At 48.4% G+C, this 70,931-nt stretch overlaps 2 protein-coding genes, 1 long non-coding RNA gene and 1 pseudogene across 3 annotated transcripts; 3 read left to right on the top strand and 1 right to left on the bottom strand.

The window, feature by feature from the left end:
* Positions 1 to 39,683: 39,683 nt before the first annotated feature.
* Positions 39,684 to 46,591, bottom strand: FOXL2 (forkhead box L2). The gene has a single exon (XM_008008936.3). The coding sequence runs from the start codon at positions 45,948 to 45,950 to the stop codon at positions 44,820 to 44,822; it is 1,131 nt and encodes a 376-aa protein (XP_008007127.1). The 5' UTR covers positions 45,951 to 46,591; the 3' UTR covers positions 39,684 to 44,819.
* Positions 46,592 to 47,478: 887 nt separating this feature from the next.
* Positions 47,479 to 47,999, top strand: LOC140713485 (uncharacterized). Its single transcript, XR_012095577.1, has 2 exons — positions 47,479 to 47,631; positions 47,884 to 47,999. It is a non-coding gene; the product is annotated as an uncharacterized lncRNA (long non-coding RNA).
* Positions 48,000 to 48,007: 8 nt separating this feature from the next.
* Positions 48,008 to 53,199, top strand: LOC140713484 (uncharacterized; annotated as a pseudogene).
* On the top strand, positions 49,481 to 51,806 carry LOC103241594 (FOXL2 neighbor protein). The gene is given in 1 exon segment (XM_008008937.3): positions 49,481 to 51,806. A coding segment is annotated over 1 exon segment (330 nt). The 3' UTR covers positions 49,811 to 51,806.
* Positions 53,200 to 70,931: the final 17,732 nt, after the last annotated feature.

The raw sequence follows: 70,931 nt of genomic DNA, 5'->3' as shown, positions 1-70,931 counted from the left end.
GCAGAGGTTGCAATGAGCCGAGATCATGCTATTGCACTCCAGCTTGGGCAACAAGAGTGAAACTCTGTCTCAAAAAAAAAAAAAAAAAAAAAAAAAAAAGATTCTGCATGATCCCTTCCTGTTTCTGGGTGGCCTTGTAGGAAGTGTGTTAACCATGACAGCATCACAGATGGTAGAAGTGTATGTTACTGAATTTGTGGAATAGAGAACTGCTCCCCAATCCCCTCATCTTTTTTATTTCACACAGAGTTTTTGAAAAGACAAGGACAGTTGTAGAATGTCCCCACATTTAGGACTTGTCTGATGGTTTCTTCACATTGTTATTTAACTTCTTCCTCTGCTTCTTGTACTTCCTGTAAAATAAAAGTCACCTCTGTAGCTTCAGTTGGATTTGAATTTGCTTTTATGGTAAGAGGTTTTTCAAAGGTGACACTGTAGGCTGGGCGTGGTGGCTTACACCTGCAATCCCAGCATTTGGGAGGCCGAGGCAGGTGAATCACTTGAGGCCAGCCTGGCCAACTTGGTGAAGCCCCATCTCTACTAAAAATACAAAAACTAGCTGGGTGATGCATGCCTGTAATCCCAGCTACTCAGGAGGCTGAAGCACAAAAATTGCTTGAACCTGGGAAGCAGATGTTGCAGCGAGCCAGGATCATGCCACTGCACTCCAGCCTGGGTGTCAGAGTAAGATTCTGTCTCAAAAAAAAAAAAAAAAAAAATTGTACTTTATATTGCATCATACCAGCAAGACATCATGTCAGGTTGCTCCACCATTGGTGATCTTACATCTGCAGATTGTGTTCAGATAGTAATTGCCAAGTCCCTCCATTGTAAAGGCTCTTTCCTCCTTTTGCTATTAATATGCACAGTAATGGGGTAGTATGGGGTTTAAGCCTTTATATACATATATTTTATATATATAAAACTCCTGGACTCAAGTGATCTGCCTGCCTCAACCTCTTAAAGTTCTGGGATTACAGGCGTGAGCCACCGCGCCTGGCCAATAAAAATGTTTACTTGGCAAATATTATGCATTAGTGGGATTATTACTATTTCTGTATTTTCCTGAAGGGTCACCTGGCCAGATTGGTTTTCTTGCCTCTTACAGGTTTGGTTCTGGCTTCTACATCTGCCCATGGAGCTCAGTCAGGAGACCAGCCTTCTATAGGTATATAGGCTCTGGGCAAAAGGGACAGAACTAAGGGTTTTAATTTGTAAAAATGGATTCTAGATCTTAAGTCATGGTGAGCCCACTCAGATGCAGCCTTTCTGTGGGGTCTTGTTCAGGAAAGCTGAGGGCCTCCCTGAAGGACATGTCTATTATGAAGCTCTTCACCTGCAGCCCACTGCAAACCATCCTTCAGGGAATAATGACATGACTGCATACCCTCATATTCAACCAAGATCATCAAGTGAGGCATTCACATAGGAAACAGTTCTGCCACAAAGAACGCAGAACTACAATGGAAAAAAAAAGTTCATTATGATGACAACCAGCAATGATATGAAGATCAAATGGCAAATTTTCTTAGAGTAAGCACCATTATAAATTTGTTCTCTTAAAAAAAGTTAACTTTTATAGCATTTTGGAGGAGTATTGACATCTTTGCAGCACTGGCTTTTCTTTCATCTTACAAAATTTTGAAGCTGAGCTCGGTGGTTCATACCTGTAATCCCAGCACTTTGGGAGGCCGAGGCGGGTGGATTACCTGAGGTCAGGAGTTCAAGACCAGCCTGGCTAACATGATGAAACCTCGTCTCTACTAAAAATACAAAACTTAGCCGGGCATGGTGGCATATGCCTGTAATCCCAGCTACTCAGGAGGCTGAGGCAGGAGAATTGCTTGATCCCGGGAGACGGAGGTTGCAGTGGCCAAGATTGCACCACTGCACTCCAGCCTGGCCGACAGAGCAAGACTCTGTCTCAAAAAAAAAAAAAAAATTTTTTTTTGAAATAGATTTTATTTTATGGAACAGTTTTAGACTTATATAAAAATTGAAGATATAGGCCAGGCGTTGTGGCTCACACCTGTAATCCCAGCACTTTGGGAGGCTGAGGCGGGTGGATCACTTGAGGTCAGGAGTTCGAGACCAGCCTGGCCAACATGGTGAAACCCTTCTCAACTTAAAATACAAAAATTAGCTGGGCATGGTGGCCTGCACCTGTAGTCTCAGCTACTTAGGAGGCTGAGACAGGAGAATCACTTGAATCTGGGAGGCAGAGGTTGCAGTGAGCCGAGATCACACCACTACACTCCAGCCTATGAGAACAGAGTGAGACTCCATCTCAAAAAAAAAAAAAAAAAGAAAAGAAAAAATTGAAGATATAGTTCCCCCTATACTCCACTCTGTTTCTCCTATTATTCCTATTATTAATCTTATGTTAGTATGGTCTATTTGTTCCAGTTAATTAACCAATATTGATCAATGATTATAAATGAAGTCCACAGTTTATTCAGATTTATTTATTTATTTTTAAATTAAATTTAGGGACAAGATCTTCCTCTGTCACCCAGGCTGGAGTGCAGTGACGCGATCATGGCTCATTGTAAATCCAAACTCCTGGGCTCAAGCAATCCTCCTGCCTTGGCCTTCCAAAGTTCTGGGATTGCAAGTGTGAGCCACCATACCTGGCCCAGATTTTCTTAATTTTTTTTTTTTTTTGAGCTAGAGTCTTGCTCTGTCACCCATGCTGGAGTGCAGTGGTGCGAGGTTGGCTCACTGTTACCTCTGCCTCCCAGTTTCAAGAGATTTTCCTGCCTCAGCCTCCTGAGTAGCTGGGATTACAGATGCTTGCCACTGTGCCCAGCTAATGTTTGTATTTTTAATAGAAACGGGTTTCACCATGTTGGCCAGATTGATCTCCAACTCCTAACCTCGTGATCCGCCCGCCTTGGCCTCCCAAAGTGCTGGGATTACAGGTGTGAGCTACTGCACCCGGCCGATTTCCTTAATTTTTACCTAATGTCCTTTTTGTAATCCAGGATACCATTCAGTATATCACACTGCATCTAGTTATCTTGTCTCCTTAGGCTCCTGTTGGCTTGGGGTGGTTTCTCAGATTTTCCTTGGTTTTGATAACCTTGACAGTTTTGATTAGTATTGGTCTGGTATTTTGTAGAATGCTCTTCCATTGGAATCTGTCCAGTGTTTTCAATGTTTTCCCCACAGTTAGACTGGGGTTATAGGGTGTTTTTTTTTTTTTTTTTTTTTTTTGAGATGGAGTTTCGTGTTTCACTCTGTCACTCAGACTGGAGGGCAGTGGTGTGATCTCGGCTCACTGCAACCTCTGCCTCCTAGGTTCAAGTGATTCTACTGCCTCAGCCTCCCAAGTAGCTGGGATTACAGGTGCCCCCCACCACCACACCTGGCTAATTTGTTTTTTGGTTTTTTTTTGTTTTTTTTTTGAGATGGAGTCTCGCTCTGTCACCCAGGCTGGAGTGCAGTGGCGGGATCTTGGCTCACTGCAACCTCCGTCTCCTGGGTTCAAGCAATTCTCCTACCTCAGCCTCCCGAGTAGCTGGGATTACAGGCTCCTGCCACCACACCCAGCTAAATTTTGCATTTTTAGTAGAGATGGGGTTTCACCATGTTGGCCAGGTTGGTCTCAAACTCCTGACCTTAGGTGATCCATCCGCCTTGGCCTCCCAAAGTGCTGGGGTTATAGGGCATGCGCCACAGTGCCTGGTTGGTGGTTACAGGTTTTTGGGAGGAAGACCACATATTCATCACATCATATCAAGGTACATACAATCAACATGAGTCATTGCCATTGATATTGAGCTTGGTCACCTGGCTTCATCAGGTTTCACCAATGTAAAGTTACTTTTTTTAGCCCTTTTCCACTGTGTTCTTTTTGGAAGGAAGTCACTGTGCCCACTCCTTAAGTGTGGGAGTTATGTTCCACCTCCTCGAGGAGTATGTCAGTTTCCTAAGGCAATGGTGACAAAGTACCACAAACTGGTGGCGTAAAAGAACAGAAATGTGTTCTCTCATGGTTCTAGAGTGGCAGTTCTCAACCTTTCTGGCACCAGCGACCAGTTTCATGGAAGACAGTTTTCCCACAGATGTGGGGGCTGGGGGGATGGTTTTGGGATGAAACCGTTCCACCTCAGATCATCAGGCATTAGTTAGATTCTCACGAGGTATGTGCAACCTAGATCCCTCACATGCGCAGTTCACAATAGGGTTCACGGTCCCATAAGAATCAAATGCCATCACTGATCTGACAGGATGCAGAGCTCAGGCAATGCTCATTCACCTGCTACTTACCTCCTGCTGTGCAGCTCGGTTCCTAACAAGCCACAGACAGGTATTGGTCCTCAGCCCAGGGGTTGGAACCCCTGTTCTAGAGGCTAGAAGTCTGAAATCAAAATGTCAGCAGGGTCATGCTCTCTCTGAAGGTCCTAGGGGAGAATTTGATCCACGTCTTTGGTCTTACTTCATTTCCTGTTGCTATAACAGAATACCTGAGACCGGGTCATCTATGAAGAACAGAGACTTATTTCTTAAAAGTTCTGGAGGCAGGCCGGGCGCGGTGGCTCACGCCTGTAATCCCAGCACTTTGGGAGGCTGAGGCGGGCGGATCACAAGGTCAGGAGATCCAGACCGCGGTGAAACCCCGTCTCTACTAAAAAAAAATACAAAAAATTAGCCGGGTGCGGTGGCGGGTGCCTGTAGTCCCAGCTACTCAGGAGGCTGAGGCAGGAGAATGGCGTGAATCCGAGAAGCGGAGCTTGCAGTGAGCTGAGATCGCGCCACTGCACTCCAGCCTGGGCGACAGAGCAAGACTCTGTCTCAAAAAAAAAAAAAAAAAAAAAAAAAAAAAAGGTTCTGGAGGCTGGGAAGGCCACATTCAAGGGCACTGCATCTGGTGAAGGCCTTCTTGCTGCTCATTCCATTGTGTAAGGCAGAAAGACAAGAGAACATACTTGCGAGAGAGAAGGGAATGGGGGTCAAATTCATTCTTTTATCTGGAACCCACTTCCAAGATACCTAACCAACTCCCACAATATGGTATTAATTTATTGATGACGGCAGAGCCCTCATGACCTATTCATCTCATAAAGACCTCATCTTTCAACACTGGTATACTAGAGATTAAGTTTCCAACACATGAACTTCAGGGACACATTCAAACCGCAGCACCTTTCTCTTAATTTCTGGTGCTGCTGGCAACCCTTGGCCTTATAGACACATGACTCCACTCTCTGCCTCTGTGTGCACATGATGTTCTCCTTCTGTTCTCTTTGTCTTTGTCTGTGGCTCTCCTCTTCTTTTTATAATGACATCCGTCGTACTTGGTTAGGGCTCACACTAAATACCTCATTTTAACTTGATTCTACCTGCAAGGACCCTATCCAAATAAGGTCACAGGTACCAGGGTTTAGGCTTCAACATATTTTTTTTTCTTTTTTTTTTTGAAAACGGAGTCTTGCTCAGTCGCCCAGGCTGGAGTGCAGTGGCATGATCTCCACTCACTGCAAGCTCCGCCTCCTGGGTTCATGCCATTCTCCTGCCTCAGCCTCCCGAGTAGCTGGGACCACAGGCACCACGCCCGGCTAATTTTTTTGTATTTTTAGTAGGGACAGGGTTTCACTGTGTTAGCCAGGATCTCCTGACCTCGTGATCTGCCCGTTTTGGTCTCCCAAAGTGCTGGGATTACAGGCTGAGCCACCATGCCCAGTTAACATATCTTTTTATGGAACACAGTTAAACCTATAACAATGGGGGAGTATCTATATACATTGATTTTTAAATTATTATTATTATTTTTTCTGACAGGGTCTTTCTCTGTTGCCCAGGCTGGAGTGCAGTGGTATGATCTTGGCTCACTGCAGCCTCAACCTCCTGGGCTCAAGCAATCCTCCCACCTCAGCCTCCTGAGTAGCTGGGACTACAGGTGTGTGGCACTATGCTAGCTAATTTTGTTTATTTTTTGTAGAGACGAGGTCTCACTATGTTGCCCAGGCTGATCTCAAACTCCTGTACTCCTCCTGCCTCAGCCTCCCAAAGTGCTGGGATTACAGATATGAGCCACTGTGCCTGAACTATATATATTAGAATCCTTCTGCAAAGAAGATTTATCACTTCTCTCTCATTTAATTGTTTATTTATATCATTGTGAACTGCGACTTTGCTATATTTATGTATTAGTTCCTGAAGTTGTTTTGCCAATTATTTGGGATTTTCTGCATAGACAATCATGTCATCTGTAGCTCCTTCGCAATCTGCATTTGGTTCCTCTTCTTGGCCTATCACAGTAGCCGGGTCTTCTAGTACGGTGTTGAGTAACAGTGGTAAGAGAGAAAATCCTCGCCTTGTTCCCAATTTTAGGGGGAAGGCATCCAATTTTTTACTACTAACTGTAATGCTAGCTGTAGGTTATTTTGCCCATTCTGACAATATCTGTCTTTTATTTTGTGTATTTAGGCTAGTCACATTTCAAAAATATTTTAAAAATAGACTTCATTTGTTAGAGTAGTTTTAGGTTTTTAGTAAAATTGAGCTCAAAGTACAGAATTTCAAATATTTCCTGCCAGTCTGTGGCTTGTCATCTCATTCTCTTGAGACTATTCACCTTTAAAGTGATTATTGATATAGGCCACGCCTGCTTCCATCCTTTAGTTCCCAGGCCCAGGAGGACTTCCCGGTCCACTGCAGCTTAATATTCACCATGTTTGTAACTGTTTTCTACTTGTTATATCCTCTTCCTTCTTTTTCTGCCTTTTCGGATTTTAAATTGAGCATTTTATATGATTCCATTGTAAACTTGATCTTATTTATTTATTTGAGACAGGGTCTGGTTCTGTCATGCAGGCTGAAGTACAGTGGCACTGTCTTGGCTCACTGGACCCTTCACCTCCTCAGCTCAAGCAATTCTCCCACCTCAGCCTTCCAAGTAGCTGGGACTACAGACACGCACCACCATGCCTGGCTAATTTTTTTTGTTTTTGAGACAGAGTTTCTCTCTTGTTGCCCAGGCTGGAGTGCAATGGTGCTATCTCAGCTCACCACAACCTCCGCCTCCCAGGTTACAGTGATTCTCCTGCCTCAGCCTCCTGAGTAGCTGGGATTACAGGCATGTGCCACCATGCCTGGAAAATGTTGTATTTTTAGTAGAGAAGGGGTTTCTCCATGTTGGTCAGGCTGGTCTCGAACTCCCGACCTCAGGTGATCCGCCCGCCTTGGCCTCCCAAAGTGCTGGAATTATAGGTGTGAGCCACTGTGCCCAGCCACTTTTTTGTAGACAGACAGGGTTTCACCATGTTGCCCAGGCTGGTCTTGAACTCCTGGCCTCAAGCAATCCTCTTGCCTTAGCCTCCCAAAGTGCTGGAATTACAGGTGTGAGTCACTGGGCCCGGCCCCTTGATCTCTTTTTGAAGAAAGGTTTTACTGCTCTTCATTACATGAGTAGTTCTTAACTGGTGGCGATTTTGTCCCGCAGTGGGTATTTTGCAATGTCTGAAGACATTTTTGGTTGTCACAACTGTGAAAATCTTACTACTGTTATCTAGTGGGTAGAGGCCGGGGATGTTGCTAAAACATCCTACGTGCATAGTGCAGTCCCTACAGCAAAGAATTATGATTCAAAATGTCGATAGCATTGCTATTGACAAACATTGAATGAGATAATTAGATAATAGGAACCAATGTACATTAGTCAGGAAAGTCTGGGTTATGGTTACAAAAATGATTTCCCCTCGCCTTTTTTTTTTTTTTTTTTTTGAGGCAGAAGCTCATTCTGTCACCCAGGCTGGAGTGCAGTGGCGCAATCTTGGCTCACTGCAACCTCTGCCTCCCGGGTTCAAATGACTATTGTGCCTCAGCCTCCCAAGTAGCTGGGATTACAGTCTTGTGCCACCAGGCCTGGCTAATTTCTTTTTTTATTATTTTTTTCTTCTTTTGTTTTTTTTTTTTTTGAGACGGAGTCTTGCTCTGTCGCCCAGGCTGGAGTGCAGTGGCCGGATCTCAGCTCACTGCAAGCTCCGCCTCCCGGGTTTATGCCATTCTCCTGCCTCAGCCTCCCAAGTAACTGGGACTACAGGCGCCCACCACCACGCCCGGCTAGTTTTTTGTACTTTTTAGTAGAGACGGGGTTTCACCGTGTTAGCCAGGATGGTCTCGATCTCCTGACCTCGTGATCCGCCCGTCTCGGCCTCTCAAAGTGCTGGGATTACAGGCTTGAGCCACCGTGCCTGGCCTTTTTTTTTTTTTTGAGATGGAGTCTTGCTCTGTCGCCCCGGCTGGAGTGCAGTGGCATTATCTTGGCTCACTGCAACCTCCGCCTTCAGGATTCAAGCAATTCTCCTGCCTCAGCCTCCTGAATAACTGGGACTACAGACACACGCTGCCACATCCGGTTAATTTTTTGTATTTTAGTAGAGACAGGGTTTCACCATGTTGCCCAGGCTGGTCTTGAACTCCTGAGTTCAGGCAATCCACCTTCCTCGGCCTCCCAAAGTACTGGGATTACAGGCGTGAGCCACTGCACTAGGCCCATGCCTGGCTAATTTCTTTGTGTTTTTAGTAGAGACAGGGTTTTGCCATGTTGGCCAGGCTGGTCTCGAACTCCTGGGCTCAAGTGATCTGCCTACCTTGGCCTCCTAAAGTGCTGGGATTACAGGTGTGAGCTGCCGTGCCTGGCCTCCCCAAATCTTATTAACTTAAAGCAACATATCTAGTCACATGGCCCTATCCAATTCAAGGAATCAGTCGTACCAAGGTGCCTGGAAGTGGGGGAGCTAGAAGTGTTTTATGAAGAGCACTAATGAATACTATACAGTAATATAATATTTTTCTTTTGACTTCCGGGAAGCTTGGAACTCACTTTTATACACAATAGCAATAGTTTTTGTGTTAGTGAAGGCCTTCCAAAAAGTAGATGCCAAGATTGGGTTAGATCTGGAGAGATTTACTGAGAAAAGGCCTGAAAGAGAAAATAGAAAGGAAGCTGGTAAAGGCTGGGAGAGCATCAGGCTGTGATGGAGAAGAGAGGGGAGGAAGGAAGCAAGGCAAGTTAGATGGGAAGAATCTTACAGTGCAGTGCAATTATAAGAAAGTTTTGGCATCACTTTTGAGGAGGGAGTCTTTGAGCCAAAACTGCCTCTGAGAGGAGTCCTACATCTCCTGGGTACAGTGTTCCCACAATGCTCAGACATTGACTGGGAGCAGCCTGTGCTCTGATAGATTTCAGAGCACACACATGGGACCATTGGTCAAATATACTCCCTGCAGGTGAGATCTGAGACACACATTCTCATGGTTGCTTCAGTTCACCTCCTGGTATTGCACAAACATGCTTTTCCACACAGGTTCAGGGAGAAGTTCCCCTGTGGTTCCTCAAGGCCTCTTTTTCTAACTAGTTGGACAGCTACAGCTCCCATTGCTGCAGCTGATCTCACAGTTGTAACTGGTACTTATCTTCTCCCTCCTCCACTATCTACTCAATCCCCCTCACCCTCATGTATCGCTTTTGCTGGTTGTAGTTTATGCAATGGAGTGACCCTTGGTAATTATACCCTTCTTAGACTGGGGTTACTACACATGTCCATTCACAATTACAGTGTAGGGGAACGGCGCGGTGGCTCACACCTGTAATCTCAGCACTTTGGGAGCCCAAAGGGGGGCGGATGGCTTGAGCCCAAGAGTTGGAGACCAGCCTGGGCAGCATAGCAAGAACCCTGTCTCTACAAAAAACACAAAAATTAGCCAGACGTGGTGGTGTGCCCCTGTAGTCCCAGCAACTTGGGAGGCTGAGACAGGAGAATCGCTTGAACCCAAGATGGAGTGGGTGGCGCAGTCAGGCGAGCTGGGGGTGGAGGCTGCAGTGATCTGATTGCCATCAATTACTCCTGCTGTTATGGGGACTCTTCCTCTCATCAGCTAGACACTGGTGAGTAGCTATAGCTTGTAATTCAATGGGACCCTTGTTATGTCCCCTGGCAAGAGTGCAGCGCCTTTGGGGACTAGGGTCTCTAACCTTGCAGAGCCTAGAGTCACAGGGACAGGAAGCACAGAGTGGGTCATTGGGACTGATGGTAATGGGGCCACTCCTTTGGTTCTCAGCCCACTGCAGATCGCCTTCTTCCCTGGCTTAGGTGAGCTATGGCCTTGTGGCAGTCTCCCTCTACCCCACTTGGATTAGTTTTGCCTCCTCAGGTTGCCTCTAAGCTCCAGGTTCCTGGCTTCCCACTCTAGAAAGCCTCATTGTTTCCTCAGGTGTGCTTTGTTTGCTGTTGGTTTTGACTGGGCAATTATTCCAAGGATTCAAAATTCAAGAGGCACAAAACAGCAATTTAATGAAAAGTTTCCCTCCTACTTCTATTTTCCAGCTATCCAAGTTCCCCTCTACAACACATGTTTTCAATTTTTTAGACACCATTACACACCTTTTCTACCCAGATGGTAACATACTATACACATTGTTCTGTACCTTGTATGCGTGTTTTTAAAAATTTGCATAGAGATGAGATTAGATCTTAGAGAGCATTTCAAATCAGTACCTAAAGAGATTTCTTTTTTCTTTTTTGAGACAGAGTCTTGCTCTGTTGTCCAGGCTGGAGTGCAGTGGTGCCATCTCGGCTCACTGCAACCTCCACCTCAAGTAATTCTAGTGTCTCAGCCTCCTGAGTAGCTGGGATTACAGGTGTGCCCCACCATGCCAGGCTAGTTTTTTGTATTTTCAGTAGAAATGATGTTTCACCATATTGGCCAGGCTGGTCTCAAACTCTTGACCTCAGGTGATCTGCCTGCCTTGGCTTCCCAAAGTGCTGGGATTATAGGCTTGAGCCACCGCGCCTGGCCCCTAAAGAGATTTCTTATTTAATTTTTACTGATAATTTGTTTTGTTTTGTTTTGTTTTGTTTTGTTTTGTGTGTGTGTGTAAGAGAGAGAGAGAGAGAGAGAGAGAGAATGTACTATAATTTATTTAACCAGTCCACTAATTGATGAGTATTTGTTTTTTTCTTATTCTCTGTGATTACAAACAATGTCATGATTAATAACTGTGTACATTCCAGGTATGTGAGTATATCTGTAGAATAACGTTCTACCAGTGGAATAGCTGGGCCAAAGGGTATTGAGATTTGTTATTTAATAGTTAATTGCCAAAATCACCTTTCATAGGGATGGTACAAGTTTATCTTTTGCCCTTAATGTGCCTGGTGCTCCAGAGTTTTGTTGATTCAAGATGTCAGTAAACCTTTTTAATCTTTGCCAATATGAAAGGATAAAAATAATATCTCAAAGTTGTTTTAATTACTTAAGATTAGCCATATAAAGCTGCCATTTTTAAAGTAACAATAATCATTGAATACTAGCAATTTCATATTCTTTTATTTCTTTGTGAGATTGTAGATCTCAGTTTTTTTTTTTCAGATTTCTTCTGTTTTTAATTTAATTTTTTTTATTTTTAAAATTTCGGTAGCTTTCGGGGTCCAAGGGATTTTTGCTTGCATCGAGATGGACTGGGGGCCAAGACATACAGGATCCAGATAAGACGCCTGAAAGGGTATGGTTAGATGGGGCAAAGCTGGGAAACTCTTGGGCTCAGCTGGGCCTGATAGGGTCAGTGTGTGTTGCTCTGCCTCCTCGAGGCGCTTGTGTGTTCCAAATCTAGCAGAACAAGCTGCTTCAGCCCAGCCCAGAGCACTAGCAGGGATGAAATGATGGGAAACTTAGGCTCTGCACATCCTGAAGTCTTGTAGCTCTGCTGAGCTCAGACTTGGAGTTACTCCAAGGGGCTGTCCCATCACATTTTGTTTGTTGTGAGCCTCAGAGGACCGAGAGCCTGTCCGATCTTCTCTCTCTCTCTGTGGTGCTCAGTAAGTACTTGTCCTGTCCTGTCCTAGGCATTATGGGTGGAGAGAAGAAACGAAGCTGAATGAGGGGGCATTCTGCCTTCAGGACTCATCATTATCCGAGGCTATCTCCTTGGGGGTCCCCAGAGCAGCTGCCTGCCCTCTCAAAAGTTTTCATGACTCTTATTGTGAGTACTTGAACTTTTCTTTGTCTTTTTGTTTTTCATAATTGAAGACTATTCTACATGTAATTTTTCTACATCCACACATCTAGACCTGCTTTGATAACTTTAAAGGCTACATAAGCTTTCACTGGATGGCTACATCATAATTTTTTAACACTTCCTCTGTTGATGGACATTTAGGTTGTTCTTGCCTTTGACAGCATTTCTGCAAACCTTTTTTATGATTCTTAGTGCAAATATGCAAGTGTATCTGTTGAATAAGCTCCTAAAAGTAGAACTGTTGGGTTAAAAGATGTGTGCATTTAAAAAATTTGATTAGTATTGACTGACAGTTCAGATAACAGCTCAATTGTCTCTCATTGGAGAAACAGAGGCCCCCAGAGGCCAAGTCCCCTCCAGGCCTCCCTATGTCACACATCCCAATGTTTCACAGGACTCACTGCTTTTTCAAGTTTGGTCTGACTTGCTGATATGGGTCTCAAATTGTCTCCCATTAGCACAATCTTCTTAAAATTACATTTTCTTCTATAGTACGGATAGACTGTAATCAAATTTATTTCCCTATTGATGGAACTTTATTGAGGTTGCCTCCGTATAGAGCTATGCAGATAATTTTGCAGAGAGCATTTGGGGCAGTCACGGTGGCTCAGGCCTGTAATCCCAGCACTTTGGGAGGTTGAGGTGGGCAGATTACTTGAGGTCAGGAGTTTGAGACCAGCCTGGCCAACATGGAGAAACTCCATCTCTACCAAAAGATACAAAAATTAGTCAGGTGTGGTGGCAGGCACCTGTAGTCCCAGCTACTGGGGAGGCAGAGGTGGGAGAATCTCTTGAACCTGGGAGATGGAGGTAGCAGTGATGCAAGATGGCGCCACTGCACTCCAGCCTGGACAACAGAGTAAGACCCTGTCTCAAGAGAAAAAAAAAAAAAGACAAATTGCACTTCTGCTCAAACCCTTGCCTGAGCTAATAATAATAGCTAACTTGTATTGAACACTTCCTATGTGTCTGTCCTGCCCTTTGCAATGTATTAGCTCAAAACTCGGATTAATTAGATATTTTTATTAGCTTAATTTTACAGATGTGAAAGCTGAGGCAGACAGATAAATGGCATGTTCAGGGTTTTAGAGCTGATAAGGGATGTGGTTGGAGTTAAAATCCACAGTCTAGTTCCAGTCAGTGGGCCTGACTGACCTCTGTGAAATGCCTGGCTGCCAGTCCCAGACTGGGGCTTTGGGTGCAAACGGTGGCCATATTTAAAAGTGAGAAGCTGTCCAATTACTCTCTGAAAGGGCTATGCCATTCTCTGGTACCACCAGAGTAAAAGTGAGGCCCTTTTTCCCTTCAAGGAGTATGTCTTTTTCTTTTCTTTTTTCTTTTTTTTTTTTTGAGACGCAGTCTCGCTCTGTTGCCTGGACCGAAGTGCAGTGGCACAATCTTGGCTTACTGCGACCTCTGCCTCCCAGATTCAAGCGATTCTCCTGCTTCAGCCTCCCGAGTAGCTGGGATTACAGGCGCGCGCCACCACGCCTGGCTAATTTTTGTATTTTTAGTAAAGATGGGGTTTCCCCATGTTGGTCACGCTCGTCTCGAACTCCCGACATTGTGATCTTCCCGCCTCGACCTCCCAAAGTGTTGGAATTACAGGCGTGAGCCACCGCGCCTGGCAGGAGTATGTCTTTTTCATTTCTATATCCTTGCGTGTAGGGGATATGGCAATGAAATATACTCCACATAAGGTCCAGCATGGAGCAGGTAGGTGCCTGTGGGATGGCTGGATGGATGAATGGATGCATGAAGGGGAGCAGACAGGTGTGGAGAGAGGGAGGACAGGTCACACCAGAGGGGCCATTGCTCAGTGTGGCATCCTGCCTCTAAAACTCATTCACTTAACACGTTTGAAGTGTTCCTTATTTTTCGGTTCCTAGCTGACTCGCCCCTTCCTGGAAGGATCTGCTGAAGCGTCCCTCTCCCATCAGAGCCTTGCCTGACCTTTCTGTCTCCACCGCACCATGCACTCCTTACCCTCCTTATCCCGCTTAGTTTTTCTCCACAGCATCTATCCCCATCTTACATGTATTTACACTTCTGTTTTGCTTATCGTCTTCCCCATCCCCGCAGGGGAGAATATGAACCTCACTAGGGCAGAGGCTTTGTTTGTTCACTGATTCATCACCGGGACTTAGGACATTTCCTGGTGTTAGTTGCCACTTAGTCAGTATTTGGTGAATATGGCACCTATTCACTGTGCCAGGTGCTGGGAGTGCAGCGGCGGTAGGGACAGAGACCCCGCCTTCAGGGCTCGACATTAATCCTGTCTGATGGTGGGAGCCCGAAGAGGCTCTCCCAGCCTTGGGCTCCAGATCACTTTGTCCCTTCCTAAAGAAATCTAAGGCTTGCAGCGACGGCTCTCCCTCGGGCGCAAAAGCCGCGTCCCCAGCAGCAGGCCCGCCCCCCACAGCGCCCCCTGGCGGCCCTGCGCGCGCCGCACCGGAGCCCTGCGCTCCGCAGGCGAGTTGGAAACCCCGGGAGCTCCCGGGCCATTTCCTCTCAACTTTCGGACACTTCTGCTTTCGGCCGGGGCGGGAAGAGGAAGGAGGGCTGGGGGAGGGCGCAGCGCAGGGCGAGGCCGGCGCGGGCGGGGCAGGAAGGCTGGGGCTCTGGCGCCTTCTGCCACGGCGTCATCTGGAAGACCCGCTTTTTCAAGGGCGAAGACCCCACATTCTTGGAGGGCCTTGCTTTCCTCCGGGCCCAGCTCGGCTCCCACCTTACGCCCCTTCTCCCCGCGGGAGGTGAGAGGTTGAGTGGTCACAGGCGGAGGCGAGGGCGGGGCCAATGTCCGTCCTGCCGCCCTACGTCCCCTAGGTCCTGCACCAGGGTTTTGGGGCCAAAGCAAGCAGTGCCTCTGTGTTTGGGGTCGAGCCTCTTCACGGTCTGTGAACACAACGCGCGAGCCCTCGGGCGCGGTATGGGCGAGCGCCCTGCCCGGGGCAGTCCCAGGGATCCGCAGGGAGGGGAAGGCCGGAGGCGACCGAACAGAAGTCGGGACGCCACCTGGCGGCCGCAGCCCGCAGCCCACAGCCCACAGCCCGCAGCCCGCAGCCCGCAGCCCGCACCCCGTAGCCCGCTGCCCTCAGCCCTCAGAATCCAGATGCGCCTTAGGGGCTGCTTGGCCAGCAGGATCTGCAGACCCTACCCCTCCTGCAGGATACTGGGTCCATTTCCCGTAGTGGTTGCGGGAAATGGACATACATAAGGGTCACTGACATACATAAGGTATGACAACCCTACGCTAAGGTAGGATTGGACTTTGAAGAGCTGAGCAATGGCTGGGCATGGTGGCTCCCTCCTGTAATCCCAGCACTTTGGGATGCCGAGGCAGTAGGATCGCTTGAGCCTAACAGCTCGAGACCAAGCCTGGGCAACATAGGGAGACCCTGCCTCTACAATAAATAAATAAATAAATGAATAGCCGGGTGGGCATGGTGGCGCGCTCCTGTACTCTCAGCTACAAGAGAGGCTGAGGTGGGAGGATCTCTTGAGCCTGGCAGGTCCAGGCTGCGGTAAGCTGTGATTGCGCCACTGCACTCCAGATTGAGCGATAAAGCAAGACCCTGTCACACACACACACACACACACACACACACACACACACACACACAAAAAGGCCGGGCGCGATGGCTCACGAGGTCAGGAGATTGAGACCATCCTGGCTAACACGGTGAAACCCCGTCTCTACTAAAAATACAAAAATTTAACCGGGCGTGCTGGCGGGCACCTGTAGTCCCAGCTACTCGGGAGGCTGAGGCAGGAGAATGGCGTGAACCCGGGAGGCGGAGCTTGCAGTGAGCAGAGATCGCGCCACTGCACTCCAGCCTGGGCGACAGAGCGAGACTCCGTCTCAAAGAAAAAAAAAAAGCAAAACAATATATATAAGAGCTGAGCACTGACCAGTCCAAGCATGAAAATGGCTTCTGTTAACTCAAGTTTCCTGACTTCATGGATGCCCTGAGGGCTCAAAATGGCTCTCCCTCCTCTCTATACTTCTCTTTTTTCCCCCCTGTCTCTATTGTTCCTTTTATTCGGTCTTGATAACGTGTGTGTGTGACTATAAAATGAATACATAGTCGCTATTTTAAAAAATGGAGACAGTTCCTGTGGTTCCTGTTGGAAGTTTTCCCCTTCTTGAGAACATGGGTCTGTGCTCACTGGAAATGCAAGTTTGTTGGTTGTCCTTGCTTAACCCTGTCAGGACTCTTGGCCGGGTGTCAAGTCCACTCCCTTCCTGGTGTGGGCAGGAATGGCCCATTTGTCTCCAGGACTGGAAGCACCTTGGAGGCAGCTCTGGAATTGGTGAGACTTTGGGGGTGGGAGGTAGGGCGTGTCAGAAGGGAGGCACCGAGCATCCTCAAATGTTTCTCACTTTTTTTCCTTTTGCATAACTTGATTAATTTTTTGTTCTTGTCCATTTGAAAACAGTTTTAATTTATTATTATTATTTTTGTGAGACAAGGTCTCACTCTGTCACCCAGACTGGAGTGCGGTGGCACAATCACGGCTCACTGCAGCCTCTACCTCCCCGGGGTCAGGTGATCCTTCCACCTCAGCCTCCTGAATAGCTGGGACTACAGGCATGCACCACCATGCCTGGCTAATTTTTTTTTTCTTTTCTTTCTTTTTTTTTTTTTTTTTCTTTTGTAGAGATGGGGTTTCACCATGGCTGGTCTTGAACTTCGGGCTCAAGCGATCCACTCTGCTCTGCTTCCCAAAGTGCTGGGATTATAGGCGTGAGCCACAGTGCCTAGCCAGTTTTATTTCATTGTAGTAGATTTGCCTTTTTTTTTTTTTTTTCAGGCAGGGTCTCACTCTGTTGCCCAGGCTGGAGTGCAGTGGTATAATCTCGGCTCACTGTAACCTTCACCTCCTGAGTTCAGGTGATCCTCCCACCTCAGCCTCCCAAATAGCTGGGACCACAGGTGAGCACCACCACACCCAGCTAATTTTGTTGTTGTTGTATTTTTTGTAGGGATGAGGTTTTTCCATGTTCCTCAGGCTGATCTTGAACTCCTGGGCTCAAGTGAACCCTGCCTTGGCCTCCCAAAGTGCTGGGATTACAGGTGTGACCCACCACGCCCGGCCAGTTTTATTTTCTGTATTAGGTATACCTTGTTTTATTAGTAGCCACTCATACCACATTTGCCCCCTTCTCAGTTGATCTGATTTTCTTACAAAGGGTCACATCAGTGATGGGCCAGTATCCCAGATCTGGGGTGGCAGAAACCAAGGTTGGTGGTCCACTTTCCCACTTTAGTCAGGGGTGTCCAGTCCGAGAAGTCCAGATTCCAATAATAGGAAAGTTATGCTGTCTTCTTGTTCTTTTTCTTCTTCTTCTTCTTTTTCTTTATTCTGAGACAGTTTCCTCTGTAACCCAGGCTGGAGTGCAGTGCCAAGATCTCGGCTCACTGCAACCTCCACCTCCTGGGTACAGCCTCCCAAGTAGCTGGGATTACAGATGTGTGCCATCACACCAGACTAATTTTTGTATTTTTAATAGAAACGGGGTTTCCTCATGTTAGCCAGGCTGGTCTTGAATTCCTGACTTCAAGTGATCTGACTGCCTCAGCCTCCCAAAGTGCTGGGATTACAGGCGGGAGCTACTGCGCCCAGCCCTGCTGTGTTTATTTTCTACCTTACATAGTACAAAATCGTGTTTGTTCAGTTTTTGTTACTTAAGAATTTTTTTTATTAGAACATTTCATTTCATAAAATAGAATGTATTTCCTATTTGTTCCGAATAAACACCTGAAAATGCCCACTTCAACAATTCTGCTGATATTATGCTCCAACATATAGGTGTCTTCTTTCAAATAGCTGACAATCCCATCCTGGCTAACATGGTGACACTCCGTCTCTATTAAGAATACAGAAAATTAGCCGGGTGTGGTGGCACACATCTGTGATCCCAGCTACTCGGGAGGCTGAGGCAGGAGAATTGCTTGAACCTGGGAGGCAGAGGTTGCAGTGAGCCGAGATCACACCACTGCACTCCAGCCTGGAAGACAGAGTGAGACTCTGTCTCAAGAAAAAAAAGGAAAAGAGCTGACAATCTATATCTTGTGGTTTATTCAGGCAGCTCAGGGGTGGACAGAGTGAGGACAGGTTTTTGCTCACAAACCAAGGATCACAGAGGTTCCTGCTCTTGTGAGGCTCCAGGCCATTGTCTAGTGTGGTGCTTCCCAGGTTTTTGGAGTTCATGAGCCCGTGGAGTATTGGGCAAACCACATAGACTTGTCAATTGTTGATTTGGCACATCAGGATATTATTAGCAAAGCCAAATTCTATTATCAATTCAGAAAAGAAGGGCTATTTTAACACCAAGAGTTTCTAAATGGAAGCTCCTTTCATTTCACCAAGGACTGGTAGAATAGGTAAGGACCTGGTGGTACACCGGGCCGGTTCCTTTCACGGTTGGGTGGCTGCCTCGAGTACTCAAGGCCTCGATAACAAAGGGATGGATATTCATTGTGATTGTGAATCTCTCGAAATACAGGCTTCACAGTGTCGAACCCAGTGTTTCACCTGCCCAGCCTGTTGCGGTCACCATCTCTGTACTCTGGCACCTTTGGGACAAATTTCTGTCATTGTAGTCCCCACATTGTTTCATGAGCTTTACTGCCCCCCTCCGGGGTTTGCTGGCTAAAGACAGGAACCACATTAGATCTGACTGCTGGCTGCCCAACACTCAGCAAGTGCTCTCCAAATGCCTGCTGCCCACATGAATTAAACTCGGTTTCACTCTTTTGTATCTCCAAATAATAAAAGAAATACTCACTGTACACTGCTTGAAATATGAGAGGGGAAATGGCTAACATCATGCTGAGAAAGGAAATATATTTGCTAGTTTTTCCCACAGGCTATTTTATAGCTACTTGATTTCATTTAGGTTGTGGTTATTTTCTGCTGGGCAATGTATACTCCAAAGAGATGAGGGACCCATGCTTTGCATTGTCCCACCTTCCATAACCGTGGTTCTCAGCTTTGCTGCACATTAGAAGCACCTGGGAGAGATTAAAATACTGATGCTTAGGGGCCCATCTCTGACCAACTCGATCAGGCTCTCTGGGGGTAGGGTCTGAACATTGATTTTTGTTTGTTGGTTTGCTTCGTCTCTGAGACGTGATTGTAATGTGCATCAGTGGCTGAGAACCTGTGGCCTAGACACACTTTCTGGGCTCTTGCAACCAACTGAGAGCCAGTGGTGAGATGGGGGAAGTCATGGACAAGGAAGGAGGGGAGACTGGGATTCCAGATATAGTCCGCAACTTCCTGTGGACTTAAGCCCTTGGTTTTGTCTTCTGTAAGATAGGGATAATGACAGCTGTCTCAAAATGCTGTTGGGATGATCTGAATGCCTGGCACAGAGGAAATGTTTGTGATGGTTTTACGTGTCAATTAGGGTAAGCTAAGCTATGGTATCCAGATTTTTGGTCAAACAACTAGCCTAAATGTTAGTGTGAAGGTATTTTTTTTTTTTTTTTTTTTTTTTTGAGGTGGAGTTTTGCTCTTGTTGCCCAGGGTGGAGTGCAATGGCACTATCTCAGCTCACTGCAACCTCCGTCTCCCATGTTCAAGTGATTCTCCTGCCTCAGCCTTCCCAGTAGTTGGGATTACAGGCTCCTGCCACCATGCTCTGCTAATTTTTGTATTTTTAGTGGAGATGGGGTTTCATCATGTTGGCCAGGCTGGTCTTGAACTCCTGACCTCAGGTGATCCACCTGCCTCAGCCTCCCAAAGTGCTGGGCTTACAGGTGTGAGCCACTGCACCTGGCTGGTATGTTTTTAAAGATAAGATTAACACTTAAATCAGTAGACTTTATTTTTTTATTTTAATTAAAAAATTTTTTTTTTCGAGACAGAATCTCACTCTGTTGCCCAGGCTGGAGTGCCATGGTGCAATCTTGGCTCACCCCACCGCCTCCCGGGTTTAAGCAATTCTCCTGCCTCAGCCTCCCAAGTAGCTGGGATCACAGGCATACACCACTACACCTGGCTAATTTTTTTTTTTTTTTTTGTATTTTCAGGAGAGATGGAGTTTCACCATGTAGGCCAGGCTGGTCTCAAACTCCTGACCTCAATTGATCTCCCTCCTCGGCCTCCCAAAGTGCTGGGCTTACAGGTGTTAGCCACCGTGCCTGGCCTTTAATCAGTAGACTTTGAGTAAAGCAGATTACCCTCCTTAATAGAAAAGACTGATGTCCCTGAAGAGGTAGGAGTTTTGCTTCCAAACTACCTTTGGACTCAAGATTGCAGTGTGGGCCCTTGCCGAAATTTACTGTTTGTTGGCATGCCTTATAGATTTTGGATTTTGGCCATCTTGTCAGAAGGAAAAAAAAAAAGATTTTGGACTTGCCAGTCCCTGCAATCACAGGAGTTAATTCCTTAAAAGAAGCCCTTCTCTAACTCCTATTGGTTCTGTTTCTTTGGAGAACGCTGATGAATACAATGCTCAATAAGTGATTGCTACTGTCGTTACCATCTAACTCAGTAGTGGCTGGGACTGGTTTGGGGCAATAAGTAAGACTGCAGCTTTATGGGTCAGGGCAATGGGCATTATCCCAAGGAAATAACAGTGATGGGCTCTCACTATTAAATTCCAGAGTGTGAAGTCCAGGTGTGAAGATAAACGCAGGGTGCAGAAATCTTTTCCTTTTCCTGGTCTGGAACATGGAGATTTTCATCAGGAGAGAGGGCTGCAGCACAGGGTACAGAGCTCCAGACTTGTGGTCAGGAGGCCTGGCTTTGGCTCCTGGCTGAGTTACCAATTCACTATGCCACCTTGGGCAAGGCCCCAGCCTCTTTTGTTTTATTTTATTTTGTTTTAATTTGGTTTTTGGTTCCCTGAGGGGGTTGAGCTGGATGATGTGTGAGGTGCTTTCCATCTTGCTGCGATTTGATTTCTACTTCTTAAGTGGTTCTAAGTTGGGCTGCTTGTATTTATGCTCAGGAGAGAGGTCACATGGCTGAATGGGGGCTGTCCCATCCAGGCCTTGAGAAAATGCCTCAGACCTTACCCCATATGCTCTGGGATAGAGACTCCAGGACATGGAGAAGCTGGGCTCCTGCAGGTCTCTGCTACTGGGATTCCCTTTCCAAGTCCCCTCAGGCACACCAGGCGACCTGTCCCTTTCCTGACAGCTTGCCCTGGAGAGGGCAGAGACCACATATACAGCAGTGGTCCCCAACCTTTTTGACACCAGGGACCAGTTTCATGGAAGACAATTTTTTATGGGGGTGGGGGGTGGTTTTGGGATGATTCAAGTGCATTACATTTATTGTGCACTTTATTCCTATTATTATTACATTGCAATATATAATGAAATAATTATACAACTCGCCGTGATGTGGAATCAGTGGGAGACCTGAGGTTGTTTTGCTGCAACTAGATGGTCCCATCTAGGGGTGATGGGAGACAGTGACAGATCATCAGGCATTAGATTCTTGTAAGGAGCATGCAACCTAGATCCCTCGCATGCACAGTTCACAATAGGGTTTGCACTCCTGTGGGAATCTAATGCCGCCGCTGATCTGACAGGAAGTGGAGCTCAGGTGGTAATTTAGAGCAGCTGTAAATACAGATGAAACTTCACTCGCTCACCCGCCACACTCACCTCCTGCTGTGCGGCCTGGTTCCTAACAGGCCATGGACTGGTACCAGTTGGTGGCCCGGGGGTTCGGGACCCCTGATATAGAGAATTTACTATTTACCCCGATATAGAGAATTTACTATTTACCCCAATATAGAGAATTTACTATTGCTTTACAAACTCAAGTGTGAAACAAACAGCATTAGCTGTGCTCCCCTTTTTCATTTATTTATTTTTTAGAGACAGGCTTTTGCTCTGTTGCCCAGGCTGGAGTAGGGTGGTACAATTGTAGCTCACTGTAGCCTCAACCTCCTGGGCTCAAGTAATCCTCCTGCCTCAGCCTCCCAAGTAGCTAGGACTACAGATGTGTGCTACCGAGCCCAGCTATGTGGCCTTCTTTAAATGATCCAATTTCTGACCCTAAGCTCACATCCTGCCTCCTGTCAGGGGTCTTGGGACATCAGTCTTTGGATATTATTACCACGTTATTTGCTCCCAGGGCTGCATGTCCTTGGGGCCTGGCATCTCTTCAATTTCATGCCATGATGGTGTGCCTGGGTCACAGGTGCAGCCTATGTTCATCCCCTCTGAACATCTGCCATCTTCCCAGGGCATTTTCAGGAAAAGTTATTAAAACAAGTAACTATTGAGCTTCTCTTGTCTGTGGGGGCTAGGGGCCCCCAGCCCTAACCCAGGCATCAGCGGCTTCATTTCCATCTACAGAATGCAAGATCTCAGCTCACTGCAAAACTGCCCTTCCTCCAGGTGCTTCCAGGAGTCCGTAGGGGATGTTTCACGAGTAACAGGCGTTTCTCTCACCTACTTCCACTCTGGACCACACTGCCCCCTTGTGGAGGGCGGTGACTCTGCCTTTGCTTTATAGGCCTGTGATGGCTGTGAGTTACCTTCTTGTCCAGGGTGCATCTGACAGCCACTCAAAGCTGCAGTCTTCGAGGATCCAGAGGGTCCACACAGTTGTACGTTCCCTTGTAGCCAGGCTGTCACCCCAGCACTCCTCCCCAGATCTGAGTTGCACCTTGTGACCTGGGCATGGAGGCAGTGCTGCCTATGGTCTTGGGGCTCTTGGGGTCCTCCTTGAGGAGGATTCTTCTGCCTTGGCCTGTGGCTTTTTTCTCCGTAACACAGGCCCAGTGTATTAGTCAGGAATATTCTGATTGCAGATGATGGAAAGCCAGCTTAAGTTGTTTACAATTCCAATAAATAAATACATTAATTAATTTAAAAAAAAGTATTGGTTTGTTACTGAAAACTCATGGCAAGTCTTCAGGTGTAACTGGATCCAGGAGCTTGAATAGTGTGGTCAGAGTGGTCTTTCTCCTGTCTGTTCTGCTTTCCTTTGTGCTGGCTTTACTCCCATGCAAGCTTTCTCCACTTGGGTGCTCTCTAGAGTTTGGCCTTATTTCTTCCCCATAGCTATCAATCTTAGTGGAAAGAGGCTTCTCTTTGCCTTCAGTCCCTACAAAAGTTCTGCAATTGGGTCTCTGGCTCAATTCACTTGCTTGCCATTGAAACAACGCCTATGAAAGACAGGGTGAAATATACAAATACACTTCCCCTCTGGCCGGGTGCAGCGGCTCACGCCTGTAATCCTAGCACTTTGGGAGACTGAGGTGGGTGGATCTCCTGAGGTTAGGAGTTCGAGACCACTCTGGCCAACATGGTGAAACCCCGTCTGTATTAAAAATACAACAATTAACTGGGCGTGGTGGCATATGCCTGTAGTCCCAGCTACTCGGGAGGCTAAGGCAGGAGAATCACTTGAACCCAGGAGGTGTTCAGCAGTAAGGTTTTCTGACAAGTGACCCTGTCCCCTTCCTTGGACCTAGGCTGGCCTGTGACCCCAGGGCTGCGTTTCCAGGTACTGGGTAGGCCAGCAACCTCTGACGTGACTTTTCTTGGCAGGATGAGTAGCCTCAAGTAGTTTGTCCCTTGGAGATTGGAATTAAGAATTTCCAAGAGAGGTTTTCAATTTGTAGAAGGAGTAGGGGCTGAAGGGTCCTCAGTGGCCATATGTATACCAGATCCAGGAGGGAGTGGTCAGTTCAGCAGAGAACAGGGGGACATGCAAAAGAAGCAGGGAGGTCTTGGGAAAGATCATGCAGTCCAGTAGAGAGAGACAGGGCTGCTGAGAGACAGAGAGATCTCTGATCCCATTGGCAGTCCAGTCTCAAGACCATACATTGAATCCCTTTTTCTTTACCCTGCAAAACTTCGTAGTTTAAAACACAAACACCCAGTTAAATCTAGCTGATTTATTTACAACTATAGACTGATTTAAAGATGAGCAATAGGCTGGGTGCGGTGGGTCACGCCTGTAATCCCAGCACTTTGGGAGGCTGAGACGGGCAGATCACCTGAGGTCAGGAGTTCGAGACCAGTCTACATGGTGAAACCATGTCTCTACTAAAAATACAAAAATTAGCCAGGTATGGTGGCGGGCACCTGTAATCTCAGCTACTCTGGAGGCTGAGGCAGAAGAATCACTTGAATCCAGGAGGCGGAGGTTGCAGTGGGCCAAGGTAGCGCTCCTGTACTCCAACCTGGGTGGCAGAGCAAGACTCCGTCTCATAGATAAATAAATAAATAAATAAAGATGAGTAATAATATTCCAAGTGAGGGAAGGAAATATTCAGACTGCTTAACTTGACTTGTAGCTCACATATATTCATTATTTCTGTTCCTTTTTTTTTTTTTTTTTTTTGACAGCGTCTCTGTCTCTGAGGCTGGAGTGCAGTGGTGGTGAGGTCTCAGCTCACTTCAACTTTCGCCTCCCAGGCTCAGGTGATCTTCCCACCTCAGCCTTCCAAATAGTTGGGACCACAGGCATGCACCACCACGGCCAGTTAATTTTTTTTGTAGAGATGGGGTTTTGCTACGTTGCCCAGACTGGTCTCTAACTCCTGGACTCAAGTGATCCTCCTACTTTGTCTTCCCCAAGTGCTGGGATTACAGGCGTGAGCCACTGTGCCCAGCTGGTACTTTTTTTTCTGTTTTATAAGATTATAGTATTATCTGTCTCCCTATCAGCGATTTCATCCTCTCTTCCTTGTCAGGGAACTCTGCTTTTTGTTCAAGGATATAAATGACTCAAATATTACATAGGGCCACATGCAGTGGCTCACATCTGTAGTCGTAGCACTTTGGGGGGCCAAGGCAGGAGTATCGCTTGAGCTCAGAAGTTCGAGGCTGCAGTGAGCTATTATTGTGCCACTGCATTCCAGCCTGGGCAACAGAGTGAGACCCTGTCTCAAAAAGAAAAAAATTACATAAGCAGAATATGCAACAACAACAACAAAATCATAGAGACCTTGGCCTCTACTCTTAGGCAGATCCCAGTTAGTCTGAGTCAGCCATGGTGGTCTCTTTCTTTCACCAGCAGCTGGTTTAGGAACCAGCACGTGACAGACTCAGTCCAGGCCCATGAGATGAATAAGGAACTCTACTGAGGGGTTCAGGGAAAGTGGATCAGGCTTCTAAGAAAGAGTCTGGAAGAAATGGCTTATTTTCCCATCAGAATCAACCTTCCTTCCTTCCTTCCTTCCTTCCTTCCTTCCTTCCTTCCTTCCTTCCTTCCTCCCTCCCTCCCTCCCTCCCTCCCTCCCTCCCTCCCTCCCTCCCTTCCTTCCTTCCTTCCTTCCTTCCTTCCTTCCTTCCTTCCTTCCTTCCTTCCTTCCTTCCTTCTTTCCTTCCTTCCTTCCTTCCTTTTTAAATTCTGAACGTGGGCCAGGTGCAGTGGCTCACACCCGTAGTCCCAGCACTTTGGAAGGCCGAGGCGGGTGGATCACTTGAAGTCAGGAGTTCGAGAGCAGCCTGGACAACATGGTGAAACCCCATTGCTACTAAACACACACACACACACACACACACACACACACACATACACACGAAAACTTAGCTAGGCATGGTGGCACATGCCTGTAGTCCCCAAATCCCAACTACTTGGGAGGCTAAGACATGAGAATGGCTTGAACTCAGGAGGCGGATGTTGCAATGAGCCAATATTTGGCCACTGCACTCCAGCCTGGGTCTTACTGTAGCGAGACTCTGTCTCAAAAAAAAGGAAAAAAAAAATTCTGAATGCGATGTCTGTTACAGTCCACAGAGGTAAAAGACGACAAGTAGCAGGACTTGTGCCCAAGTTTTAGAGTGACTGTAACTATAGCCTAGAGCCAGTAATCTCTGTCTTCTTTATTGTGAGATAATAAAGCCCTCATTGTTTACATTCTTTTTAAAATAAAATCCCACAATATTGTATTGTAATTGATGCAGATATAGCAGGTTATTAAATCACAGCTAGATTAACATCATCATGAATCACAGGAGATTTTAGAGGTCATCTGTCTAATACAGTTCTACTCTACATCCCTACAGTGGCAAGATCCCAGTTAGAATGTGGAGTTGGCCTCTGTCCCCATGCTATTTACTGACTGGGGGCCCTGCACAAGCTATTTAATCTTGCTCAGTCTCACTTTCCTCACATGTTAAAAGGAAATAAATATAGTCTGTGGGAACTAAGTGAGATAATGTATCATGGCTGGCATAGAATAGGCACCAAATAAAATCTAGCTATCATGGTTATTTCTGGATGAAAAAGGCATGGTTTTTGCCTTCAATAATATTACAATTAAGGAGTATGGAAAAGACAAACAGCCATGAAACACAAAGTGAGACCTGATGAAAACAACTGAGTCGAATCATGGGGGTAAAGAGAACATGTGCTGTAAGAGTTCAGAGGTGAGAAAAGCTTTATTTATTTATTTTTAGAGACAAAGTCTTGCTCTGTCACCAAAATTGGAGTACAGTGGCACAATTATAGCCCACTGCAGCCTTGACCTCCTGAGCTCAGGGAATCCTATGTGCCACCATGCCCGACTAATTAATTTTTTTTTTTTTTCTGTAGAGACAGGTCTTGCTATGTTGCCCAGGCTACTTGTGAATTCCTGGCCTCAAGCAATCCTTCTGCCCTGGCCCTCCCAAAGCTCTGGGATTATAGGCATGAGCCACTGTGCCCAGCCCAGAGGTGAGAAAAGCTTAATGAGCAAAAGGACATTTGAGATTATGGCTGATTTTTATGATCTGAATTTTTCAAATTCCCTACCAAAAATATCTATTGCCTATTTAATCACATAAAAGTTATTAAAATAATGTGCATTCCTCAATAAATAAAGGAAAAAAGCAAATCTCAAAAAAGGCCATTGCAATGTTTTCCTTTGATAATAGTGAACAACTTGGAAACATCCTAAATGTTGGAATTAAATAAATTGGACCACATCCATGTGGCTGAATATCATACAGTTGTTAAACAGCTGGAAATTGTGTACTAGTATGGAAAAATGAAAATAATTGCTTTGTTAGTGGTTAGACATTGGATGATTACTGGCTTTCAATCTTAATTCTGAGTTTCCATGATTACTACAATATTGTTTGTGCAATCAAACATTTAATGAAATCAAAGAAAATAAGTGTGAAATTTGACCCGAACAATGGGGCCTTTTGTGTAACATTCTTTGCTCTGGTGGTTGCAGGAGTCTGCCTATTTCTCCACACCCTGGCAGGCCCCCAGCACAGATCCTTTGTCACCCATAAGAAGGTGTGAGTGGAAGCCATGTGGCCTTGGTTTGGCCAGGACTGAGGACGCCATCCCCTTCCCCAGTGGGTGGTGGGGGCTACTTTCAGTGCCTCTCTGTCTGCAGGGGATATTAAGGCAGGAGGCCTGGCTATAGCTTTTTGTTTTTGATATTCTCTTCATTAGATGTTCTATACTGTTTGTAAAATGGATGCTAAACCAGGAGAAAAACAGGTCTACGGTGTTTCCTTGAGCATCTGTGAGGGGCCCCTCACCCTTTCGGGGAAACCCTGCCATGCTTTCTTCCTTAGGAGTCACTTTTGGCAGGCCCGGGTCCTAAAGGCTAAGGGCCTGTGAATTTACTTCCCCTGGAGAGATAAAGGCCTGTAGCCCTCTTTTGGGGTCAGTGTTTGACACTAAAGAGAGTCACTCATGGCCGTGACTTCCAGGCAGTGGACACGAGCTCTTCGGACTGCCAAGGCTGGCTCCAGCCACCCAGTTCCGCTTTTCTCTGGGGCCATCTATAACAGTGCGGGGGGAGGCGGGGTGGTCCCTGGGTGTCGCGGCGCAGAGCCGGGTCAGATGCGTCCCGTTAATGGAGACAAGCTCTGCACGGAGCTGGTGGCCTAATGGGGACCACGCTCGCTCTAATGCGAAGCAGCCGCCGCACCGTGGCCGAGCCTCTTCCCACTGGGCCAGAGAGTTGCCGAGATAAAACGGAAGAGCCGCGAAAGGCGCTTTGATTCCAATACAAAACAAATTATTACTCCCAGAATGGAACAAAATAAGTCAGAGAGGAATCTCACGGTCACCATTCCTCTCTGCGAGGCTGCAACCGGCGGCCCCGGGCCTGCCTATCCTGCGATCTTTGGCGGGGACACGGGGACACGGCACTGAGGGGCTCTGGGCGACTGGGTGGGGAAGTCGGAGTTCCTTGCCAAGGGCCCGCGGGGGCCTGAATCCTTTGTTTGTTGGGGCACCCCAAGGCCAGAGATCCTCAAACTTGCGCGAGGGAGCCTCCGCATCTCGCGGAGGGCTTGTTACAGCACGAATTCCTGGGCCCCACCTCCAGAGTTTCTGATTTTGCAGGTGGAGTGGAGGTTGAGAATTTGCATTTTTTCGGGGAACGCTGGTGCTGTCAGTCGGTGAAAACTCTTTGAGAACCAGCTAGTAAATATGGAGACGGAAGCAACTTGGCCTTGAGTCTCCCACCACCACTATCCTGGCTTTCAGATGGCTGAGTCCCAGAGAGGTCTGCAGTGGGTAAACGATCCAATACAGCCGTCCCACCCCCCACCTCCGAACTCAACAACTGATGTCTGTGCCTAGCTTCTTTCATCCCCTTTGGAGCCTGTTTTTGATTGGTCACTCCTGTCCTACAGTGAATCAACCAAGTCCCGCCCCAAAACTCAGGGACTGGAATTTCCCAGCAGCCTGGGCAGGTAAATGGGCAGCTGCCAAAAGCCTGTGAAAAAGCTTCAGCACTCTAGGCAGTCTCTCTACGGGATGCTTCTGCTCAAGTTGCCTAGCCTCTAGAGAAGGCTCCTGGCTCTCTGTCACTGGCCTGGGCCACCAGTCATTCCTGGCAAGAGGAGTTTGGGGGTGAGGGGTAGGGAGTAGGGAGTAGGAAGGGGAGACTGGTGGCTGGGAGGACAGTGGCAACAATTCTTGTTGGGGTAACCTCACAATTCCTGCCTGGTTTCTTGGAACCCATTCAGGGATCTAAAAGCCTGAAAGTTTTCTTTTTTGGTTTGTTTGTTTTTTAGAGACAAGGTCTTGCTACTGCCCAGGCTGGAGTGCGGTGGCACAATCATAGCTCTGCAGCCTCATACTTCTGGGCTCCAGGGATCCTCCCAAGTAGTTGGGATTATAGGCATGAGCCACCATGCCTGGCTAATTTTAAAAAAATTTTTTTAGACAAAGTCTCACTCAGCCGCCCAGGCTGGAGCACAGTGGCACGATCTCAGCTCACTGCAACCTCCGCCCCCCGGGTTCAAGCAATTCTCCTGCCTTAGCCTCCTGAGTAGCTGGGACTACAGGCACGCACCACCACCCCCAACTAATTTTTGTATTTTTAGTAGAGACAGGGTTTCACCATGTTGGCCAGGATGGTCTTGATCTCTTGACCTCGTGATCTGCCCACCTCCGCCTCCCAAAGTGCTGAGATTATAGGCGTGAGCCACTGTGCCGGCCAGTACCTGACTAATTTTAAAATTCTTTGTAGAGATGGTGGGGGTGTTCTCACTATGTTGCCCAGGCTGGTTTCAAACTCCTGGCCTCAAGTTATCCTCCCATTTCAGCCGCTCAAAGTGCTGGGATAACAGGCATGAGCCACCGCACCCAGCCTTGTGTTTTAGGTGCAGGATGTCTGGGATGAGGGCCTCCCTAGAGTAAGCCATTTGTTTTCAAACTTGAGTGTGCATCCGGATCACCTGGAGGCCTTGGTAAGACAGATTGCTGGCCCCACCCCAGAATTACTGATTCGGTGGGGTTGAGAGTTTGCATTTCTAACAAGGTCCCAGGTGCTGCTGATGATTTGGCTTCCACACTTTGAAAATCACAGCCCTAGACTTCATTTGGGATCTCCAAGCCCTCTCTATAGCCTCAAATGTCATGGTATCTGTCCCCAGCCCCACTCTCTGGACATCCTCCACCAGTCACTGGTCTTCATGTTGATCGCCTTTCTCAGCTTTTGAAAAGGCAGTTTGGTCTTGTCTTGTGCTGCCTGTGCTCTCTGGTTCTGGAAGCAGGAAACAGCTGTTAGGGTGATTCAGCAATGGAAAGAGCAGCAACCCTCATACCCCACCCTCATTCTTGCACCCAGCCAGGCAGGACAGCTCCCTTCTCCTTGCTGCCATCCTTCACCCTCTGTAATTGCTTGAGTCCTAGCCCTGGTTTAGTCTAAAAAGAACAGGCAGCTGAGGAAGGATCCCTTTAATAGGCACCTTAGTATCCACTCAAGGCCAAGCCTAGAGGGGTTGCTGTTGCATTTCTCCCAGTGACAAGAGCTCTGGAGTGATCCTTTTTTTTTTTTTTAGCTTGTGCTTTGCACATCGTAGCTATTTATGAAATATTTGTTGATTGACTAGTTGCTTAGGGAAAACTATAAGGAAGGGAAACAAAGCAAAATGAAGATATTCTTCAAGGCTGCCATGCACTAGGACAAAGTTTTGTTTTTTTTGAGAAGGAGTCTCGCTCTGTAACCCAGGCTGGAGTGCAGTGGTGCCATCTTGGCTCACTGCAACCTCCACGTCCCAGGCTCAAGCCATTCTCCTGCTTCAGCATCTCAAGTAGCTGGGACTAGAGGCATACACCACCATGCCTCACTATTTTCTTTCTTTTTTTTCTTTTTCTTCTTCTTTTTTTTTTTTTTTTTGTATTTTTAGTAGAGACTAGGTTTCACCATGTTGACCAGGCTGGTCTTGAACTCCTGACCTCAGATGATCTGTCTGCCTCAGTCTCCCAAAATGCTGGGATTATAGGCATGAGCCACTGCACCTGGACTAGGACAAAGTTTTGATCAGTGTTTGCCAGCTTGGCTGAAGGGGTAGAGTTTATCCTCTTTGACCTCCAGAAAATGTGTCAGAAGCTCCTGGGTGGGCACCCTGAAGCACAGGCCTGTGGGTGGGGGCAAAAAACAGCAAGATCAGTGTAATTCAGGGTTTTCTTTGGGGAGCTTTGAGACTGCCCTGGCAAGCTGGAGACCCTGGAAAAGAAAGAGCAGGTGGTCTATAGGGGTCTGGGGGTCAGCTGAGGCCATGGGGAGCCATCCTTTGTTCTGGTGCCTCAGGATTTCCAGAAAGGCAAGTTTTTTACAAAAGGAACTTAACATAATATTTATGTCAAGAAGTTTAGAAAACATCAATGTAAATAATCATGGCATTTGAAATTTGGACTAGGGTATGTCCAATTTAGATGAAAATAAGCCATGTGCACACCATTAGATTTTAATAATTTTCCTCTTAATTGGTTATTTTTCAACTATATCTTTAGCAAATGGCTAAATGGTTCTTTTTTTGCAGGGGATGGAGTCTCGCTCTGTTGCCCAGGCTGGAGTGCAGTGGCGTGATCTTGGCTCACTGCAATCTCCGCCTCCCGAGTTCAAGCAATTCTCCTGTCTCAGCCTTCTGAGGATCTGGGACTACAGACATGTGCCACCATGCCCGGCTAATTTTTGTATTTTTAGTAGACACACGGTTTCACCATGTTGGCCAGGCTGGTCTCAAACTCCTGACCTCAGGTGATCTGCCTGCCTTGGCCTCACAAAGTGCTGTGATTACAGGCATGAACCACTGCTCCCGGCCATGGTTCTTAACCTTAGGTGTACATTGGAATCACCAGTGTTGCTTAAAAAAAATAATCCAAATACCCTGGCTACACCCAAGATATGAAGGTAAGGCACAATAGTTTTTTAAAGCCCCCGAGGCAATTTTGTAGTGCAGTTAGGATAAAAAATCATTGAGCTATTGCTTGAGTGGTTGGACAGGCTAGACTGAAACAAGTAAGACTTTCTGGGGTGCCTGCTTAGCCTCTCATGAGTGCCATGACTGCCCTCTTCCCACAAGGAGGGACCATCAGAAGCTACAGCAGACCCTCTTCCTCAGCTCCAGTTGACAGGACTAGGGTGTATCTCCAGGACAGTACCTGACCCAGGATACCAATCAGGTGTCTCACACAGGAAGATTGAACTGGCACTCAGAAATTACAGCTATCACTGGCGCTCCTCTCTCAAATGGAGCAGAGGAGAGACCTGACCAGAGCAGCAGGAAAAGTTGGTTCTTGCCATCACCTCAGCCCTTGTTGCAGCACAGCCCTTCAGGGAGTCTGGCTATCACCCTGCCTGGGGTTCCAGGGGTTACTCACGAATCCTTATAAAAACACCCCCCACCCCAGCCACCTGTTTGGTTTAAAGCCAGCTCTAGTGGGTTTATGTTACTTGTGACCGAAGAGGCCTGCCGTGTGCACAGACAACAGCACATCAAAAGCACACAAAAACAAATATGTATTCCCTTCCCCCACCACAGTTACACCCAAGCTCTTTCTAATTCCATGTGGTCCCAACGGAAGACTGTTTGGACTCTGTATTTTCTGGAGTCCACCCGGAGATACCTGTTTTCAATTCAATTGAGAACTGCAATGATTCCCTAATGTGGCTCCATAGACTTATTGAGAATCACCTGGAGGAACTACAGATAAACACATAGATTGCCAAGCGCCATCTCCAGAGGCAGAAGCTGTTTAGTGTGAAGAGGATCTTGAAATCTGTGTTTTAAAAACTTTTTTCCATGAAATTTTGATGTGCAGTTGAGTCTACTGGGATCAGGCTGGTAGGGTTAATTAAAAAAAAATTAAATTCCTCTTTAACTGCCTCCTAGATGGAGGCGGCGTTGCTATCAACCTATCATTTCTGGGAGATGGATTTTGGAGGCATTTTGTCTGGGAGATGGATAAGGGCCTAGTCTGCGGATGGACTAAACAGAGCCCAGTGAGGTTCAGGCTCGTTGGAGTACATATAAACATCAATCAGGCCAAAGGACCTTTTCAGGTTGGCTGCTTGAGCTGGTCAAATGAACCAGATCATTTACTTTGCCTTCTGAGCTCTGTAGACACAACCAAAAGAATAAAAAAAAAAAGTGTGTGTGTGTGTGTAAGGCAGCAAATGTACCTTTTACTCTAGAAACAAAAATATCATTTCTGACCCAACAATAGCCGGATCCCTGTGAATGAAGGGTTTGCATATTTTCCTGTTTTAACGGTTCTAGTATAAACAGCCCAAGCCCAGGCCTGATTGTCAGAAGGTCCTGAGCAGCCCAACCAGAATGCTGGAAATGACTCCTTCAGCCCTGAGGACCTGGATCCGGCTTAGTGCCAGGATTTGGGCTTGTGTTTAACAGTAGCAATGGGGTCAGAAGTTGAGGGAGAGGGCAATTGCAGTGATCCCCAAGACCACAGCTAATGCCAGAACAACAGCGATAGTAGCTGCAGAGGCAAAAGAAGCAGTAGCTACTGTGTATTGATGATTTATTTGTACAGGCTGAGTGTGTCATTTATTTGAATACTTACAATAGCTTGATGTGGTAGGCATTATTATTCCAATTTTTAGAATGAGGTTCAGGGAAGTTGAGCAGCTTTTCTGAGGTCACACACCTTTTAAGGGGAAGACTCAGGATTACATGAAGGCATGTTTGACTCCTAACCATTACAAGACACTGCACACAGTAGCCCAGGTGACAAACATCTTGTGTGCCATTTGGGAATACAGGGCTTTGGTCCTAGAAGCAGGCTGGGACAGCTCTTCAGACACATTGCTGGTTCCTGCTTTCTTTCATCCCTCTCACCACTCTAGCTACACTGGTCTCCAGCAGAGGGAGATGGCTGGCAGCAGGGGCTAGAAGGCCCTCTTCTAGGTCAAGGCAGTCCCTAATATCTGGGTAGATTTTTTTGTGTCCTGAGAATGGGACCATGATTCTCTTTGTTAGGCTAGCAAAAGACTCAGCAATGGCCAGGCATAGTGGCTCATGTCTGTAATCCCGGCACTTTGGGAGGCCGAGGTGGGTGGATCTCTCTCTCTCTTTTTTTTTTTTTTTTTGAGACAGAGTTTCACTCTTGTTGCCCAGGCTGGAGTGCAGTGGCACGATCCTGGCTCACTGCAACCTCCGTCTTCCGGTTTCAAGCGATTCTCCTGCCTCAGCCTCCTGAGTAGCTGGGACTACAGGCACACACCACCACGCCCAGCTAATTTTTTGTATTTTTTAGTAGAGACAGGGTTTCACCATGTTGGCCAGGATGGTTTCGATTTCTTGACCTCGTGATCGGCCCGCCTTGGCCTCCCAAAGTGCTGGGATTATAGGTGTGAGCCACTGCGCCCGGCTGGTGGATCTCTTGAGGTTAGGAGTTTGAGACCAGCCTGGCCAACATAGTGAAACCCCATCTCTACTAAAAACACATAAATTAGCTAGGCGTAGCCGCGGGTGCCTGTAACCCCGGCTTCCCCGGGAGCGTGAGGCAGGAGAATGGCTTGAACCTGGGAGGCAGAAATTGCAGTGAGCTGAGCTGGTGCCACTGTTGTCCAGGCTGGACAACAGAATGAGACTTCATCTCAAAACAAACAAGAAAAGAACAGCAACAACAAAAAAATTAAAAAGAAAGGCTCAACACTGATTGATCAACTACTGATTATATATTAACTGATCAAGACTGATTCAGAGAGTGTGGCTTAGGGAAACTTTCCTGGGCCTAAAACAGATACTTGGTGCTGATGTATAACAAAATTATGGTTCATCCAAAGGATGGATTATTAAGCAATAATTGAAAATTATTTTTCAAATAATAAGATATGGAGAAAAACCCTATGGCGAAAGGTTAAAACAAGCAGGATGCAAAACTGCACATTTTATGTACATTTATTAATTATTGGAAATTAGACTTATTTTAACTGAAATATATAAATAAAAGACTGGAAGGATGCCATCAAAATGTTAACCATGGTTACCTTGTGACCTCGAGGAGGGATGGGATTATTGTAGCGTTGGTGTTTTTTGTGCATTTTAATGTTTTAGTTTCCCAATTTTCTTCAGTTTGAATTATCTTTGTGATGGGAAAAGTGAAAATGTAAAAGTCCTAATACATAGCACTGGAAATGCATAGATAACGATGACTGAGTAATTTTTACCCCACTCTGTCTAGAATGGATGCAGCAGGCAGAAGTGTCTGCCTAAGGTTTATTTCAACGGCAAGAATGGGGGCCTCTGGAATCAGTTCTGTCTCAGCAGAACCTGAGCGAGGCCTGAGCGGTGCGGGTAGGGAGCAGCCACTTCCGGTCGTCAACGAGTTCTTAATTTGGTTGGAGAGACAAGTGCACTGCAAGAAATAAAGGCAGCCAAGCGAGTAGGCCACCATCAAGTGGGGTTGAAAGGCGGGGGGCAGGCTCCTCTGGGCGTAGGTCGGGACCCGTGGGCGCCAATCAGTGCTATGGTGGCGGAGAGTAAAGGGGACGAGCACAGCCTGGGGCCACCCCTGGAGTCCCCCAGCGTCCGCCTGTGGCCGTGCCTGGTTGGCCGCGGATCCCAGCTGGCGCCGCGAAGAGGTGGAATTGCCAGCACAGAGCTCCGGCTCTCTGCCTTGTCTCTGGGTCCGAGCACCGGAGCCTCTGGTGTCGAGGGGTGGGGGGAGGAGCAGAAGTCTCGGATTGAGAAATACGGGAGGGTCTTGTCAGTGGCTGAAGGTGCAGCAGCCACTCTGGGGACCCAGCGAGAATGGGGTCGCCTGGCTCTGGGCGAGCCCCTCCTGTGGGTGCAGCTCCTGGGCCGCAGAGGGAGGCGGCGGTAATGTCGCCCAGTGCCAGCAGAGGGCAGCCTCGAGGCCGTGAGCCCGAACGGCGACCTCGCCAAACCGCGGGCTCCCTTCCAGCTCCCGGGCTCTGCGGGGTAGAGGCGGCCTTGGAGCCCAGAGACCAGCAACCTCAGTCTGCAGGAGCCCGGCGCAGAGGCCCAAGGGCACCCCCGAGATGTGGTCAAGCTACAGCCCTTAGGCAGCCTCACTCTGCGACGGCAAGGGCTTAGAGGGTGGAGTGGGACCAGATGCCTCAGGAAGGGTTAGAAAGAAAGAAACAAAACCCAACGCATACAGGGAGTTTGTTTTCAAGCAACAGCTTCCAAGCGTGTGGAAACCTTTTAAATGATGCTGGTGAGAGCTATGATAGTCTTCGCGTTCTTGGCGAGGGAAGTCGGAGGCTAGTAGCGGGATGGCTCCTGGCCGCGCAGGAGCCAGAGGTACCAGCGATCCGTGCTGGGGCAGAGGGACTGTGGACTAAGGATTCAGACACACGTAATTGGGGATTCCACTCCCGACTCTGGTCACTCAGTTGACGTTGAACTTGAGCAACTCACTGTACCGCTCTAGCCTCTAACTAATCGCGTCTGTAAAATGGGCATGGTGGGCTCCGAGTCTTGTAGGGGCGCTAGGGATTCGAGACAGCAGGAACTTCCTCACTGCTCCGGCAACCTTGGGTTCCTGGGTTTGCAGGTGGGCTGAAAGGATCCTATCATCGCACGTTTGCCTGGCGTGGCTGCTTTAGAGACCGAGGCCCGCCAGGCTTTGCAACCCAGTTGCGCGTGGGCAGTCACGGCCGTGGAACCGCCGGGATCGCCTTAGCGGCACTCCGGCCAACTCACTACTTCCCGCCCTGGGCACTAGGATCACCCAGCTCCAGAAGATAGTGCTTATCAGCACAGGAATTGAGACCCAACACCCGGCGCGGTGGGTCTCCCAGGAAGCCTGGTGAAGGGCCAAGGCCCGCCGGACCTGAGGTCGCTTGGGGCGCTAAACAGACCCATCTATGAGCACATTCGGCCAACACACCCAAGTTCAACAGCGGGCGGGATCTTTGGCTGACCTCGATCTCTCTCAGAGTGTGTGCAAACGGGCACCCATTAGCTTCTTTTGGCTTGTTTCTTCATCTGTAAACTTTCAAAGGAGAGTATTTCCCGGGGTGAGTCTGAAAATCATGCCAAAACTGAAAAGGCCTGTGTAAATGCGAGGTGTAATGATGACTTATGAGCAGCCAGCCCTATACGTGCCTGCAGGGGCCAACAGGATAGATGCTAGAACGTTCTACAAATGTGTGCACATACACATCACGTATGTGTAAAGGTGCACACCTGTCCCTAGACACAGGACAAATGCACTCACGTATGCGTGTACGTCTGGCTGAGAGCAAAGGGGCTAATACAGGGCTCATACAGGACATCATCCTGCAGTCTTGTGCATGCACAGTACACACGCGAGCACGACTGTCTGCCTGGAGACACCGTGTGGCACCGGAGGAGCTGCTCAGCCGACCCATTTCTTCGGAGCAGAGTCGGTGCCACCCGGGAAGTAGGGTTTCGGGTGCTGCTCTGGAGCGCCGGAAAGTCCGGATCCGGGTCTGCTGGTCAGCGCTTCGGCGCCTCCGGGCTCCTTTATCTCTCATCTGCCGGCCGGTGAGCGGCTCCAGTTTCAGTGGGGACCAAGACCCCCGAGCATGCCGGTGAGGGGAGGGAGCGGAGAAGGAGGCCGCTCCGGGTACAAGAGGCTGCAGGGCCCCACTTCCCAGGTGTGTCGTCCTTCCTGTATCTCCCCAGGTCACACCCCCACTGAAAATAAAGAAGGGTCCCTGACTCATTCAGGTCAGGGAAGGCGGCCCCCGGGGGGGCCCCCTGCCCTCACAAGCCATGGTGAAGGGAGGCGAAGCCAGGGTTTGCCACGCCTGGGAGAAAATGCGTCTGCAGGGTCTCTCTGGGCTGCAGCGCTGGCCCGGGGCCCCGACTGTTAAGGTGTGCGTGTGAGGCGCGCAGTGTGGCTACCGAAGAGCCCTCCATCACCGCACCGGCAGGCCACCGGGCTTGTCCTCCTCTCATCCTTCCAAGGGTTCTGAGCTGCGCAGCACTCGCATCACCCAGAAGTGTCTGTGGAGAAAACGACCTCAGGCGTAAGCCCAAGGCTGCCGCCTGCAAAGGCAATGCCGTGGAGGCTGGGTTCCGCCGCGACCTGGGTTTTTAAGTCACCGAAAGGGACAGGGCAGGGTCACAAACACTCTCCCGCCTGCTCTGCAGACCCGTTCGGCTGATAGGAGAGTGTTGCGCAGAAAATTCGAGGCCGGGCGCTGGAGGAGTCTCCGAGGACCGGAGAAGGCACAGAGGCGCCCCTGAGAGGCGCAGCTGGAACAAGCGATGCACGGGTTCGGATCTGGCCGGCCAACCGAGCCCAGCGGTAGCGAAAGCCAGAGTCGCCACAGAGGTTGAGCACGATTCCGTTTCTGGGGATCGGGTCCGGTGGCGAGCCACAGTCCCTAACGCCTCAGGAGACCTTAAGTAGGACAACATAATGCTGGTGGGGGCAAGGTCCAAGGAATTTAGTGGCAGAAGCCTTTCGTGGGGGAAAGGCAGATCCGTGCCTCCTCTGAGCCTGGGTGTGGGGACAGCCCCTGGCCTTGTAGCCCCTGTTCCGGGGATCAGCTGGGCCCACCAAACCTCCCTATATGGGGTTGAAAGTGGCCAGTGGGACGGCCCCGCCGCCCCTCCCTCGGGATTCCACAGGGTCCTGACCCGGCCTTTATCTCCGCACGGTCAGCAGTCGCGGGGGCTTCAGGAAGGAGGACAAAGGCCCGGTGTCACTGCGGGCGGGGGCTTGGTTTCCTGGCTCTCTGCTCACACTCACAGCCTTTAGCGGTTGTTGGGGGAAGATTTTTAAAAATATGTGTCGAATTTCCTTTTTTTCTCTTCTAGAAACAAACAAAAAAGGCAAAAGGCATATTCCCCTTCGCTCCTCGTCCATACAGATTAAAGTTTCCTGGGATCCTGCCCCCCCCCCGCCCCTTTTTTTTCTTTGACTGCCTAGAAATACTTTTTCTCCCTTGTACATAGAGGAAAATGCGGGGAAAGGTTTTTTTAAAAACTCGGTTTCATACTATTATTATTACTGAGGACAACCGGGCAGGCTGAGGTCCCAACGTGGATGATCTGAGTCGGCCTCGTGCCGGGGCTCTGCAGCCACTGCCCTGTGCGCTTAGCACCTCTGGGGGCAATCAGGGGCCCTGCGCTTCCGTCCGCCGCTCCGCAGTCGAGAGCACCCTGTGCCCAGACTGGCCGACTCATTCTCTCCCGAATTTTGTTTAGAGCTGGCAAGGTGACTTAGCCCGCGCCCGGAGACCTGGGCTTGCAGCGCCGGCAACAGGGCCGCGGGGACGCGAGGCGCTCCAGGCCGGGGTCTTCCCGGCCACGGGCCTCTCTCGCTCTCCACCCGCTGGCGGCGCCTCTGTCGCCCGCAACTCGACCCAACCCGCTTCCTGCGTTTGCCCCTCAGGTTTTCCGTTTATCCACAAAGGCCTAGGAAAGCCTCGCCCACAGGCTGACCCTGCAACCTCTGGCCCGGTGGCTGCCTTCTGTTTTTCTGAAAAAGAAAAGAAAAAAAAAGAAAAAGAAAAAGAAAAAGAAAAAAAAAGAAAAATCAACCAGTCGAGGGAGGCGCGTGAGGACTGCAGGCGCCAGCCGGAGAGCCTGTGAGTGGGGCTGTGGCTGGCCCCAAGCCCCTGGGTCGGTGCCGTTTCTCGGGTCAGCACGGCCTTTCTCAGAGTAAACCTCCTAAATGTGTGAAGACCGCTTTGGGGGAAGCGAGAGGGCGGTTGGAGGAGCGCTGGACGAGGTCTCAGAGCCCACCGTGTGTGCCTTCAGGGCTTGGGTATTAGCTGTGACGGTAACCGCGTGCGCCTCACTACTGCGGACAAGGGGCTAAGGCAGGGTGGATGCAATCACGTGCACCTGGCCCCGGAAGATGCTCACAGGGTGGGTTAGGAAGTCAAATCCTAGAAAGTTATCACTAAAAGTTTTTTTCCCCTTCCTTTCTTCCTTCCTTCTTTGCTTCCTTCCTTTTTTTATATAGGGGAAGGGAAAAACATTACTGAGCATCTACTATAAACTGGGCACTTAAAAATCAGAAAATTTATTTTAATAATTCTGATACACACACATAAGAATTTCTGTTGTATAGAGGAGAACACTGAAATTTGAATGTGTATTTTGCCCAAGGTTACATAGTTATTAAAGAGGACACCAGGTTCCATTCCAGTTCTTCCTGGCTGAACAGGCCAGGTCTTTGCCCTATTCTGCACAGGCCACCTCCCCGAAGTGACAAGATCCCAGAACAAGCTTTTTACAGCTCAGCACCAAGCCTGTGCGGCAAACAGCCTGCACAGCAGCAGTTTCTGTGGCACAGTCTGCCCACAGCTCAGACTGTGCCTCCTTCTTTTCCTGGGAGGCTCTCCCTTCTTACTCCTGGGAGGCTCTCCTTTACTCCACAGCTCCCTTGAGCATCAGTGGCAGCTAGGCTCAGCTGCTGTCAAGTCTCCTTTTAAAATTTTGGAGACTATTTGCCCCACAGATAGCTGGATGACCTCTGGTTGGTCTCTTCTCTTCTTAGGACCTGAGATTCCTCAAATGTAATGTAATTTTGGGTTCCTAGACCCAAGACACTCTTTTTATGACAACTGGGAGCCCTCTCTCCAGAAAGTGGAAAGTTGCTAAGACTGCTTGGTTTTAAGAATCCTTAATTCTTGGTTGTCCCTAAGGTATGGGGTTCCTAGTCCCATCCTTTCCCATTTTCTAAGGGTCCCACAGTCTACTCCAAGGAGCAGGGACTGCCACACAGTGGTGGCAGGCCTGATGGGCAGGCCCCCAGGGTCACCACCAGGTTAGATCTGCAGAATGGGGACACTGCAGGGGTCCTGAGTCTGATCAAGATGTTTCCTGGCCTTAGACCCCCCACCCACAGAGACCAGGAGTCTGGTCTGGGGATTCTGTCCATGAAGCCTGGCCCAGGCCTTCATAAAGGGAAGAGCTCAGTTGAGAGCAAACTGTTTTGGGCCAGACTCAGATTCCTGGCCCATATTCTGCTTGTCGGACTGCATAAAGCCTGGGTCTGGCCCCAATTTCCACCCTCCGCCAGGGGGTTCCTTGCAGCTCCATCTCCAGCCTTGGCTTCCAGGAAACCCTGGCGAAGGCTGGATGCACCTAACCTCGGATGAAAGGTCCAGGGCCTCTTGCTCATCTAAGCCTCAGATGTGGAGCTGCGAACTATTTACTGATGCAAGCGGAAAACAGGTCGTCAATACCCTCTGTAGTAGGGTACAGGACCATCTCCAGAACTCTGTAGGTCCCCTTCCCACAGTCCCTTGGTGCATGTACTTCAATGGCAAATATTTCTCTAGGTCCCTCTTGAGAATAGGACACCTCCCCCCGCTTTCTCCCAACCAACCCACTTTGACTGGGCAATTTTAGTGAGGTGGAGGTGACTCTAAGAATTTCTGTGTAAATTTGAGGAGGGGGCTCATACTGTCGGCAGTGTGTGAGGATGTTTACACCCACCACACACATAATCTTCATGCAAGAACAACTCATTAGGCAGGACATTCAGGAACTGGCCAGGTATTTGTATTAAACTCTATTTACATTGTATTTACACACTGGCCAACATATATACATACATCTGCATGGCCCAGCTGTCTAGACCAGACTGTATATGCTAAGGCATAATTGCTATATAACTCTCTTAAATACTTTTGCCCTCAGGAATTGCTTAAATCAGCTTCTATAATAGAAACTCAAAAGTGCGAAGAGAGAGAGAAGAGAAAGGAAATGAGAGACGAAGACAGCCTGCCATTGAACTAAACTTTCGGCACAGAGGAAAATGACCAAACTTAAGAGCTTTGGAGAAATCCCGAGGGCTGGAGTTAGACAGATTTTTCCTGTGGGCATTCATGGCGAAGTGGGGTATGCTGTGGCTCCCTTCTCTCACCTCCTTCAATCCCTGTGTAGACCCAGGAAACCCTCACTGATTCCTTCATTTCATCTTCCTTACTTGCTGAGGCTGCTGCTCTCTTCCCAGCCTTGGGTGCCTTTTGCCTTTCAGTTCTCAGAGAGCAGACAGGCTGGTCCTCCATTGCTGGCCCCAGACAACTTCTCTGTCTCACTGGAGGTGGGCTGCTACCTGCGCACCGCACCGGGGCTTAGCCCTGGAGACTTCCCTCCCCTGCTTTCTCTGCTTCAGACAGCAGCTGGGAGAGTGCTCACAGCCAGCCTCAGAACAGGGAGCCTCTGCCTGATGAAGCAAAGGCTCTGTCCATATTATTTTATTTTTCAGCAAGCCAGGAATACACACCCACAAATGCACACATCACCAATGAAGTATGAATGTCACACACACTGTGGTCCCAGTAAGCACTTCCTAAGTGTTAGCCGTATAATTATTACAATGCCGAAAATAAATGCCCACTCTGTAGGCGAATGACAGACACACACACCTCCCACCCTGTCACCAAAGCAGAACTGACACTGTACACACACATTTGCAGCAGATACAGACTACACAATTAATTGCCCATGGGCTACATTTTCACACTAGACAAAGCACAAACAGACACGCACATAGCAGGCTGCTTTCTGTTCTGCAACTCCCCTCAGCCAGATAGTGGAGCAGCCGGGCACCAAAGGCACCCAGACACCAGCCCTGACCAGCCTCTTGGGCTTCCTGCTCCAGCTGAGCCTCCCTCTCCATCCTGCTCCTCCCGGTTCCTGGTAGGCTCCAGTCTCAGTCTTGAGGTGATGTCCCCTGAGAATCCCCATGGCTTAGTCTCCTGCCTTGTAGTCTCTGGCAGGATGCCTGTAGGGGGTGGGGGGCATTCTGAGCAGAAGCCACTTGGGCCCAACTACACATAACGGGGATACCACCCTGAGGTTCCTACCGCCTGACCACTGGAGGGCTGAAGTGAGAGGCCTGCAGGCTCATTCTCGTGGTGCAAGACCGCTGTGGCCCACCAGCCGGCCTGGACCTGCCGCCACTCTGCTGGCCAGGCCCCGAGATAGACCGGGGCAGTGAGGGACACACCGCTGGGTGCGGGGTCTAGTCTCAGCTGAGCAGCAGCCCGCAAGAGCCAGCGGATCTATCCTATCAGAAGTCGGAAGTCATCTATCCCATCAGAAGAGTGAAGGCCGATCACCCCCTAATCTGCCTGGGAGAACCAGACTGCAACCAGGTCGAACGCCTTTGTGCCTGCGCGGAAGCACGGATCTTAATTCGTTATTTGAAGATCTCAGTAAAGGAAGAGAGAGAAAGAAAAAAGACTAAATTTCTGCAGCCACGAAGTATGTTCCACCCTTAGTGAAACCTCCAAATCTCCGACCCATATCTCAAGGTAAATGAATTCTGACTATTAAAAATAACAAATCAGTCACTCCTCACATTTGTACAGAGGTTAGCAACTTGCAGCGCATTTCCACAACCAGAATTTTATCTATTAATATTCGGAACAAACTCTTGGCTGTTATAGTTGACTCAAAATCGAAAAGTTTGAGAACAATAATAAAAACACAGCCAGCCCATATACCTAGTACAACTGTATATGAGGTAGAATACAAACTTGAATGGGTACAAAAATAAACCGAGTCCTACCTACAGTCGCGCCTTGTGAACGAACTTTCTGCTGACGTTAAACAGCCGCAACGGGCCAGTGATGACACAGAAAACAAACAATCCCCAGGAAAACAAAGCAGCAGCGACAGCTACAAACGCCTGCCACCCCGGTTGCTCTCAATCTTTGTTTAGCTCATTCTGAAAAAGAAAATTGTGCTGAAAATCTCCCTCTTTGAACTAGCTGCTGAACTTAGGCGCGACGGAAATAAAGAAGTCCGTGTTAAAAGAAAGAACAAAAAATTTATTCGGGAATCGACAAGGCAAAAAACAAAAACAAAACAAAACCAAACAAAAACAAAAACACAACAAAAGTGCTCTAGTTCTCTCTAGAAAATTTGGTCCCCCAAACAAGTTACAGTACAGCCAGGTCTATGGTTTTCAGGCCGGGCCGGCTCCGGGCCACAAGACCACCTAGGTCGGCCGCTGCCGGGTTTCACATTTCTCCTTCCCAAGGTGGGAGAAGCAGGACGTTTGAAAAACAAAAAGCAGGGAGGACGAGCCGTCCCTGCAGCGTGGGCCAGGCAGGCAGTGATCTCCCTGCATCCAGGACTTGCATTGGAAGATCCGGGGACATTTGTTTTTGATTTTTTTCTTCAGATAGGGAGAGGGTGAAACTTCCCCAATTGGTAGACGAAACCATATTTAGTGGATATATTCTCCTACCTCTGAACACAGCTTTTTGAAGGCCCGACAGGAACTCTCACGCAAATCTTCCAGAAGAGAAGAGGAGGAATACTAAAGCTTTTGATTTTCATGTTTGGATTTAGCAAGCTCCAAGGCCACAATACTTCCCCGGTTGCCCGGTGAATGTTTTTTCTCCTTACTTTTTTTTTTTTTTTTTTTAAATATTCTCTTAAAAAGCTCCACCGATCTTTTAAACAAAACATTAGCCAGCCGCCGGGGCCCGGAGGTGCCCGAAGCGACTGGACTGACAGCGAAGGAAACGCGGCCTCCCTCCGCGCCGGCCCGCGGTGTAAACCGAGTACAGGCCGCGGAGCCAGGCTGTCCCGGCTCCCGCTGGGTCCCAACCCCCGCCCCGCCCAGTGGACCCCGCGGCAAGCGGCTTCTGAACAGCTTCAAGAGGGTTCGCGGAGCAAACACACGTGTTGGTCTGTCCCTTTCTCAGGCAGCGCGGGTCCAGCCGCCAGTCTTGTCCGGCGCGTCTAGCCATGGACTGCACGGCAGTCGGGCGGGGAACGCCGAGCGCGAGCGCACCGACCTGTGAGAGAAGGCCAAGAGGTCTGCGCCGCCGACGCCCGGTCGCACCTCGGCCCCGGGCCCTTTCCGCGGTCAACTTGGGCGGGAGACGCTGGGGCTCCGGAAAGAGACGAGCCCAGTAAAAAGCGCACAGAGAGGCGGCTTCAGGCCAGGGGAGTGCAAGGGCATAGAGGTCAGGGAGGTGAGCACAGGAGGACAAGCAGAGGGAACAAAGAGGAGCTGAGGAGAGCGAAAAAGCACAGAGGGACCCCGGGCGCTGGATCCAGAGGCGGGCCCAGAGGGTGTGAGGTCCGGCTGGCGGCGGCGGCGTCGGCTGCGACAAGGGCCGGCGTCGCGCGTCCCTGCATCCTCGCATCCGTCTGCACCGGCATGCGGTGGGCTCTCAGAGATCCAGGCGCGAATGCAGCGCGCCGGTCTTGCTGTCGTGGTCCCAGTAAGAGCAATGCATCATGGCGAGCTCGGGCTGCCGGGCGCAAGCGAACTGCAGGCCGGGCGCACTGGTGGGCGCGGGCGCCGGGGGCGCGGCGGTGGCTGGGCTGGCGGGGCTGAGCTGGCCTGGGGGCGGCGCGGCGGCCCCGTGGTGCGGTGGGGCAGGCGGCGGTGCGGCGGCCGCGTGCAGATGGTGTGCGTGCGGATGCGGGTGGGGGTGCGGCGGCGGCGGGGGTGCGGCCGGCGGGCCTCCCAGGCCGTTGTACGAGTTCACTACGCCGTGGGGCAGCGCCATGCTCTGCACGCGAGTGTATGGCCCGTACGAGGCGGCCGGGCCCGCCAGCCCCTTGACCACAGCGGCCGCGCCGGGGCTGCCGGGGCCCGCGGCCGCAGCCGCCGCTGCTGCAGCCGCTGCGGCCGCCGCCATCTGGCAGGAGGCATAGGGCATGGGTGAGGGAGGCTGCGGTAGCGGCCACGAGTTGTTGAGGAAGCCGGACTGTAGGTACTTGGGGGGCGCCAGGTAGCCGTAGCCGTCGGCCCCGGCGCCCGCTACGCCGCACCCGCCTGCGGCGCCTCCGGCCCCGAAGAGCCCCTTGCCAGGCTGGAAGTGCGCGGGTGGCGGCCGGAAGGGCCGCTTCATGCGGCGGCGGCGCCGGTAGTTGCCCTTCTCGAACATGTCTTCGCAGGCCGGGTCCAGCGTCCAGTAGTTGCCCTTGCGCTCGCCGCCGCCCTCGCGCGGCACCTTGATGAAGCACTCGTTGAGGCTGAGGTTGTGGCGGATGCTATTTTGCCAGCCCTTCTTGTTCTTCTCGTAGAACGGGAACTTGGCGATGATGTACTGGTAGATGCCGGACAGCGTGAGCCTCTTCTCCGCGCTCTCGCGGATCGCCATGGCGATGAGCGCCACGTACGAGTACGGGGGCTTCTGCGCCGGGTCCGGCTTCTCCGGGGCTGTCCCGCCGCCACCCCCTCCGCCCTTGCCTGGGCTCGGCGGCGGCGCTTCTGGCTCCTTGACTGTGCGGCCGGTCTCTGGGGCCAGCAGGGCCCCCGCCGCGTCCTCGGGCTCGGGGTAGCTGGCCATCATGACAAAGCCGGCGCGCCGCGGCCGGGCTGCCTCTGCTCTCCGTTCCAGGCGCTGGCGCGGCAAAGAGTTGGGGCGCACAAGTCCGCTTACGGCCGAGTCTCAAACTTCTGGAGACTGCGGATGCCGCCCGCGTTTGCCTGCTGGAGGCCTCTCGCTGCTCTCCCCTCTCCTTCCCCTTCCCCTAGGGAGCGGCCGGCAGGAGTGGAGCTCAGCCTCTGGCCATGGGGAGTCCGCCCAACAGAGAGGGGCTCCGGCCTCGCCGCCCCTCCCCGTCCAGGCCAGTCCCCGCCTTGGTGGGTTTTCTTTTCTGCTCTCTTCCCCTCCCCCCGCCCCCCGGTTTCCCGAAGCACGACCCGCGTCTCTGGCAGAGCTGCCTCCTGGAGTCCCTAGTGCGCCAGGAGCCTCGCTCTGTTCTGATTCGTATGGGCTCCACCGAGTTCCGCTTGCGTCAGGCGCCTTCGCCCCTATAGCGGGGCGGCCAGCCGCGCACGGGCGAGTTCATCTCCAAGTCACTTTTTGTAAACGCCCCGCACAGCCTGGACCGGCCTGCCCCTGCCCGGCGAGCCTCCGGGGCCCAGCCGACAGCCAGGCTCACGCGCCCTTGAAATCTGCCGGTACTCGCTCTGCGGGCTGGGCTGGAAGATGACGAGGACCCCGGTGGGGTCCACCCGCACCCAGCCAAAGCCCAGGAAGCTCGGGCCCCAGCGAGAAGAGGCGCTCCAAGCCTCCTCGCGGCTTTCAGGTGAAAGAAAACGACTCCTTTGCTCTGCCGTTTGCTGCTGTCTTGAGGCTGAACTAGCTCGGAGCTGGGGAGGGGCGAGATGGCGAGAGGGCCGGACGGGGTAGGGTGGGGAGAGCTGCTCTGAGGCTTTGGGAAAATGAGCACAGAAACGCGTGTGACTGTACGAAGAAACCTCGGACTGGCCTGTCCCTCTCGCTCTCAGAGTGACTGGGCTGGAATGGGGCTGGGGAGAGGATCTCTGGGAATAGTCGTACAGGGGCGCCGCCTGAATAACCTCTGCCTCTCCCTGCGTTGCCAGTGGATCTAGGAACCAGGCTCCTCCTTGGAATCCCTGTACTAATCCTATGGGGTTGGAGTGAAGGTTGGATGTGTGCTTTAACAGCACCAAGTAGGTGCCCCTCAGCTATTGCGCTAATACAGCCGGGAATGTTGCCGGGACTTTGCGGGACTGTTTATGTGTGTGCACAGGGGTCACATATGGAAGTCATGGAGAAGAGCTGTCCTTGAGATGGGTGAGATACCAGGTGCATGTATGCTGCTCAGAAACAAAGGTATGCACATGTACAAGGTGTGAGATTTGTATTTACAAGGTAAAACACACTTATGCTGATAGTTACATAATATGTTCATCAAGTATCAGTAAATGTAGCTGGTGGATACAGCGTCTTCTTTTTCTCCTTTCTTCTTTCCTTCCCCTCTTTCTTCCTTTCTTTCACAATTCTTCGATGCCTCTTTCCCTCCCAGTGCATGTATTTTGCCACAGACTGGGAAGAAAAACATCAGGCTGAGGGAGGGACTTGTTCAAATCTCTCTCCTGATGAGACATTTGTTCTGATCTTTCTCCAGAGGATCAGGAGTTAGTTGTCACCACCTTAAGCAGAATTCTGATGGGAATCCAGTTATATCAGCATATACAGAGATTGTTTCAGGGAAAATCAGGTGTGCCTTTTAACAGTATACTCCTTAACAGTGCCTTTTAACTTGGCCTTAACAAAAAGTCTGCAGTTATAAAGTATGAGACAGATGGCCAGTGTTTTGAATCCTCAAACCCCAAACACCTTGGTGCTGAGGAGTGGGGCAAGGCTGCCTTATGGAGGAAGGTGGACTGAATGGATGTGGTGTAGGTGTGCGTTAGTGATTGGCATGTCTGGAGTGGCTGGCTCAATGCCTGTCACTGCCTCTTCCTCCCAGGCTGTTTCGACTCTGAGAGTTCTCCAGAAGCCCAAGGAGCCTTCAGTGGCCTGTAGTTCCAGCATCCACAGGCCATCTACAAGTGTTGTCTGCTGCTCACTCAGGCCTCTGATCTGCATTCTGAGATGAAAGGGAGGGAGGACAAGGGTGCTGGGGCTCTTTGGAATTCAGCATCTTGAAGATGACACCAGAGAGGTCAGCAGGGCAGCCCTTGCCTGGTCACAAGGATGAGAGGGAGCAAGGCTATCCACAAAGTAGCTTGGATTTTTTTTATGGGCGGTCTCCCACTGCACCCAATAGACATGGGGGAAGCAGCACTTCTGCAGACTCCCTGCTGCTGCTTTCTGAGCAGGAGTGCAGATGTTTTTCTTCTTCCTTACCCCCATCCTTGCCCATACTTTGGGTGGGAGTAGTGAGTCAGATTTGGGGCTGCTGCAGATTGGCCTAGTGCCTATCCTCCCCCAGCCAGGGCCTGGGCAGGGGGAAAAACAGCTGGGTCTGGCCCTATTCTGGTGGGGGCTCCTCTCTCCTTTTCTCTCTCTGTCTTTTTTCTTTTTTTTTTTCTGACCACCCAGGCTGGCTCTCTGCCTCTCTCTCTCTCTTTCTTTCTTCTTCTCACAGGCATTTCCGCTGCTCAGCCCTGCAGCAGCCAGGTGTAACAGCATTGTTGTGTGTGTCATCACTTCCCTGAATTCCATACTCGGCTCCCTTTTCAGCCTTTAAGGAGCCTGTGTGTGTGTGTGTGTGTGTGTGTGCGCGTGCGTGCGTGTTTGTAGGGGTTGGGGGCAAATGAAGGAGTTCCTGTAAAGGACTTTCAGAGTAGAAAGGAGTTCTGCTCTGAAAATATTGATTTCTGACTGTTCCGTGGAGGAACAGAACCCCCAGCCCTGGTGCAGAAGAGGATGCCTGATGCGTGCACCCTGGGAAGGGCTGGAATCAGTCTCCCCAAGATGTGCCTTCACATGGCTGTCGGCATTCGAAGGCTCAGAAAACAGGCAAGAAAATGCGGGCGGGAAGCCTGGCAGAATGATTACTTTCAGGTCCCCTCCAGGCCTCTGCGGAAAAGCCAGGGGCTTTGAGCTGGAGACAGAGGAGCCTAGGAAGAGAGTAGAATCCTCTCCTTGCCAGCCCAGCCAGAGGTGGGTGAAGCGGGCGCTCCAGGAAACGGTGCGGGACGCCTTGATTTACTTCTCAGCCTTCGGAGGCAGGCTGGTTGCTGGTGGGGTCGGGATCCTCTCTGAACAGGGCATACTGTGCCTAGGTTTTGTGGACGCCCGGGCCGGTTCCTTTTCTCTCCGCGGCATTGGGGCGACGCAGGGCCCCGGTTTAGTGACCTTGGGGCGGCGCTCACTTCCAGAGGCCAGGGTGGTGGGCTGGGCAGAGATCACTGCCTCTTTGCCCCAGTTTTCCAGGGTCCCGCAGCTGCAATTGAGCAGCCACCGGCGCCTCCTGACCGCGGTCCCACCGGAGCGCCGCCTGCGGATACGGTTCCAGTGAACCGCCGACCGAGCGCAGCCTCAGCTCCCGCGACTCCTCGCAGTCTGGCCCTGCGCCTCGGAGGTCCCGACAGCCGGCGCGAGCAATCTGCTCGGCTCTGATGGAGACGCTATTCTCCCCAGGGCCGGGAATCCTGCAACAGCGGCAGAAGCGGCCCTCGCCTCTGGCTCCCAGTGGCCCAGCTCTACTAGGTGAGCGTCGCGGCTGCTCTGAGGCAGGCAGCGCTTCGCTAGAACCGTTCCCCTCGTCCCGCGCCGACGCCGGCTGCCTGAACCAGGTCCCGCGGTCCCCTTTCCTAGCGGGACCCCGAAACACCCGCCGGTTTCCCACTCCTGACCGGGAGAGAATAGAGCCTGCTGCAACTCTCTGCTTGTAGGGATGGCCTCTGCAGTGCTTGGCCAGCAAAGGGACGCTTCATTGTGTCTATTAGTACATCCCCATACACTCCACTCCTCAACAACTGTCAGCACTCACGCCCTCCTGGCCCCTCACACCTCCCTTTGCACCCACACCTCAGGGACCCGGTGTCCCTCCACTTAGGTCACGTTACTCCATCCACTTCTCTCTCCCTCTCTCTCGGTCAACTCCAGATCCCCTCTAGTTCTCCTTCCCCGCCTACTTCTCTCACACTCACCAGCTACACAAACTAATTCAGATCCTGCACATGTCGGTGGAAAACATGTCAAGCCAATGTGCAGACCCTAAGCTTTTTCCACACTCTGCTCACCTTCCCATCTCACGGCACAGAAGGATCTCTGGGCTCCATGTTTACAAGCCTGACTCCCAGAAGCCTGTTGATTCTCTGATGTCCTTGGCCTGTGATTGGGGTGACTGGGCTGCCACCTGGGTGTTTTCATGGTGGCATTGCTGCGCAGACCACAGAGAAGCTCAGGTACTGAGCACATTCCAGATACACTTTAACATGCACAGGCCACTCACACAGGCTTCATCTCTGTCTGGCAGCTCTGCTGAGCTTGCTGCAGCAGCAGACACCCACATAGCACCAAGTCTGAAGTCAGGGGGTATTAGTCTGCCTGGCTGGGATTAGCAAAGTCAGTTATGTGCTTGGGAGAGAACAGGGGAATGGGGAGAGAGAGAGATATTGAGAAAGAGGAAAGAGAAGCGACCTCCTACTCTGAGAAGAACTCACACATGAGAGCTGTTTCCTGTTGTTAAGTGTCTCATTGAGCTCCCCTCTTTCTCTCCCAGGAAGGGCTGAGAGGCAGTAGACCAGAGCTCTGGCTCCTCTTTACCTTGCTGATGTGGGGGTATGAGTCCACCAACACCATTTTGTCCCAAGGAGTATGTGCCTCACCGTCAATCAGGCAGAATGCAAGGCAGTTGTAGACCTTTTTCATGGTGGAGGCCAACTGGGAAAAAGGCAGAAGGGGCTGGGTCCTGGGCCAAGTCAGGTCCTCCTCCCTCCAAAGACCCCTGGGATGCTCTCAGAGCCGGATTCTAGGGTGGTGGGAGCTGCTGACAAGCATCCTCTGATGTCCCTCATGACATCTATGGCCCAAAGCCATTTTGTTCAGCTCTGAACAGTGAGTGCCTTGCCAGTAGGCCTCAGACTTGCTTGGGAACATGATGTGCTCTTAAAAGTTGCCTTGTTGCCGCTCTCCACACCCAGACTGTAAGTGCTAATGGGCAGACTCTGCCCTCTACTCCTCACTCAGTGCTTCCCACCAGGATGGGCTTAATGCTTTTTAATAGAATTAGGAAACAGTTCCACTGGACAGAATTGGGAAATACCACTTTCCTTATAATGAAGTTAGAATTTCCAAGAAAGGGACTGTAGCTGAGGAAGAGTGGTTTGACCATTGAGAGCCAGCTCAGGATCTGAGAGTTCTCTGCCATTTGGGGTTACTTGCTCATTATAGCTGCATGACCATGGTGCTGAACCTTAGGCAAGGACAGGGACACCTCCCTAGTCCCCGATCAGGGTGAGGACCTGTCTGAAACATTCAAACTAGACTTTACTGGAAACAGGTCTCTGCACTCAGGGCAACTGGCTTGCAAGGTAAGGGCTGCAGTCTCCACCCCCATGCTAACCCATGAGGGGATGCCAGAGAGAGCCCTTCCCCCTTGGTCCTCATTCCTGGCTCAGTTTTCTCTCACAAAGTGGGCCCTGCCTAAAGATGATAGGCAACTGCCATGCAGGAAGGCAGTTTTAGATGCCTAGCTGGCACAAAGTCCAGAGGAAGGGAGGGAGAAGGGCTGAGTTTTGTATTACTGTTCTACCTTTGGAGATTTTCCTCATGCCAAGATGGGTGTGTGTGTGTGTATGTGTGTGTGTGTGTGTGTGTGTGTATGCGGTATAACTTTATTAAACACTTTTTTTTTTTTTTTTTTTTTTTGAGACAGGGTCTCACTCTGCTGCCCAAGCTGGAGTGCAGTGGTGCAATCTCGGCTTACTGCAATCTCCACCTCCCAGGCTCAAGTGATCCTCCCACCTCAGCCTCAACCTCAGCCTCTCAAGTAGCTGGGACTATGGCTGTGAGCCAACACAGTCAGCTAATTTTTTTTTTTTCTTTTTTTTGGTATTTTTTATAGAAACAGGGTTTTGCCATGTGGGCCAGACTGGTCTTGAACTCCTGAGCTCAGGGTGATTTGCCTGCTTCAACTTCCCAAAGTGTTGGGATTGCAGGTGTAAGCCACCATGCCTGGTCAGTTTTTTAGTTTTTATTTCAATAGTTTTGGGGGAACAGGTGGTTTTTGGTTATGTGGATGAGTTCTTTAGTGGTAATTTCTGAGATTTTGGTGCACTTGTCACCTGAGCATTGTACACAATACCCAGTGTGTAATCTTTTATTCCTCACCCCCCTCCTACCCTTCCCCACTGAGTCCCCATTATATAATTTTTTTTTTTTCTTTTTGAGACAGAGTCTCACTCTGTTGCCCAGGCTGGAGTGCAGTGGCGTGAACTTGGCTCACGGCAGCCTACTGAGTTCAAGTGATTCTCCTGCCTCAGCCTCCTGCGTAGCTGGGACTACAGGCATGCACCACCATGCCCAGCTAATTTTTGTAATTTTAGTAGAGATGGAGTTTCACCATGTTGGCCAGGCCGGTCTTGAACTCCTAACCTCAAGTGATCTGCCCATCTTGGCCTCCCAAAGTGTTGGGATTACAGGCGTGAGCCACTGCGCCCGGTCCATTATGTCATTCTTATACCTTTGCGTCTTCATAGCCTAGCTCTCACTTATAAGTGAGAACAGAGGATACTTGGTTTTCCATACTTGAGTTACTTCACTTAGTACAATGGTCTCCAACTCCATCCAGACTGCTGCGAATGCCATTATTTTATTCCTTTTTATGGCTGAGTAGTATTCCATGGTGTATATATATCACATTTTCTTTATCCCCTCATTGGTTGATGGGCATTTAGGCTTTTTCTGTATTTTTGTATGTAGATGGTAAACAATATACAACTTGATGTATTATGACATATAATGCAGTATGTATGGTTACATCCACCTGGATCAAGATATAGAGCATTTCTGGCACATCATAAGGTTCCTTCATATCTTTTTCCAATCAATATTGCCTCAAAAGGGAACCCATATTTGAATTTCTATCACCATAAATAACCTTTGCCTGCCTTGAGCCTCATATAAATGGAGCGTATAGCATATATGCCTTTATGTCTAGTTTTTTCTGCACAACATATTTTTAATATTCACTGGTCTTGTTGCATGTGTTAGACATTTATTTCTTTTTATTGCTGTGTAATATTCTAGTATTTGCTTATCCATCCATGTGTTGAGGGACGTTTGTTTCCAGTTTTTGGATGTCATAAATAAAGCTGCTGCCTACACTGTTGTACATGTCTTTTTTGTGAAGGGCATTTTGCTACTCTTGAGTGAATTGTAAGAGTAGGCATATATTTAGTTTCAGTAGATACTGCCAAACAGTTTCCAAAGTGATAAAACCAAATACAGTGGTACACAGATAGACAAACATACTTTAACAGGGCCTTTTCCTTATAGATAGCATTCTCTAAAAACCACTATTTACCTGAACTTATTATTACTATTACTATAAATGGAAAAAACAGCTTTTTTGTTTTTTGTTGTACAAGATCTCACTCTGTCACCCAGGCTGGAGTGCAATGACGTGATCATGGCACACTGCAGCCTTGACCTCCTGGGCTCAGCCTCCTGAGTAGCTGGGACTACAGGTGCTCACTGCCACACCCAACTAATTTATGTATTTTTTGTAGGGATGGGATTTCGCCGTGTTGCCCAGGCTGGTCTTTAACTCCTGGGTTCAGACAGTCCTCCCATCTCAGCCTCCCAAAATGCTGGGATTACAGGCTTGAGCCACCACACCTGGCCAAAAAAATAGCTATCCTTTATTAAGCACTTATTTTGTGCCAGAAACATTACATGCATTATCTCATTTTGTTTTTATGAGAAACCCAAGGGATTGGTACTATTCCCATTTTACACTTGAGGAACCTGAGGCTCAGAGAGAGTGAGTAACTTGCCAAAGGCCCCCAGCTGGTAAGTGACCACTTGACTGTGGGCTCTGAATTTCACTTCCTCTGCTTGTTCCTGTGAGGTCGGGAAGTTCTCCCTTCCATCTGACCAAATCCAGCTGCCAGGTAACAGACTCATTTCCTATCAACCTGTGGTCCTCTCTGCATACCTTCTCACACCTAGATTTGAGATCTGTGTACACACACATATGCACACAGTTTCTCTCCCACAGCCACACACTCACTGTGAAGAAGGAGAGGATGGGGGCCAATTTAGTGAAGACTTCAGAGCTTGCCAAGTCCCGGGCTTAATAACCTAATGAGGTCCCTCTCAGGGAATTTGCAGAAGATTGGACTAGGGACCAGCCTGTTTCTGGATGCTGCAGAGGATAATTCAGAGCCTTTCTTTCCCTGGAAAGAGACGGGAATTTGGTCCTCCTCCCAGCATGCTGAGCCAAGCCCATGGTGGGCTTCAGAGGCTGATGCCTAAGGCATCCCTCTGTAAGGTTTGTGGAGAGATGTTGCACTTTGCCCTGGAACGTGGTGAGTAGGGAGGATGTGTGTGGTCTGAGCAGGGAGAGAGCAGGAAGTCTGGGGAACTGCCCCTCTAGGCACAGTGCTTGACTAGGCCCTGCACGGAATGGTCACCACAGGAGGGAGAACCAGCAGCCTCCTCCTTGGGACCATGGGTTACCAAATCTCCAAGTCTCCAAGCCCCTAAGCTTGACTGAGAGGAGTGTTGCTACTCTGTGGGTGGAGGCCATATGTGGGTTTTCTATGCTTTGCAGGTGGCCCCTCCTCAGGCCCCTTTCTAGACTAATTGAGGTCTTGCTGGGCTCCGGGTTTATAATTGGGGGTAATTGCTGACAGGCTGTTGTGGTGGTACAAGCAGGTTTTTGTTGGGGAAGCAGTAGTCAGGATTTGGGAGCTTTGGGTGGGGACAGTCCAGGATCCCAATGTTCCCTGTTCCAGGAAGCTCTTGTCCCTGGCCATTTGCTTGGAGGCGGTACTCCCGAGGACCAAGGACTGGTAGCATATCTGAACAGGAAGGGACCTCCTCATGTGAGTGCTGGGAACTCAGATTCAGAAGCACACAGAGGGAGGTAGTGCAGCTGCAGCAGAGGTTCTTATGCCTGGCACTGTCATCTATGCACACCACTGACAGGCTGGGAGGCACTGCTGTTGGGTGGCTAACAGACCTCTGTTCCAATTCTTACTCATACCATCCTTGGAAATGATGGAACCTCACCTTGCATCAGAGTTTTAATTTTTTTTTAATCATTTTTTGAGCAGGCAGTGTGTTCACATGGACCAAAATTGAAAAATATACAAGGCTTGCAGTGAAAAGTTTCTCTCCCACTTCTGTCCCCCAAGTCACCCTTATCACAGGCAGCCAGTGACCCTGGTTTCACGTATATCCTTCCAGACATAGTTTATGCACATACAAACATACCCACATACATTCTCCTGCACTCCTTCGATTTTTGCCTATGGCAGCATCGCATGCACAGTGTTCTGCCCCTTAGAAATCTTTCCACATCAATGCATTCTCTTTTTAGAGCTGCAGGTTGTTTCTGATCCTTTGCTTTTACAAGCAATACAGTACTGTATAAACTTGTATATATCTCATTTTGTAAGTAGCTATATATATTTATAAAATGATTTCTAAAAGTGTAAGATTGGGTAGTGGATATATGCACCTATAACTTTGATAGATTATGCCAAATTCCTTATAGATTGAGCCAGAATACACTCCTGCCAACAGTGTGTGGCATTCCTGTTTCCTCACAGCCACTGTAACACAAGTCTTTTTTTTTTCTTTTTTTGAGATGGAGTCTCGCTCTGTTGCCAAGCTGGAGTGCAGTCATGCTATCTCAGTTCACTACAACCTCTGACTCCCTAGTTCAAACGATTCTCCTGCCTCAGCTTCCCGAGTAGCTGGGATTACAGCCATGTGCCACCACACCCAGCCGATTTTTTTTTTTTTTTTTTTTTTTGAGACGGAGTCTCGCTCTGTGGCCCAGGCTGTAGTGCAATGGTACAATCTCGGCTCACTGCAAGCTCCGCCTCCCGGGTTCACCCATTCTCCTGCCTCAGCCTCCCGAGTACCTGGGACTACAGGCCCCTGTCACCTCGCCTGGCTAATTTCTTGTATTTTTTTTTTTAGTAGAGATGGCATTTCACAGTATCAGCCAGGATGGTCTCGACCTCCTGACCTCGAGATCTGCCCACCTCAGCCTCCCAAAGTGCTGGGATTACAGGCATGAGCCAATGCGCCTGGCCAACTTACACTGCACTCCAGCCTGGGTGACAGAGCGAGACTCCATCTCAAAAAAGAAAAAGAAATAAATCTTACAGATATAATTGAGGACTCTGGCTTCCTCGATTCCCCTCTGTCCTTCTCTCTCTTGAGGTGATCACCATGGTAAATTTGGTGCTTAAGATTCCCAGACCTGCTTTTGCACTTGTACTATGTGTGTACCCATTCCTAGGCAATACTTATATAAATGGTATCCTGCTGTTGCAGAAAGACACGTGCTTGCTTTTTCATTCAACTTTATGTTTGTGAAAAAGTTCCTGGTTGCCACACAAAGACAAGCTCCATTCATTTTCCCTGTGTTGCACCATTCCATTGTATGAATACATCATGGTTTATTTATCCATGTTACTGTTAAGAGCATTGGGTTACTTCCTATTCTTTACTATTACCAATAGTCTTGCTATGGATATTCTTAGGCATGTTTGCTAGTGCTTATGTGCTACAGTTTACCAAGAAGTGGGACTGCTGGATGAAAGGTTACAGGGTTTTCAACTTCACCAGTTACTGTTGAGCAGAGCCTCATCTACATCTGTGAAACAGAGAGTGATGCCTATACCTCAGGGAGTCCATGCCCGTAAGTGGGATGGTGGAGTGGGAGCAAATGTGGGCTCAGGTTTTAGCAGGTCTTGACTTAAATTCTGGCTCTGTGATTTATTTGCTGTGTGACTTTGGGCCCAATATCCAACCTTTCTTTGCCTCATTTCTCTCATCTGCAAAATGGTGATGATAGTATCTATGTTGCAGGGTTCCTGAGAGATAAATGAGATACTGTATGAAAAGATTTAGTATAGGGTCTGGCACAGAGGAAACACTAAAAGGTTCTAGCAATGATTAGTAATATATTCATAGTATTAATATTATGACTATAATATTAATTTGTTATTAGTAATATTATCATATCGTACCTTTGATCTCTATTTAACTTGTTATTGTGGCACATTTTGAACTGACAAAATGGGAGAGAGAATAGTACACTGAACCCCCATCTGCTTCCCTCTATAGCCCCATCCAGTTCCTCACCCCTTCCCCACTGGATTATTTTGAAGCCAACCACAGACATCATATCTATTACTTCTTTTGTAAATATTTTAGTTTACATCCCTAAAATATAAATACTTAAAAAATCTCCAAAACTACTGTGGCTATATATTATCATCATACCTAAAAACAGTGATTTTTTTAGTGTAGTGAATACCTAGCTCATGGTATTCAATGCTCACATTTTCTCAACAGTCTCAAAAAGATTTTACAGTTAGTTTGCTTGAATCAATATGCAAACAAGATCTATACTACACATGACATTTGATTAATATGTCTCATGTCACTTTTAATCTATAGATATCTCTCATTGTTTTCTTTTTTTCTTTCTTGCAATATATCTGTTAAAGACACTGGACCACTTGTTCTGTAGAGTTTCTCACAACCTGGATTTTGCTGACTGCATTCCTGTGACATCCTTTAACATGCTCCTCTGTCCTCTGTATTTCCTGTACATTGGTAGATCTGGAAGCTTGGTTAGATTCAAGTTTGCTATTTTGGTAAGAACACTTCATAGATAGTGTTGTGTAGCTCCATCAGAACACTAGTACCTGGGTTGTTTGTATTTTGATTTTTAACAGTCATTAATGATCACCACCTAGAGTCATTATTCATTAGGGTTTGCAAAACAGTGATATTTTAATTCTATCATTTCATCTTATTGAATTAATCAAACTCTTCCATAAAGAAAAATTTTTCCTTGTCAACCACTTGATTGCCTTGAGTTCAGGCCCATGAAGGACAGGCAGGATGAATGATGGATTCTTCTTATATCTGATGATAATGATGATGGAACTCCAGGGGTCATTTAGGAAAGAGCTGAATTCGTGGGCTCTTAAAAGACATTAAGTGATGTCTTCCACCCGAAGAAGAAAGGAAGAAAAAAAAGAATGAATGACAAAGCACCAACTCCCCATCACATCATTTGTTTCTTCATACATTTGTTGAACCCCTTTTCTGTGCAATGACTGTTATGGGTGGGGAAGTGGAGAGGAGCAATGCATGATTTCTGCTCACAGGAAGCCCCAGGTGACAGGTACAAGCCTCTCCACAGCTCTCTCAGCTCAAGGCACAGGTGCTATAGGAGGGAAGAGGAAGAAAGGAGGGATTTCAAACTGGGCAATATGGGAAGGCCTTGTTGGTAAGGGCCAAGTCTCCTAGGAGAGGCCACAGTAGGGCTGAGCTGGCCACCATGCCACTGCAGTCGCTGGGGACCGGAGGATAGACTCCCATTGCTTTAAACAAGGGAAACTTTCAGCTGCTTACCTGACAGGTGCCCAGGTATGTGCCAAGTGCTCTGGCAAGCATAAGAAAAGATGTAGAGTAGTTTCTACCCTTGAAAATTTTTCTTTAGTCTGGTTTGGAAGAAAACACACATATGGCCCACAGAGATCATTAAGCATTGGCTGTAATTTAACAAATATCCCTTAAGTATTTACTGTAGCCAGAAGCAGGGCTCTGAAGGGGAGTTGGGCCTGGCCCCTACCCTCAGCAGGCCATTTGGTCATCTCAGCATATCCATGTTCTGGGTGCTCTGACCCTGCACACCCCACTTTTCACACTGAACCAGGTGCAACCTTGGCCATGTGGGCCTTCAGGTTGCCCCACTTGGGCATGGTGAAGGGGAGTTGCCTATTAGAGTCTTCTCAGCTGCTTGCTGTTCATCCTTCAAGTTCGCTCAAGGGTTGCCTCCTCTTAGAGGACTTGGAGGTCTTCCGTGTCCCAATCCTATATTTCAGTAGGCTGAGCTTGATGTTTGAGCTCCTATGGCACCTTGTCTGTGCTTGCTTTTTTTTTTTTTTTTTGAGACAGAGTCTAGCTCTGTCGCCCAGGCTGGAGTGCAGTGGAGTGATCTCAGTTCACTGCAACCTCCGCCTCCTGGCTTCAAGCCATTCTTCTGCCTCAGACACTTGAGTAGCTAGGATTACAGGTGCCGGCCACCACATCCAGCTAATTTTGTGCTTGCTTTTATCTCAGCAGGTATTACCTTATGCTGTAATTTATTTGTTAATTTGTCTATCTCCCTCCACTAGACGGAACTCCCTGAGGGCAGGGCTGTGTTCTGATTCATTTTGTTTTACATAGGGCCTGCTGTGTAATAACTCTGACAGAAAATGTTCGTTGAGCGAATGCCGGGGACTTCGCATTTAGCGCTTCTTTCTTTTAGATGAAGGTTTAGTCCGGTAAGGGATTAGACATGCAATTGTTATTAGTTATTGTGGAAAGTTGGAGTGAGGAAGAATCCAGGTCAAATGTTAGGGGTCCTCATATGTGTTCATGGATAGTGAAGCAGTAGCACGAAGAGGCGGGAGATTCAGGATGGGAGACGACTGCAAAGCAAAGGCTGCAGGCAGTCCGGCCAGGTTCCTGGGTGGAGGAAGGAAGGCACATTTCCCGGTGTTGTTCCAGGCCTGACGGGGTGTTCAGGGGTGTAGGACTCAGGGTGTAGGACTCAGGGTGTAGGACGAGCGTGGCGCGCCCCTCCGGACCGGAAGCGGGGCTCGCCCCAGCAAGGGGGTCTTCCTCACTTTTGCACCGCACTCCTTCCCAGCAGAGGCCCGCCGGAAGCGGCAGCCGGCGGTGGGGACCAGGACCCGGAACAGGCGGGTGATGCAGGAAGCCCGCGGGGTGCCCCGGCATCGCCGCTCAGACCTCGGGCTCACGGGCACCGACGCGCGCACCCAGAGCAGCTCCTGAGGGCTGGGGTCCTGCACACCGGTCACCTCGCCTTCCTCCTGTCTTCTTGATGCCTGCTGGCTCTCCCACGCTGCACGCTCCAAATGTCACCCTCGGCGAAGTCCTGTCACGGATGCCTGTTCCAGGAAAGGAAGGAAGGATCCGTTCTAAGATGGTGGGACTGACGGGGGTTTTACTGTGGCCGCTTCCAGGGCCGAGTAACGAGGGCTTTTAAGGCCAAAAGAAGGAGTAGCGAAGACATTCTTTAGGCAGGCGCAACTTTAAGATGCGGTGAAGTACAGATGCGATGCATGCCTTGTGTAGGGATGGCTGGCACATTCACTAAGAACAGGTGGGACTGCCCTAACTTTACTTTTCTATGAGAAATGGGTGCTCACGGGTCTTGGGACTGGGCAGTCTTCTGGGACATTCTTTATATGCCAAGAGATGGTCTTTTCTTAATCTGAAGAGTACATGAATGGAGTAATATAATCATGTAGGCTTGGCTGTGCCCACGCACATGGTTGCATGTTTACACTGCATGCTTGCACACACGTGCACACAGATATGAATACATAGTTGTGCACACAGATAAATGTGTGCCTGAGTGTGCATGTGTGTGTGCTCACCCTCCCGCCTCCCCTCCGCCACGTCCTTGTCTCCTTTTCTCTCCATGTTGAGTCTTAGGAAGACTATCCATATTGAATGCATACTGTAAATGGCAGTCTGTGCTTACCAAATGTTTTTACTGGTATTTCTCCATTTTTCCTGCCTGGAAGGGGATTTCTTTTTCTTTTATCTTTTTTGAGACAGGGTCTCCCTCTGTTGCTCAAGCTGGATGCAGTTGTGTGATCATGGCTCACCGCAGCCTTGGCCTCCTGGGTTCAGGTGATCCTCTGACCCCAGCCTCAGCTTCCTGGATAGTTGAGACTACAGGCATGCACCACCACACCTGGCTAATTTTTTGTATTTTTTTGTAGAGACAGGGTTTCACCATGTTGCTCAGGCTGGTCGCGAACTCCTAGGCTCAAGGGATCCACCCACTTTGGCCCCCCAACATGCCTGGGAGGGGATTTCTGTTAGGATCCCACTAGATTTTCTTTGGCTCTGAGGGCTTTGTAGCAGGATGCTTGCAAACTTTAAACCATATCTGCCTTCTGGGAGGAGGAAGCTTCTACAACATATGTGGGTTTACTTGAGATTAACTGTCTCCCAAGGACTGCCTTTAGCACCACCCCCTGGCTGGTAGAAGTTGTCATTCACGCATTTGAGTGAACATATGTATCCAGGGCACCTCCTCTTTATATGCCCTGTGCTAGGAGTGAGGATTTGGAGAAGAGGAATGTTCTTGTTCTTGCCTTTGGGGAGGTACAGTTTAGTGGGGAGTTGGATAAGTAAACAGAAAAGCAGTTTACTTTGATAAATACTGTGATGGGGGAAGGTTGAGGCTGTGGAAACATGGGAAGTCTTCCTGGAGGAGGTGATACTGGGGCTGTGTCCTGAGGGACCCATGAGAGCCAAAGAAGGTGTGGGGAAGGCATTCCAGTAAGAGGAAGCATGTGTGTGAAGGCCCAGAGCTGAGGTCCCTTCCCTCACAGGGAGAGCACCTGTGGCTGGGGTTGGTAGTGCCCAGTGTAGGAGAGGTGTGTCGGGCAGCAGGCCATGAGCTCGGACAGGCTGACAAGGTCTACATCACTGAGGGCCTAGGGTGCCTCCTTGAGGGGCTTGGACTTTTATCTTGTGAACATGAGGGGTGTAAAATGGGAGTGAAAGAGAGGTTTTATATGTTAAGAAGGTGAAGGTGGCTGCAGTGTGGAGGATGGAGGGAGGGTACTAAACCTGAAGCAGAGTCCAGGTGGGAGAAGATGGGCCTGCACTAAGGAAGGGGCAGACGGATGGAGACAAGGGTCCACCTGGAGAGACATTTAGGAGATGGGATCTATGAGTCTTGATGGCTGATTAGGTGTGAGGGTGAGGGAGGATTGAGCACATCCCAGTTTTCTGACTTGGTCTGCTAGGCATAGGGTGTGGCTACCCTGAAACAGGGAAGGCTGGAGGCACAGGTTTCTTGGGAACATGATGATCTCTGTGTGAAACACATTACATTTGAGTGCCTGAGGGACATCCAGGGGGAAATGTCTGGGAGGCAGTTGGACATGCGGGTCTGCACTCAGGAGAGAGGTTTGGGAGTTCTTAGCCTACAGATGAGACAAGATGAAGTCACTCAAGGAGGGTGTGGAGAGACAGAGAGGAGGAGAACATTAAAGAAAAGAGATAAGTAGAGTTGGGGGAAGGTAAAATGATGGAGCAGGAGTAGCTGAAGAAGCAGAGGTGGCCAAGTGTGTGGTCCCACGGAAGCCTTGGGAAGATAGTAGTTAGGGTCCACTCAGAACCCTCTCCAAGACCCACCTTCCCTGGCTTCCCAGGCGTTGGGTGCTTTGTCCCCCATGTGGTGATTGGTACAAAGAGACTCCGTCTCTGTGATGGTGAAAATTTAGGTGATACACTGTAGACTAGTTGCCTATCAAAGGTGGGAGTCTACTTATGTGTTTTAAATACCCTTAGTTGCAATTATTCTTACTAGTTGTCAGTTACTTTACAAACATTATCTCATTCAACCTTCAACCAGCTCTTTCCAGATAAATATTATTTTCTCACTTTACAAATGAGGACATTGTGGCTCAGAAAGGTTAAGTGTCTTGCCCAAGGCCACATAGCTAGTTAGAGCTGGAGCTGGGATGTGGAGTCAAGTATTCTTTACATGCCTCAAGTTTTTTTTTTTTTTTTTTTTTTTAAATGCCCTATGCATTTTTTCTTTAGTGCACATTCAGCAGTGGCTGCCTCCTGCATTGGCATCTGGGCTTGGCCTGCTTGCTCACACCCTCCAAACCTCCAGGCCATGGGGACTTCAGTAGAGGCCTGTATCCCAGATTAGCCCCAAAGACAACATGCTGCTTAAGAAGAAAGAGGAGGCCCAGGCACAGCCAAGGCCTGTGATGGGAAGGGCTTCCCGGGAATCAGTGGGGGAACTTCCTCCTGGGAAAGCCACGAGAAGGGCAGTTCCTCTCCTGGGCCAGGCGTCAGGGAGTCAGGGCCTCAGCTGTTCCTGCCCAGCCGCCTGCAGCCCTGAGCACCCACCGGAGACAGGAGGCCCTGCCTGCTCACTGCCCATTGTCCCAGCACCACAGTGCCGCTTCCCATGCACCTCCTGTTTACACAGGAAGCCCTGCTCTGGGATGCTACCTCCCTCTCCTGATGGCTGGCCCCAAGCTTGAATTCCTCACAGGCAGCTTCAGTGAGCGAGGGCTAGAGTAGGTTATCACTGCTCAGTGACTTTAAAAATTAGTATAGCACAGTGGGTAAAAGCATGGCCTTGCAGTGTGACTGCCTTGGATCTGAACTTGGCCACTCATTAACTGAAACACCTTGGGTATTCATGCCAACAGTATGAATGCAGATTCCTCCTCTGTAAGATGAGGAGTATTATGCCTACCTATCTCTCACAGGTTTTCTTGTAAGGATAAACAAAATAGAGAAGTAAAGTGCTTGGAACATAGTATATGCTCAATAAATTATACATCTCACAGTTGTTATTTACCTTTTATGTTTAGTTGCACACAATTTTAGTTGCACTCCAAATGCTTGTGATAGTTTAAACTATGACCTCCAAATTGCGTGACACTCCTCCCATTGAGAGGTGGGGTCAGTGCCCCCTTCCCTTGAATCCGGGCGGGCTTATAACTACCTTGACCAATGTGGTACAACTGGAATGACACTGTATTAATTCCAGGCTTTGTTTTGGTTGCTAGAACACTTATACTTGGAGCCTTGAGCCACCATGTAAAAATCTAACTACTCGAATTTGGCAGGCAATGAGGATTGTTCTTCTTGAAGCATGACCAGAGGGGTGGGAGTAGGTTTTTCCAGTTCAATAAAAATTTGTTGAGTGGGATTTTGAAATAGTAGGCTGAATGCAAACTGGAATTCCCTCCCTTACCAATGAAAGTTGGCGAAAGTTGGCAAAAGTTAAAAAGATAAAATAATAAGCACAAAGTTGCACTTAAATTATGAAGGAATACTCTTGTTAGACCAGAAATGGTGAAACGTTCCTGAAATAAACAAGTAAATGGAACGTGACAGCCATAAGCTGAAGGGCTTCTGAGTTGCATGCCCAAAACATGTGCAGAATTGTCTCAGAAGAGGCATACACAGTCAAGAATCACCAACCAATAGACATTTGTCAAGCACTTATGTGCTAAGCCTTTGTCACTATTATCTGTATATTTTTACAGTCAATGCTTGTTTAGAGTTACTCATATGTTTGCATTTTCTTTGCTCACCCATTCCTTCCTTCAGAGTTCAATTTCCTTCTTATGGCAGTACAGCGTTCATGGTGCTTTCTTCAAAGGTCTGTGAGTAGTAAGTCTTTGATTAAAATTTTTAAATTTCATTCTTCCTCTTCACTGATAATATTGCAGAATATAGAGCACTGAAGTTGACAGTTATTTTTCCTCAGCATGCTGGAAGGTAGTTGGAATATCCCATTATTTTCTAGCTCTGTGGTTGCTATTGAGAAGTCTGTGGTAAGTCTAATTTTTCCTTTGCAGGTGATACAGCTCTTCTCTCTAGTGGATTTTAAGATTTTGTTTTGATGTTCTGCAATTTTATTATGATGTGTCTAGGCATGGAGTTGTTTATATTTAATCTGCTTGGGGATTGGATGATTCTTCCTTGTGAGGATTTATCTTTTTCACTGTTACTGAAAATCCTTTTTTTTCCCCAATAAGCCTTTTGCACTCATAAATTGAAAATTCTTGATGGTTGTATCTTTTAGCATTGCCACTTTCAAATTCTGTTTGCTCCTTCCTACTACAAATTTGATGAACCTTATTATTTCCTCTTCCATTTCTCTTATCTTTCATACTTCCCATTGCTTTATCTTTCTGTGAATGCTTATGGATGATTTCCTTATATATATTTTCTAATTCATGAATTCTCTTTTTAACTCCATCTAATCTACAATTTTATCCATTCATTAACATTATAATTGTGATGACTATATATTTTTTCATTTCCAGAAGTTTTGTTTGGTTTTTAAAAAAACCTGCCTAGTGTTTCGTTATGATTTCTATTTCTTCTCTCTTTTTTTTTTTTTTTTGAGACAGAGTCTTTATCACTCAGGCTGGAGTGCAGTGGTGTGATCTCAGCTTACTGCAACCTCCACTTCCCAAGTTCAAGTGATTCTTGTGCCTCAGCTTCCCAAGTAACTGGGATTACAGGTGTGCACCACCATGCCTGGCTAATTTTTGTATTTTTAGTCGAGATGGGGTTTTGCCATGTTGACAAGGCTGGTCTTGAACTCCTGGCCTCAAGTGATCTGTCTGCCTCAGCCTCCTGAAGTCCTGAGATTACAGGTGTGAGCCACTGTGCCTGGCCCTCTTTTTCCCTTTAACCATTTTAAACATATGTATTTTATAGTCTTTCAGAATGTTCAACTATCAGAACAGAAACTCTTGCATTGTCCTTTCTCTTATTTGTTGTGTCTGTAAACTCTTGGAGTGCAGTGGTGCAATATCAGCTCACTGCAAGCTCTGCCCCCCAGGTTCACACCATTTTCCGGCCTCAGCCTCCTGAGTAGCTGGGACAACAGGCACCCACCATCATGCCCAGCTAATTTTTTGTATTTTTAGTAGAGACGGGGTTTCACCGTGTTAGCCAGGATGGTCTCGACCTCCTGACCTCGTGATCTGCCCGCATCGGCCTCCCAAAGTGCTGGGATTACAGGCGTGAGCCACCGCACCCGGCCGTTTGCCATTTTCATTGATGATTTCTCTCTCTCTGAGAATGCTGTGCTGCCAGAATTGTAAGAATGGCCCTACAGAGAGGTTTTATTTGGTTTTACCAGGTGCCCTGGAGGTTTAACCAGCCTGGGATCTGTGTTTTGTTTATTTGTTAATTTTTTGAGTAGAGAATACTGTACAATGTGGATGGTATAAGTTCAACTCCAAACCATCCCTGGTGCAAACTTAGTGCTTCTATGGGAGACTAGGAAAAGACAAGTCCTATTGTTATGTCTGTGCACTGGTGGGGAAGTTTTTCTAGTCCTTTTAAGGGTGCAGCCTTTCGAAAGTCCTGACTTTATGCAGAATTCTCACTCTTACCTTACCCTGAGTGATCCCAACACCTGTATCTTGTTCCTGTGGGAAGGTTAGAACCGAAGCTTCTCATCTTTAGTGGGTATTTTCCAATTTATAACCCCCCTACCCCCATCTAGGGTTTCTTCTGTGCCAGCTCATGTGCCACTCTTCTGGTTTTCATTTCCCTCCACTTCTAGTATCTAGGAAATGGGAAAAAAGAGAACATTTTTATTAGTTATTTTATAATATAGACTTTCTGTAAATTTGTAATGGGAGATTCTTTTTGTTTAAAAAAAAGAGCTTCAGGTCACAATGAACCTTTCTGAACCCTTTGCGTATGTTCTCTCACATTATTCTCATAAGAACCCCACAACACAAACATTTTCAAATCAACTTCCTTTCATGCATTAAGATATTGAGGCTTGGCAAGTTTAAATCTTGTCCCAGATGAGACAGGGAGGAAATGGCCTTGCCCAGATTTGAATCCAGGTTTCTCTGATTCCACTTAATGTAGCACTTAGGAAATTATTGATAATAGCATCCCCACACCTTTTCTTTTAAAAATCTTCAGACAGGCCGGGCGCGGTGGCTCACGCCTGTAATCCCAGCACTTTGTGAGGCCGAGGTGGGCGGATCACAAGGTCAGGAAATCGAGACCACGGTGAAACCTCGTCTCTATTAAAAATACAAAAAAATTAGCCGGGCGCCGTGGCGGGCGCCTGTAGTTCCAGCTACTCAGGAGGCTGAGGCAGGAGAATGGCGTGAACCTGGGAGGCAGATCTTGCAGTGAGCCGAGATCGCGCCACTGCACTCCAGCCTGGGTGACGGAGGGAGACTCCGTCTCAAAAAAAAAAAAAAGTTCCTCAGACATTACATTACGATTCACCCAGATTCTAATGATCATTTTGCAATATTTTCTTTATTATATATATATCCATTTACCCATCCTTCTATTTATTTGTCTATCTTGTTTTGTGATGAGTTTCAATATAAGTTGCAGATAGTAGTCTACTATACTCCTAAACAGTTTAGCGTACATATCATTAACTACAGTTAAATATTTCTTTAAAGTTTCTTTCCCTGGGTACAGATGAACTAATCTCAACTCTACCATTCCGTGAGTTTTGACTAAAGCATACACCTGTGTAATATAAATCTCTGTCAAGGTATAGAATATTGTCATCTCTGCAGGCAGTTTGCTCCTGTCGCCTCCTGGACAATCCCTACACCTTCTCAGAAGCAACCATTCTTTTTATATATATTAAAAATATATATATACACACACACACACACATACATATAATACATGTATATATTATATATATAAATAATATATATATATATTTTGAGATGGAATCTCTCTCTGTCACGCAGGCTGGAGTGCAGTGGTGCAATCTCGGCTCACTGCAACCTCCGCCTTCTGAGTTCAAGCAGTGGTGTGATCTCGGCTCACTGCAACTTCCACCTTCTGGGTTCAAACGATTCTCCTGCCTCTGCCAGCCTCCTGAGTAGCTGGGATTACAGGTGTGCACCACCATGCCCAGCTAATTTTTGTATTTTTAGTAGAGATGAGGTTTTACCACGTTGAGCAGGCTGGTCTTGAACTCCTGACCTCAGGTGATCCACCTGCCTCGGCCTCCTAAAATATTGGGATTACAGGCATGAGCCACTGTGCCTGGTCACTCTTTTGATATTTTCCCCCATAGACTAGTTTTGCCTGTTCTAGAAATTCATATAGATAGATTCTTACCAGGTATACTCTCTTAGGTATGGTTTCTTTCTTTCAGCATAATGATTTTGAGATTAATTCATGCTGTGTGTGTATCTGTAGTTTGTTTTTATTGTTGAGTGGTATTCCATTGCTGGGCTATAACACAGTTAGTTTATCCATTCTCCTATTGTTAGATGCCTGAGTTGTACTTGGTTTTTTGAAACATATTGTGAATTAAAGCTACTATAAACATTTTATAAAGAATATTAATAGTTTTTATGACATTGGAGCAAGGAGAGTAGCACAGCAGCCAGACTGCAGTTAGTTGAGGGAGATGAGAAAGTGCAGAGTGAACACAGACAAGTTTCTTAAGATGACTAGATGAAAAGTGGGGAGAGAAAGAGTAGCAGCTGGAGGGGTGTTTAGGGATTTAAATATGCAGATATAAAACATATACATATAATGTACATATTTAATGAGAATAAACTGAACATGTTTATGGAAGGAGAGGGAGAGGAGGGAGGGGACAAGAATCCTGGCCTCTGTGGACAGCCTATGGCTGCCCTCCCCTTAGACCTCTGTCTCAGACCCTGGCAGAACCTGAGGTCCCTGTGGCTGCTCCCTGGTTTCTATTGGCAGAGTCCTGGGTCCTGAATCTTTTCCTCTGCCAGTCCGATGTCTAGTTGGGATTAGCCATTCTGACAATAGAAGAGAGAGCAGAATTCTTTCTTCGTTCTCTGCTTAGGCTGTTGATGCTCTGCAGAGGACAGCAAGCATCCACTGTGAGAGATGGGGTTGTGGCTTCCCCTGGCTGGTGGGGAAGAACCTGCTCAGAATAACTGGGCCATCACTCGTGGTGATGATTACATGGACCTCACCATGGGAGAAGCTCTGAGAATCCTTTCAGGGTTAAGGAAATTGACTTGGGAAACTGACCAGTTCCTCCCTTGTGGGCAGCAGTTGCTGGTTTGAGCTGCTGGTTTGATCGTTTGCTGACAAACATGTACAGCAAGTCAGGAGCAGAGGCCAGCCCATGGATTTGCTTCTGTCCAAGTTTGGTTCTTAAAATTATTTGTTGAATCAATACAAGTCTGATGTTTAAAATAATTTGGGCTTGATTGGGTACAGGCAGGCAGAATTGACCTGTAAACCCTTGTGATTTTTCTTTTTTAAGAGACAGGATCTTACTGTGTCCCTCATGCTGGAGTGCAGTGGTGCAATCTCAAACTCCTGGGCTCAAGCAATCCTCCCAACTCAGCCTCCCCAGTAGCTATGACCACAAGTGTGTACCACTATGTCCAGATAATTTTAATTATTTTTTTAGAGAGATGGGATCTTGCTATGTTGCCCAGGCTGGTCTTGAACTCTTGGCCTCAAACATTCCTCCTGCCTCGGTTTCCTAAAGCATTGGGATTATAGGTGTGAGCCACTGTGCCTGGCCTGACTATTTTCTAACTATCCCTTTCAAAGTGAGGTCAGGCTTGTTATGCAGTGCCTTTCCAAGTAGGCTCTCAATAAGGATTTTTGTTCCTTTAAAACTCTTTACTTATCGATTTATATTGCACACACATATTTTCCTTTTAAAAATTAACTTTTCTGATATAATTTTCATAAAATAAAATGTTCCCACTTTAAGTGTACATTTCAGCAATGTTTGACACATTTAAACACCCATATGATGAACACCTTGCTCAAAATAGAACACTTTCGTCACCCCCGAAAATTCTTTTTTTTTTTTTTTTTTTAAGACAGTCTTGCTCTCTCGCCCAGGCTGGAGTGCAGTGGTGCAATCTTGGCTCACTGCAAGCTCTGCCTCCTGGGTTCACGCCATTCTCCTGCCTCAGCCTCCCGAGTAGCTGGGACTACAGGTGCCCACCACCATGCCCGGCTAACTTTTTGTATTTTGTAGTGGAGACAGGGTTTCACTATATTAGCCAGGATGGTCTCGATCTCCTGACCTCGTGATCTGCCCGCGTCGGTCTCCCGAAATGCTGGGATTACAGGCGTGAGTCACCGCACCCGGCCCACCCCCGAAGGTTCTTTTTGCCCTTTCCTAGTCAATCCCTCACTCTACTTCAGTCCCAGAAAACCACTGATTTGCTTTCTGTTACTATAGATTAGATTTGTTTTTCTAGAATTTCACATGAGCGGAATTGTCCTGTATGTTGTCTTTTACATCTGGCTTCTTTTGCACAGCACAGTATTCGGTATATTAATCCATGTTGTTGAGCACATCCTTAGTTCATTCCTGGTGATTTTCGGGTAGTATTCCACTGCACGCATATATCCAATGTACTGAATGGGTAATATCGACACATGGTTCAAAATATTAAAAATACACGAGTCTTGCCCACCCCATTTCCTAACCACTTGGTTTTTCCTCACAAGCATCATATATTATCAGCTTCTTGTGATTCCTTTTGTGCAGTTTGAATTAGATATGTGTGTGGGATCTTCCTCCACTACTTTAGAAAATGTATCTAATTTTGCATGTGTTTCAGTATAATCCTAGAAGTGGAATTGCTGGATTAAAGGATTAATGAACATGTGATTTTGATGTGATTTTGGCAGATACTGCCTAATTGCCCCCTTAGAGGTAAAAGAGGTCTCCCCAACTGAAAATTTTTTTTTTTTTGAAAAATTTCAAAATAGAGAAAAGTTGAAAAGATAGGATAATGAACACTTCCATAATATAGTCTTTTGATGGTGGTGAAAGTCGACTGTTTTGGAGAGGATAGAGACATTTAAGTCTGTGGAAAAATGTAAACCAGTAAAATCGTCACTTTGCACACACGAGGTTTTCAACTCCACACTGAAACTCCAGTGAACCTGCTTTCAGTCACATGGTCTTTGGGACCTGTTGCTGTCATTTGTCTCTTAGCACGCAGATGGGGTTTGGGGTTTAGGATGTTTGTGACCTGAGCTGAATAGGGCAAAGACTCTAGCCCTGGATGTGGGTCTGAGGAGGAGCTCGGCCCTTGGGTGTCCTGATGCTCTCAGGGGAAGTGCCTAGATTGGCATGGGCATGAGGTACGTGTGTTTGTGTATGTGTGTGAGTGTGTGCGTGTGTGTGTGTATGTGTGAGAACAATCCATTTCCAAATGACAGCTGGTGTGGGCTTTGAAATATGCCAACCTGATGCTCTTTTCCAGTGGCTTCTTGAAGGGACAGCAAACTCCTTATCTTGGCCTA

Source organism: Chlorocebus sabaeus, chromosome 15, assembly GCF_047675955.1.
Source record: "Chlorocebus sabaeus isolate Y175 chromosome 15, mChlSab1.0.hap1, whole genome shotgun sequence".
Taxonomy (NCBI): domain Eukaryota; kingdom Metazoa; phylum Chordata; class Mammalia; order Primates; family Cercopithecidae; genus Chlorocebus; species Chlorocebus sabaeus.
The sequence above is the reverse complement of the archived record's forward strand: the minus strand, read 5'-3'. Positions and strand labels throughout refer to the sequence as shown.

Bases quoted from the DNA above. Each gene is read 5' to 3' on its own strand.
- FOXL2 (XM_008008936.3), bottom strand. From the start codon at position 45,950: ATGATGGCCAGCTACCCCGAGCCCGAGGACGCGGCGGGGGCCCTGCTG.